The following is a 72,089-nucleotide window of genomic DNA, read 5'->3' as shown; positions in this document are numbered from 1 at the left end:
TTTGAACTTTTCAACCACTTTGGGAGGCCCAGCTCTCTCTCTTTCTACACAGTAAGAAGCAAACTCAAACACACACACACACACACACATACACACACACACTTAGTTAAATCTTCAGGGCGAAAATGCCCGCATAGTAAAACCAGAGAAAAACAGGGTTAACCTACAATGACATGATCAGAAAAGTAGTCTTAACTGTGTAACATTATTATTTACACTTCAAATTATTCTGAGGTCTGGCACTAATATTGGATGATTGGTTTTGAGTCTCAAAAGCTCATTACAGAGAGAAAAAGTTTGACTGCAGCCAAAATTTGAAATGTGTTTTTTTTGTATAAATCTAAACTGAAACGTTCAGCAAAGTTTAAATAAAAAACACAAAACAGAAATATGATCAATCTCTCCTCAAAAATGACAAAAATATGCTCAGGGTATGGCCCTGTACTAATGACAGTGCATGACTGACAAGTCTCTGTCAGAATAGAATACTGTTTACGTTACCATGGCAACACAGCCTCGACACAGAGTAGTCACTGTTTTTTTACTCTGTACAGCAGTTGTCAATTTACACAAGATAACATTACACAATAAAATGGCACAGGTGGGTAGAATTACCATTATACTACCATTCACGTATGAACCTACGATCGTCTTTTGTCTTTTATGTGTCTGTGGTGTGGTTATTTGCATTAGTATGTTGACATAATTGTACGAACAGGATACCTTCTAAAGTATCTCCAAATTGGTGCTTTCTACTGCTGCTACTCTACTGCACTGCTGACCGAGTTTGGCTTTTACCCCCGCTGTTACTTTGCTGTACACGCCGGCCCAGTGTGGCCGGTATCTCCACTGTACTGCCGTCCAAGTGGGTCTGCCTTCCCTGGTGTTACTCTGCTCTACATGCCGGCCAAGTGCGGCTTATACATCATTAAACACGCCGACCGAGTGTTGCTGCTGTTTCTGCTGTACTCAGACTTAGTCCATTCAGGCTCGTTCTGTATTGTTTTGTGTTCTGTGTTTGCTCTTTTTATGTCTTTCACTCCCTCCATAGCTTGGTGAACAGTTTGCTTGTTAAAATGGCTCCTAAGCTTTAGCCTCAGAGAGGAGGAGTGGCTATGGTAACCTTGTGATTGGTCAGGGTAATAGTCACATAAGCGTTACCCACTTTTGGGACTGCCCTTTCTACATCGAGAGGAGAGCAGTACGGGTCATTTTTGAGGAGAGATTAATCATATTTCTTTTTTTTTTTGTTTTGTTTTGTTTTGTATTTTTTTCATTAAACTTTGCTGAACGTTTCACATAACATCCAAGTTTAGAATTATACAAAAAAAAAAAACATACAAAATTTCAAAATGGGTTCCCAGGGGCTTTAACAGAAAGCTAGTATTTTTACCTTAGAATTACAGCTGTAATATAATGTAATGCTTCATTGATATGATAAGTCAAATATGCTGTGTGAAATCTGCACCTTAAACTATGCATAGGTTCGATGTAGCCACATACACTTATCTGCAGCCTGACACACACCTCCCCAAAAATGTAGAAAAGTTGAGATGAGATTAACCAAGGATTTGTCACACTACAGATAGCAACAAATTTGTGGTGAAAGACTTCAGGAATGAGTAAAAATGGAGAGAACAGGAAAATATTTATCCCTCTTATCTTGTAAAAAAAAAACAATGTAACAAAACCTGCTTTGTGGATCGGGGACCCCTGTGAGAAAAAAGTACTGGCAATGTAGTTATTTTTGCCTGGCAACACATGTAAATCATGCTGCTTTCAAGTGGTGGGTCAGGAAAGACCACGCTCTGAAGTCAGAAGCTTCAACATGGCAGAACAGTCCATTGGCAGTAAAACATCAAATACTTATGTACAATTTATACTTAATTCTACTAGTAGTATTGTACAGTGAACACATATGATGTTTTGCTGTATTTATGTTCAAAAACTCTCTGAGAAAATCAACATGACATGACAGAACATCTTGAGAGAATTTATGTTTCCTTTAAACTTCTCACACAAATCACACCAAGCTGAACCTACACTCATTTTGCACTTAAGAGCAGCACAACACTCTCTTCCAAATAGCGCCATAGTCCCTGAAGTGCACTTCACAGATCATACTTATACAGAATGAAATCATACTACTATACCACTACATTGTGTACTGTATAGATTTGAGATTCAGCCCTAGTGTGTAGGCAGTGTAATTGCAGAGTGATGCAGATACACTAATACACAAGTATTCATGGGCTGCAGCTGTCATCACGGTAGAATAGCTGCCATATTGGGGACCTACTCATTACTCAAACACACAACTCAAATATAAACTGTGATATTTAAATTGTTGTATTGTTTTTGTCAACACTTGTAGTCCTCTTTTAGACGATAAATTAAAGAAATATTAATATGGTTCCTAACTCATACATCTGTGACAAAATTGTAAACAGACCTCTGTTCATCTGTGTCGGTCAGTAGAGGTACTCGGGGCGTGTCCCAAAGTAACACTCCTACATAGTGCACATCACAGATAATGCAACTAATAATAGAGACCATAATTAGATGCTCATTTGACAAGGAAACTTAAAATTGAATTAAAGATTATTGTCAACATACAATGCACTATGTGAGTTCACAAACCATTATTTTATGACTCAGTGGGCCCTGCTCATTATACTACTGTCAGGAACGAGGGGCGTATTGAGGGAGGCGGACGCATTCGCTAAAACACGGGATAATTTAATATAAACAAAACAACGATACTTAAACAGGAAATAAACAAACAAGGAGCCAAACAAGCTAAATAAAACAAAGGAAACTGGACAGGGAGAACAGGACGGACGGACGAAAAGCGACACGACGAAAAAGGAGAAGAAACGGGGAAACTCTAGAGACAGACGGACAGACTAAATACCGTGACCAACTAAACACAGGATAAAGGGGAAATGTACGACAAACGGATGAGAGACAAGAGGGCTTAAATACTCACACAAACGAGACGCACCTGAGACAGATAACGAGAAGGACGGGTTAACAGATGACACGGACAAGGAGGCGGAGACAAGGACATAAACAAAACAGAGCCATGTGCAAATAAAGCACATGGCGGGGACAACAGACTGACAGGACGAAGGCGTGACAGATGCCCCCCCCAAGAACGCGCAACTCCCGGGCGCGTACTCCTAAACCCCCCAGGAGCTGGCGCAGGAGAGGGCACGAAAAACATGACAGGACAACAAACCGACAGGTGACAGGACTCAGGACAGGACGGGAACCGACACAGGAGCTGGGGACACGACAGGACCGAATATACGAGACGGGACATGGGACATGACAGGAGACTGACAAAGGGGAGCCACAAGAGACGAGAACGGACTGGACAGGACAGGAGTGGACACATGGGAATTGACGGGAGACTGGACTGGAGACAAGACAGGGGACTGAACGTGGGACGGATACGGAGACTGGACACGTTTGGGGACAGAAGACTGGACATGGACAGAAGACTGGACATGGACAGGTGACAGGACAGGGGACTGGAATGGAGACGGGACTGATGACAGGACTGAGTGCTGAGACTGAACGGGAGCAGAGACTGGTGACAAGACACTGGACAGGATAGGAACATTAGACTGGACAGAAGACAGGACAGGTGACATGACACTAGACTGATACGGAGACTGGACATGACCAACTGGGGACTGGACATGAGACAGGACAGAGGGTTGAAACAGGGACTGGACAGGACTGACAGGGGACTGGACAGAAGACGGGACTTGAGACAGGACCGAGGGTTGGAACGGGGACTGGACAGGAGACGGGACTTGAGACTGGACAGGGGTCTGAAACAGAGACTGGACAGGACTAACAGGGGACTGGACATGAGACTGAAACAGAGACTGGACAGGGCTGACAGGAGACTGGACTGGACTTGGTAGGGGAACAGGTACAAGGACATTTACAGGGACTGACACAAACACAGTGACCGGGACAGGGACAGAGACTAAGGCAGACACGGGTACAGGGACAAGGACAGAGACGGGAACCAGGACAGGGACTGACAAGGGAACCAAAATAACAGGGGGGTGCCCAGGACTGGCAAATGTCTGTGGGGCAGTCCGAGGAACCAGCCTGGGCACAGTTCTGGGGATCGGCCTCGAAGTGTTTCGGGCCGACCTACGGACATGGACAGGAGAGGCCGTAGCCACAGTCACGGGGACAGGAGAGGCCGTAGCCACAGTCACGGGGACAGGAGAGGCCGTAGCCACAGTCACGGGGACAGGAGAGGCCGTAGCCACAGTCACGGGGACAGGAGAGGCCGTAGCCACAGTCACGGGGACAGGAGAGGCCGTAGCCGCCGTCACGGGGACAGGAGAGGCCGTAGCCGCCGTCACGGGGACAGGAGAGGCCGTAGCCGCCGTCACGGGGACAGGAGAGGCCGTAGCCGCCGTCACGGGGACAGGAGAGGCCGATGCCGCCGTCACGGGGACAGGAGAGGCCGATGCCGCCGTCACGGACACTGGAGCGGCCGATGCCGCCGTCACGGACACTGGAGCGGCGGGTGCCGCCGTCACGGACACTGGAGCGGCGGGTGCCGCCGTCACGGACACTGGAGCGGCGGGTGCCGCCGTCACGGACACTGGAGCGGCGGGTGCCGCCGTCACGGACACTGGAGCGGCGGGTGCCGCCATCACGGACACTGGAGCGGCGGGTGCCGCCATCACGGACACTGGAGCGGCGGGTGCCGCCATCACGGACACTGGAGCGGCGGGTGCCGCCATCACGGACACTGGAGCGGCGGGTGCCGCCATCACGGACACTGGAGCGGCGGGTGCCGCCATCAACGGGACAGGAGCGGCGGGTGCCGCCATCAACGGGACAGGAGCGGCGGGTGCCGCCATCAACGGGACAGGAGCGGCGGGTGCCGCCATCAACGGGACAGGAGCGGCGGGTGCCGCCATCAACGGGACAGGAAGCCCTGCGACGTCGTCCACGGAGGCAGGGGAACCTGCGACGTCGTCCACGGAGGCAGGGGAACCTGCGACGTCGTCCACGGAGGCAGGGGAACCTGCGACGTCGTCCACGGAGGCAGGGGAACCTGCGACGTCGTCCACGGAGGCAGGGGAACCTGCGACGTCGTCCACGGAGGCAGGGGAACCTGCGACGTCGTCCACGGAGGCAGGGGAACCTGCGACGTCGTCCACGGAGGCAGGGGAACCTGCGACGTCGTCCACGGAGGCAGGGGAACCTGCGACGTCGTCCACGGAGGCAGGGGAACCTGCGACGTCGTCCACGGAGGCAGGGGAACCTGCGACGACGTCCAAGGAGGCAGGGGAACCTGCGACGACGTCCAAGGAGGCAGGGGGACCTGCGACGACGTCCAAGGAGGCAGGGGGACCTGCGACGACGTCCAAGGAGGCAGGAGAGGCGCGCGTCGCGCTCACGAAGACAGGAGAGCCGCGCGCCGCGCTCTCGAGGACAGGGGTTTGTGCTGCTCGCCGGGCTCGCGCTGGAGCTGTAAAGGGTTTAGGGGGTTTCACAGGCGCACCCATTAGATCACCTCGAGGTGCGCCCCTGTTAGCCTCAGGCCTCAGAGGTACGGAGGTGAGGCTAACAGCCCCTACCCTTAACGCCCCCCCAAAAATTTCCCCGGACCTGAGGGGGTAATCCTCCAGCGAGGGGGGAACTCCAGCACGGTTCTTCCGCCGACTCTTTCGACTCCCGCTGGCGCAACTACTCGATTCCCAAGTCGACTCTTCCGCTATAGGATCTGAAACAGCGCCAGGCAGGAGCTGGAGCCGGCGACTCCATTCCGAGGCCGCTTTCAAAGCCTCCCCCACAGGATCTTTGGGGCCTGTGCGGAATGGAGTCCGGCGAACGGCACACCCCTTGAGGTAGTAGTCCGTGCTAGCTGCGTCCTGGTGGTCGTACATTCTGTCAGGAACGAGGGGCGTATTGAGGGAGGCGGACGCATTCGCTAAAACACGGGATAATTTAATATAAACAAAACAACGATACTTAAACAGGAAATAAACAAACAAGGAGCCAAACAAGCTAAATAAAACAAAGGAAACTGGACAGGGAGAACAGGACGGACGGACGAAAAGCGACACGACGAAAAAGGAGAAGAAACGGGGAAACTCTAGAGACAGACGGACAGACTAAATACCGTGACCAACTAAACACAGGATAAAGGGGAAATGTACGACAAACGGATGAGAGACAAGAGGGCTTAAATACTCACACAAACGAGACGCACCTGAGACAGATAACGAGAAGGACGGGTTAACAGATGACACGGACAAGGAGGCGGAGACAAGGACATAAACAAAACAGAGCCATGTGCAAATAAAGCACATGGCGGGGACAACAGACTGACAGGACGAAGGCGTGACAACTACACAGTGAGACATTTCTCCCCCTGACACAGAGAGGAGGTGGGTTACTGTGTTTGCTGAAAGTAGTACACCTCTCTCAAGTGCAGGGAGAGGTGCTTTATATGAGATAAATGTATCCATTTTTCCCATTTATTTATTATTGCTCTCTGAAACCAGACAATCGGTACCCAATATGGTGCCCATCCCAAAAACATTACATCACTGCAACCTATGAATAAAACTCTACAATGGCACATACTACTGCATAGGAGCTGCGATAATTAAATGCTGAAACATAAATTAGCCTTAAAAGGAGATTAGAGCTTCTTTCATTGTTATTCCAGGCTCAGCACTGCAGAAACTGTGCTATGTAACTTTAAGATAGGGGTAGGAAACAACAACCCCATCAAGCTCTTTCCTCTTTCCCCTTGATTTGAGGACAGTGCTGTAAAATTGAATTAAACTCAGCTGTTTGGAAAGCCCATATGCGCACACATACACACACACACACACACATTAAACACATATCTCTATGGTGAATTGATGAGGATCTGTTCTGAATGCCTGAGTGCTTCAGACAGGTATACTATTAAGTAGCATTTATCCTCACAACTGTGAGAGGCCATCAGGAGCAAGGCAGCCCAAATGGAGCCAGACACTCTAAACAGTGGGAGCAGTGGCCCAATCACAGGCTGTAATTTCAGTGCATTTATCTCATTTCCTGCCTGCTTTGTCTTTCCCCGGAATAATGGGGCAAGTAATGGGAATGGACTAAAGATAATGGGGGGATTCTGACCCTGCGTTCCGTAAGCTGGTGATTTGTGGTGACACGGGAGAAAACTTGGGCAGCTTGTGGTTCATTAAAAACGAGACTAGAGACGATAAATGCAGTAATATTGCATGCTAGCGCTGTGTGTGCTGTGATTGCGATTTAAAGAGTACTCAGACAGGCCAAGGATGGAATCATAGCATGGGAAAACAAATTAAATAAGGCACCATTCAAATGGTGATGAATGGACTGGATTTGGTGACAAACACTGAGAAATAGGGGTAATTAGGGTTTGCTATAATGGCAATGGACAAATAGTATTTCAAACAGTGTAGTCATTCTAATAACTATATCCTGTATGTTAAAGATCCAGGGTTCCTAAGCTTGTATTTGAAAATGAAGACCCATTCGTACCTGGAGTCTTAAATGTAACAGATAGTCAGATGTAACCTTTATTGCTTTTGTATAGCATTGTCATAAGACTGAAATATATGTATTTGTTGCAACAAACTGTTGCATATATCGAGTAACATTAGCAAATACAGTAATGTTTCAGCCAGAGCTCAGCAAGTAGAATATAAAGCAGTGCTTTGCTCAGAGCCTCAATTCTAGTATAATGTCATCATCTTCACTGCTGTGGAAACAATGGAACAACCACCATTCTCAAAACATCTGTGGTCAGCAAATGCAGAATGGCATACTATTTTTGACTCTTTCCAGACAGTCAGTAGGCTTTGGAAAGCCACTAGAACTGGATATGATTTAACAATAAACGATGATGCCTTATTAGACATGGGGGAAAAAGCTTTTATGCTCCGACATCATGAAGCAAAATTGCATTTTACGACCCGGATAAAACAGTTTGAATACTTGTCATTTGCTGGAGACCCAAGCTCATAGAATGCAGCCAAGATCAAAGCCTTTACTTTTTAACAAAAGAAAATCCTGTCTCCCTGAATGCTGACTGAATGGATTGCATAGACCCTGTTATTGTAAGGATGAGGCCATCCCTCCATATATAGCCTATAAACTTGCCTCTTATTCAGACACAAGCATTTCATTCCACCACACGATTTAGGAGAGTTGCGTGTGGAAATATTTTGGTTGATGGGAAGCACAACCGTGCAATTACGGAGTAGCAGAGTTTGTTTGCTCTTTCTGAAATTAGTGTAACTCAACCTCACACTTATCCTGCCATGCAGTCCTACACACAAGCCCTCACACACTACTCAGTGCAGATACTGGAACTGCAAACGGTGTTGGGGTGAGTAGGTTTCCCCATAACCTGTGTGGTTCATGAACATTTTTACATGCAAGGCACTGAGTTACAGGCTCCTGTGTGTTTGTACATAGTGCATGTGTGTGTGTGTGTGTGTGTGTGTGTGTGTGTGTGTTGCAGTCTACATTTTGGGCAGCACCAGCACAGAGAATAGATTTCAAATAAATTTATATCCAAATTTTAAAATACTTTATTTTTGCTTGAGATCTCATTAAAACCTAAGCTTTAAAACTTTGTTTTTAAAACCACTTATTTTTTGTTGTATGGAATAATTCACACTCAAATGTTGGGAATATGGCATACACATTTTGTTTGTTTTTATCAATTCATATTGTTTAGTTTTTTCTATTACATTTATGTTTTGGATTATTGGTATTTACTTTGACTAATTTCAATCTGGAGTGCTTTGGTTTATACTTGTACTGTCTGTTTCTTAATACATTCGGGCATTCATACAGATCTGAGTATATTCCCTCCTGAAGTTTACAAGCCTATCTGTTAATTTGTCATGTATGCACTATGCTTTATTTTGCGTAATTCAAGTCTGTAAAGCCAAGTGTTATTTCTTTATGAATGGCCTGTGGCTCTCACAGCTGGAGAACACAATGGAAATGCCAGAACACCCATAATCCCATGAGAATCTGAGTGATTTTAGCTAATCCTTTCATAACGCCGGGGATAAATCGCTTGCTCCCATGGCATGACAGCAGCTCAAAAAACTGTATCTGTCTCTCTTGCTTTTCTTTCATCTCTGCATTCTTTCATCTTCTCTGGATGCCATCATGCTCTCGCTAAATGACAGACAGTCATCACTAAGTATGGCTGCTTTTCCATTGTGGCCAAAGCAATCCTGCTGTTTCTGAGGGTGCCCCTGGGAAAAGCACAGGAATAGTGAGGAAGGAATAGACAAGGTGGTAGTGATGGTGGTGGTATGGTTGGGGGTTTATTATTTGGCTGAAAACGAATAAATGCCTTGCTTCTGTTTGTGCTGCCTCAGATAATATCAGGACTTGAGCGTGTGCCAGAGCTGTGGACCACGGAGGTGCAATATTGGCCCAGAGACAAGGAGAGCATGGAAGTGTATGAGCTGTCACTTACTGAACATAAGCCATATGTTCTAGTGCTTTATTTAACAGCTGTTACACTTTCTCACTTACAATGCCCAGTGTGCAAGACGTCAAGTATCACTGAGTGTTTTGCATTAGTGCAGCACAAAGTGGACACTCAGTTACATTCACTGAAGTACATTTGAAGAGAATGTAACTTTCCGGAGTTTATTTATATATGTTTAGTTCCACTGACTTATCTTGATTTTCCTAAGATCTTAAAATTATTTACATACATACATACATACATACATACATATATATATATATATATATATAAGTGAGAAAGTGTAACAGCTGTTAAATAAAGCACTGGAACATATATATACACGCACACAGTAATGTGCAGAAGTTTTATGCACCTAAACTAATGCCTTCTCAGTGAGCGTGGTGCATCTATAAATTTTTATATATATATAATCAATCACAGTTAATACAAAATATATATAAAATGTAGTAGGTGTGAGCTTGAAAAGTACGTGTGAGTTTTGTTCAGATTCTCCTTGATTGCATGAATTTGTTAAATCAACAGCACACATTATTTAAAATCATTATTTATTAACTGGTAAAACTAGGTATTGGAGGATAACCTCAAATAATACGGACTGGAAGAATGTAAACCAATACATTCACACACAGAATACCACACTGGAATACAGTTCTTTTTAATAAGGCTTTCTGTACAGACATACAATTATTGCTTTTTGTATTATTATTATTATTATTGGTAAAGTAAATCTAAATGGTTTTTGTACGGGCTCAGTAATGCCGAATTCATAAAATAAATATCCATAACAGAATTTGTACTCAAAAAATAGGGTGCCTAAAGCTTTTGCGCAGTACTGTATATAAAACCAATTGTGCATCAGTAACAGCAGAGAAAAACCTAACAATGAGTCTCCTGTACAAGATCATAACAAAGCCTAAGCCATGATAAAATTCATATGTGATATTTAAAGGCTTATGGGTATTTGAAATTTTACTTTTCAGTGTGCTGCTGAGATGTTTATGTCATTTTCTCTGAGAACAGAAGCTGTATCTTATCACAGACTGAACACATGTCAGGTCTAAACCTGTTTTTCTTTCTATGTATCTGTTTCTTTTCTCCTCTGCCCCCACCCCCCTCTACCCCCATTTTCTCTCTCGCTTTGAGTCTCAGTATCCTAACACAGACAGGTACAGGAAGTAAGTGATTTGCCTGGAACCACATTGTCTACATCTTAATTACCCCCAGAAACATCAGCACAAACCGATTACAGTTCCTTGTGCCCCAGAAAATAGGCTTAGTACTTCTTCTGGCATTCTAATCAATGTAAAGAGAAACTGCAGATTTCTGCACTCATGCAGAACTCCTAATGCCTAAATCCGCCAGTGAACACTGTGTAAAGTTTTGTTTGTTCAGCACATTAAGGAAATTTTGTAAAATATCCATCAAGGCCCTTATATAAACTTAGTTTTCTCTGCCTCTATCTCACAAAAGAGAGAGTTATTTTCAGCCCATACAGTCAGCTGAAACATATCCTATCTCTTTTTTATATATTTTGTCTGTGTCATTTGAGAGCCCTGGTCGCCTAACGTTTGTTTTCTAAACAGTAGCCAATGAAATAAATACAGAAATACAGAATTATATCTGTCTATATCAAGCATTTTGGATAATCATATTATTGCCCTCATCTGTGACAGGACCCAGTAGTCGGGCAGATTAAAACGGCAGTCCCAAGTTCCCAAGGGGTCCATACAGACAGAGATCAAAGGAAAGGCTGCTTAACTGAAGCGATGTTGCTTTGATACCAGACACACACACACACGCAGAGAGAGAGAGAGTGAGAGAGAGAGATGTGAGAGTTTGAGGGATGACAGTGTTTCATTCCCCTATTTCAGCATGTGTCTTATTTTACCTGCTGCATTGGATTCATCTCTTTCTCTCTGTTCTCATTCATCCTGCAACAGGCCTCTTATTATCAAACAGTTCAATGGTGTGTGTGTGTGTGTGTGTGTGTGTGTGTGTGTGTGAGCGCGTATATGTTTCTCTTGCTCTCTCACACACTCATGAGAGGCTTCTTGTAATACATTTCATTGTTGGTGTGTGCCTATGAGTGTGTGTGCATGTGTGTGTGCATGTATAGTGTGATTATAAATTAGAGAAACAGGATTTGTATGGTGTGAATATATCTATAAACTTTAACCTCACTATTTCAATACCTTCATGAGGTCAAAGGTCAGTCAGCCCTGATCAAATTTGTTCCTTCAGTTAAAATGAGATTGATCCTTCCAGCAGGAAACAGAGGATAAAGTATAATGTGAGAATGTAATCCCTTCAGATTTACACACAAACACATATGCTGCCTGGTAATGGTTAATAGAGCACTTTGCAGAGAAGTCTGGTAATGCCACCAACAGGCTACAGAGAGGAAGTGCAGATTATTTAAAGCCTATTGTTTTATATTCTTCTTACTTCACTCTGAGATGCTGTTGCAGTAATATTTATTTGAGTGTGTTGTTGTATGTGGTAGTTGGCGTTTATTGTATCTGCCTCTATAAAGACTGTAAGAGAACCAGATTAAGATTATAAAATCACAATTACACTACAGATACAGTAAAACCTAAAGCACATGTGTTTGTGAAGAAATAAATATAAATACCATTGTGACTAAACGAACAATGTGTCTGTCTCATTACGTGTAGCTTGCCGTATCAGCCCTTGGTTCTACATATGAGAACCCAGGGAAGAGGCATGTCTCTTAGCCATAATCTCCAATCCCCCTGCCTCCTGGTCTTGAAGGCAGATAAAACCGTGTGGAGTTCACTAAGCTTTTTGTCTGCATGGGAGTGTGTTTGTGTGCTCATTTACTCAAATGCTGTGTGAGCAGACAACAAGGTGTGGCAGCGCAAAGAAGTTACCAATGCATTAACTAACAGATTGAAACTGTTGTAAAGTTCCAGTGTACACTTGGTTTGCTGGATATCCTTTACATCCGGTGCTACTCTGCTAAGCAGAGCAATGTGATGTCACATATCTTGTGTTTCACACAGCAAGTTGTGAAAGGTGTTATATGACACATTGCAGTTAAATCAAACCATCATATATAGGGTGACCAGATCTGAGATGGTGAAAAAGAGCACACGCCTCTGGGGTGGGGTGGGTGATGAGCTCTCGCCCCTCGCTGCCGTTGTATGTTTAGCTGAACCTATGTGTGCTTTTAGGTCTTTTACACCTTTATTTGCTACACATGGAAAACATGGCAATTTCTTTTTTTTAATTCATCCGAGAACATACATTTACGTTTCGGCATAGCTGCTCGAGATGAGGGTAGGTACATGAGCTTTGCCTGACGTAAACGAGGACTACTGACGTGCAGACTGACCAATTAAATGTTTACAGAGAAGGTTATCGACCAATAACGGTAGCGCTACAGTCAGACCGTCCAATCAGAAGATTTTAGGCTACTTCACCACGCCCCCTTCTCACTCAAGCGAACCAAATGGAGTAGGGGAGGGCAGGACTAGTTTGTGAACGAAACTTCTCGAAATTCTACGTAAGCTCTAGAAAAACAAAATCCAGATGTTTGTGAAATTCCGCCCCGAACATTTCTTTAAGTCTAAAAAAGAGGACATGTCCGGGTAAAAGAGGACGTCTGGTCACCCTAATCATATATGACCTTGGGGAACACTTTACTGAAGGGCAGCATTCATAAGGCTTTGAGAGTGTCTCAGTTAAAGGAATGTTTCTAGGATCTTAACAGCAGTGCACTGTGGAGGAGGTTTTGGAAGCAATCTCCACATAATGAGACCTGTCAAGGATTTCTAACTTCAGTAATGTTACAATTCCTCTCCAAATCCGCTCTGAGACTGAAATGTGTGGAAGGCTAGAGGGAGACTATTGAAGTAGATGGAAAGAGACTTTTTTTTTAAGCTACAAACTGAGAGTAAACAAATGAAGGAAACATGGCAACATCCCAAACCTGTATTTTGTACAGTGAAGAGATGTCTGTATTAAACATGATTGTGTTTGTGTGTCCTAACTGCTAAGTGAGGCTCAACAAACTGAGGACGTAGTTGTGACCCTCCCTCATTTTAATTGTTTTTCGTCTCTCCAATTTTGCACCTATTCTCTACCATTATTCACTTGATTTGCTTTTTTTTCCCCAATGTGCTTTTAAAAACAAATTCACGATTTTCTTAATTAACATTTATCTGTTTTGCCTGTTACATTGTAGTCATTGTGACAGCTTTAAGGCTTTCCTGTTTGAATACAAAATGTTCTCAGTGTAAGCTGTAATTCTTGTACAATCCCCTCTACTTGTTCACCTTGTCTGATATTTCAATGCTTTATGAGTTATGCAGTGGTCTTCTGTAGAGGTGGGAGATATAGGAGTTGAGAGGTGAGGTATCATTTTGGCCTTTGAAGAAGAGTGAAATGTCAACTTCAGTTAGTGTGGAGAGACACAAAGCCATATTCATAAACACATACATGCATGCACACACACACACACACACACACACACAGGGGATACTTGCATACAAATGGCTTCAGAGGCCCAAAGGCAAACAGTGAGGCAACAAAGTCTGCAACAGAAGAGACAAACATACACAAACAATCCCCAAAAGCACTGAAACAAACCACACACAAAGACATTTAAACAAAGGCGTGCACTCACTCACACGCATTTCCCCTTAAAAACCTTTTAGCTCGTTTTATTAGCAAACTCTTCCTGGACGCGCATATGACACACCCTGTACAGACATGTTCACAGAGTTTAACACACACAGTTTTAGCAGAAAGTAAATATATCTAAACTATCCTTGAGGGTTTGCTTGTGGCAGCTTTTAAGCGATGACAGTTATTGGTCTGCTATTGTCTTTTATTGGGCTTTTAACTGCATTAGCATCAGGAAATGGAGCTTGTTTATTCACCACATTCATCTGCTGTCCAAACACATCTGAGACTTCAGGGCCGTGTATGAGAAACTGTGGACTATGTATTAAACACTCAGAAAGTCACATATTAACAGATACTTAGTGATAAATTGCTTGATATGTGATACAGTCCTGATAGAACCGGGCAGGATGCAATACACAATGACCGAGGAAGTCATCTAAGTGAGAATCTAAAGGAATACAAATCTTTGACTATGTCATTATAAGGATAATTGAACACGATGGGACAAGACGATATAATAGAAACACATATTAATCCTTGACAAATAAAAGAGAAATGCAGGTAGAATTGAAATTCATAAAAAATAATAGTTTGAATCCATTCCAGAAACAAATCTAGCCAAAACAGAGTTAGAGTTTGTGTCTCTGTCCCTATTTCTTGTGGCTCACCCCAGACTGATTACAGATTTTTACAGAAGTCACTGGACTGATGATGCATTGTTGAGAATGTATTACTGATACACTCCAGTATATCTGCGGTTGACCTCTGGCCTCATTAGTAGAAGCCAGCACAGACTCCATGTCTCACTTGGCTCAAAACATCACATGGCTCAAAGGACATCACATGTTTGTTAGTGTGTGTATGTTGAGGCCGAGAAGAAGAAATCTGAGTGTGGGTGTGTGTTTTGTCTCTTTGTACTCTTTTGAGGCCTGCAGAGTGTTCTCACCCCTGACCTCTCTCTTCTGTTCCCTCTCTCCAGTGGCTAAATGAAAGAGTGCACTCTTCCACTCAGTTCCCTTGCACATACTGTGAGAGTACTGAGGGCTTTTTAATAACAAAATCTAATATTTTCCTCTCCATATTCATTCCCAGCATTTGGTTCCGATATCAGAAACAAAAACTGGAAATTACGTTAGAAACATTTTACCTCTTTATATATTTTAGAGCTACAAAATACAGAAAAAACACCACATAGTGTCTATATTGATAGATTATGTGACTGCAAAATGCTGTGCAATATAATACATTTATAATTTTCATGTGTACAGGCAAACTAACTCATCTAAAGCCTCTCAGGTGGTACAAGATGCTAACAATGTGTGGTGAACCTTTGTCGTTTACAGTAAAGACCATTGCATAATGTGCTGGCATGGAGGAACAACAGGTATTGCTGCTGCTACACAGTTCTAGGATCTTGGGTTCTGAGGTTCACGTCTCACTTTGGGTCACTGTTTGTATAGGAGGGGTTTGCAGTGTTCTCCCCTGGCTTACCTCTGGGCGCTCAGGTTTCCTCCCACAGTCCAAAGACACATGTTGGTAGGTTGATTAGCTGTGTGAAACTTCACAGGTGTGATTGAGTAAGGAACTGGGTGAATGTATGATGCCCCTTAATAGACTGGTTCCTATCTTTTGTCCAATGATTTTGGGTAGGCTTCTGTGTAGCCACATGCAAAGGGGTTTTCTCTACTGCTCAGATTGTCACAGTGAATAATAAAATATCTTCATTGAGTTTACTAACCACTAGTGTTACCCTGTCATGGAAAATACAGTTATGTATTGGTTCCCATAATGTGTTTTTATTTTAAAAATTAGGATTTGATTGTTTGGATGAAGACATAATGGAATACAAATGGAAATTTTACATTTTTGCCAAGAGTCAATAGACCACAATGCCTGCGTCCAGACTGGTCCCATGATGAACAACGAAACCATATGATGAAAGATTAAAGTTTGGGAGTTGAGTGAAAAGGAAAATCCCTTGTTTAAAACAAACTAAATACACTAAGATACAAAATGCAGCTAAAATGTAATTTCTTTCATGAGGCGCTTTCTGTGACCTTTGACCTAAGCAGCAAACCCCTAACCCAAACAACTCCTGGATCTAGTTACAGGTTTAATAGACAGTGTGTGTGTGTGTGTGTGTGTGTGTGTGTGTGTGTGAGAGAGAGAGAGAAAGAGAGAGAGAGAGAGAGAGACAGAGAGAGAGAGACAGATCAAAAGTACTGTCCAAAATGTCCACTGTCACGACTGTGTTGTTTGAAGTTTTAGCTGTGTGACTCTCTCTCTCTCTCTCTGAAGCTTTCTAACTCACTCACCCACTCACTTCAAAGAGGTGGAAAAGTCATCTGCCTCCCGTGGCCTGCCAACATGCAGACCACCAGGGGAAGTGAGGGAGTGAGGAAGAGAGAGATGGCAGCAGAGATTGGCCAGTCGGGGGCTTTTGAAGGAAAGAAAGACTGGATCCTGTTCAGAGGCCACTGATAAAGAACCAAGAGGAGCTCTGGAGGGGGCCTGTGTGCTATATGAACGAGGAAGACCTTTTCAGAAAAGATAGAAAGCATCGTTTTTTGTGTGTGTGTGTGTGTGTGATAAATGTTAAAGATCACAAAACGTAGAGCAAACACTGATAGAAATGCAAGCATCAGAAGTACTTTGTTGAAGATTCTTACATAAAATTTTTTTTAGAAACATAGACATTTTTGATATTTTGCTATTTTGAGGTGCCTAAATTAAGAGAATTTAAAGTAGATTACCATAATGGCAAGGACAGAAAATTGTGACCACTAATAAAGTGTGCCACTGATTTAAATTTTCAACAGCACAGTAATATATGTCATGTTTACTTGTACTCACAGAAGTATCAATATTTTATTAAGCTTTGCTGTTCTGATACGCAAGTGCCTGCAAGTGAAGTGTTAGAAGGCAGATGTTATTGCTAACTATGCTAACCACTCTAATGGCAGTTTTCCACTGCATGGAACCTACACGACTCTACTATACTATACTATACTATACTATACTATACTATACTATACTAAACACTGTGTTTGAGCAATTCTGTTTTGCTTTGAAAATGGCAGAACAAATTGAAAATTGATTAAAATAAAACAAAAAATAAACATGACATGAACAGATGAATATGTGGATAAATAGATGAAAGTCTCTGCTTGTACTAAACTCCGGTAAACTGCTTTTACTACCTTTTCCTGAGAAAGGGATGGATAGGATGTAAACAGTTAAAGCTGTTTGTTTGTTCTGGTGTCAGAAACCAGCACTGTCCTTGGTCGTACTAGCCCACCCCCCACTTATTATTATTATTTTTTTACATTATTTTTACGTTTTTCATTTTTTTCTGACATTCTTTCTCTTCTCCTTCCTCAATCCCTGTCACAGTGAGGAATAGAAGGAATTAAATGTAGGGGAAATGGAATTCCAGAACAGTGTAATTATTTATGACCGATATTGTTTTTTGTTGGACTTAAGCCATGAAGTCTATTCCTGCTGGATTTTTATCTATTGGTTTGGACAGGACTTCATTTACTGCCGTTTCCTGCATATGGTGTACCTATCATTTAACTTCAACTGGCAGGTTTTGAACAGGCATTCAGGTACACTTAAGTGTCATATTAAAACCTCATAAATACCTTTACATTTCACGAATGGACCAGTAGAAATGGTCCTAAATTGAGATATTTTATTATTAATATACGGTTAAACTAAAGGACGATGCTTCTCACTCAACACAAAGCCTACCCTGTAGGCTACACAAGAGCCCTACGCCGTTGTGATTGTTAAACTTCTGCGTTGGTGTCTGTGTCGCTCTGCAGTTACACCGCCACACCATTGGTGTGGTACACAATGTAGTGTTGTAGTAGTATTAATTTTATAAATCTTTAATGTGCACTACTTAGGGTGCTGTTTGGGACAGAGCATCATTTACATTAGGTGCCAGGAATGAAAACAAATACAAATGTGGTCCCACTGCTTGTTGTGAGTTTTTTTTTTGTCCGTGTATTGTCCGTGTGTATGTGTGTGTGTGTGTGGAATGAGGTGGGGGTGAGTAGGCTTCCACATAAACTGTGAGGTTTATGAACATTTTTACATGCAAGGCACTCAGTTACAGGCTCATGAATGTATCACCTCCCTCTCATGGTGGCAGATCACCCACGTTACTGATCACACACTGAGAGAGAGACATTGTCTTTGTCAAGTCATATGCATAACTTTTTGTGTTTTTGATTAAATGCAGATCTTCCTATTTATTTGCTGAATTTATTAAATGACAAAAATACAAAACATACTGCATTAAGACATTTGCAGACACAGAAGTCTGTTTTTCTGTCTAGATTTTTATTTCTTCCTCTGCCCCCACACTTCTCCCTCTCTGTGGGGTTGGATTTAATCTATTCTCACACAATGGCTTCTTTAGAGATTAGATCTAATAAGTCAACTTCCTACTAATAGAAAGGCATTCCTCAACAAAACGTTTTCTCACTCTTTCTCCCTTTTTCTTCATCTTTGTGTGCACATGATGGAGTGAATACTACACAAAGAAGGTTCAGTCAACTTGTCTGCTTATATTTGTGAAAGTGAGTGCGGGTCCGGGTGCTCCGGTTTCATCCCACAGTCCAAAAACACACTGGTAGGTGGATTGGTGCCTCAAAAGTGTCTGTAGGTGTGAATGTGCGAGAGTGTGTGTGCTGCCCTGTGAAGGACTGGCTTGACTGGTATTCCCGCCTTGCGCCCAATGATTCCAGGTAGGCTCTGGACCCACCGTGACCCTGAACTGGATAAGCGCTTACAGATAATGAATGAATGAATTGTAGCTACTTTGAATTGTTTATTAACTAAATATAAAAGGGACACACATTGTACTAGATTAGAGATGTAACAAGAACCGATACTTCTCTACCAAGTTTATACCAAAATTCTGAAAACGAGTACCAAAGGCTTCACAGATCTCAAACACAGCATGCTTCAGGAGGGCACTATAAGTTTCAGCACCTAACAGACCCCGCAAGAAATGACACAAATGGTTTTATTTCTCAACAAACAAGACAATAAACATGTTTTCAAAACATAGATTTCTTTCACTAGCTGCCTTTCTTTCATTGAGACAATTTAAATACAGGAGGGGGTGTGAGGAGATTGTCTCATACGACAGCCAATCAGGGTGAAGCTCCCGCCTCCCAACACGTCTGGCCTTTAAAGGGGTAGAAACTGGGTTAGAAAACAAAGAGTAAACCAAACAAACAAAAGAAAAAAATCCCCACCAAATTATTAACTAAATTGCACTTTTTTGGGGGAAAAAGATAAATAAATAAAATCATTTATGCTGACGTGTTAGTTTAATTGGTTTATTTTTTGCTGTAATATTGAAACTGGTATCGAGAATCGTAGAATTTTAATGGTGTTGCTACTGATTAATGAATTTCTGGTATTGTGACATCGCTACACTAGATATTACATGTTCATGCACTACTTTCAAACTTCTATAAATATAATCTAATAATTCAGCTACGTTATGGAGCTGCCATTGTGGACCCAAATGTTCAGTTGTGCAAGTACACTTTATATAATCAAAATAAAAAAGCACGGACTGAAAAGAGACATGTCAGCTGCTGCCTATGAAATTAGATCATCGTGGCCAAAGCCAAAAGCCCAGTACTGGGCTGTGAAGCATTTTGGGATGAGTTGTAGAGACATTTGTCATCCAAAAATCTGTACCTGACCTGACAAGTTTCCACACAAATTTTTTACCACCACTCAGCACTTTTGTGGAGTTGAGTGTGAATTGGAAATAAAACCATTAAGAAACAAAAGAAAGAGCGAAAAGTTTTCTACACGGTATTTCACAGCCAAGAGGGAGAGAATGGAAGCAGAAAGGGGAAAAAAAGATGGCCATTTAGGAGGAGTGCTGTATAAAGCGTCTCTCTGTTTTATTAAATGAGTCTCCTGGAGTCTTCTCTCATCCTGTTTCCATCCATCCTTTCCTAACCTTCATGTCCGGCCCTGAACGCCTCCACTCTCCTCCATTCTTTCCTTCTTCCTCTGTCCGCTCCTCTGTGCCCCATTTGACCATCCTGCTGTCATGGTGCCAGGATCAGAACTGCTCCCAGGCCGACCATATTTACAAGGGCTGGGTCTAAACCATAGAACGCTTTATACACAGTCACACAGCTTTGACAAATGTTTCTTACTCTCATGGTGCTTTGCACATGGAAAAATCCTTAGGCATGGAAATAACCACAACAGGAAATGATGAAGAAGAGAGTAAACACTGTGCTAAGCTTAACTCTCTGAAGACTCACATTAGTTAAACTGTGGTACACTATCCAGGGACTTTTTTAAATAAAGGATATGAATAGTAGTAACTTGTCCCTCCATGGTGCAGTAACAACTTTCTTTTCTGTGAAAGTTTCTGACTAAGTTCTAAAACATGTTTTTGTGTGGAACTGAGGGCATTCAGACATGAGAACATTGGGGAGGTCAGGTACGAATATTAACTCTGGATCACAAACACTGCTTCGACTGATCCTAAAGGTGCTGTAGTGACCTTGGGCCCAGTTGTTGCGATCCACCAAACCCTCTTCTGTTATCAATGCTCTGTGGAGAATGTTCTCCACAGAGAATGTAGCACGTTCGCCTCCCAATGCTGGGATCTTGGGTTCAAGTCCCATCTGGGTGGAGTTTCCATGTTCTCCCCGTGTCTGTGTGGGTTTCCTCCGGGGTCTCTGGTTTCCTCCCACAGTCCAAAAACATGGAGGGTAGGTGAATTGGTTTCTGTCTAATAACTGTCCTGCCGTGTGAGTGAATGAAAGTCTGTATGTGTGAGTGAATGTGTGTGTGCCCAGATATAGGTGAAATCCTAGGTTAGTGCTCTGTCCTGGGTGAAATCCTAGTGCCCGATGCAGTCCTCCAGGTGGACGGTCGTTCCTGGTCGAGAGTACGCTGTGTGCGTTTGGCTGCCGCTTCTCGCCAGTGTGTGTGGATTGAGTGTTCAGAATTGTAAAGCGTCCTTGGGTATCTAGAAATGCGCTATATAAGTGTAACGATAGATAGATAGATATGCACTAAATTACTATTTGTACAGAATCTTAATACACGTTTGGACATAGTGTATAGTCTCAGAAACAAAAGGTACAGTAGAAGTACATATACCTTTATAAATCCTGGAGATTAACTGGTGCATATGAACTCAACACAACTTTAAAATCTATATTCTTTATAGAATAGGTTACAATTATGTTTCCTAAGTAAAGGCACTGAATACGTAGCCTTGAGGGTGCCACCACAGAGACAGCATAAGGTACTACCACAGTGACAGTTTTTCTGAGAGTGTATAAAGTATTGAAACCAGGCCTAGAATTCATAGGAAATTAAATTTATTTGCAAATCATTCCAGCCAAAGTGCTCTTCAGAATTGCTTGTGCCCATTGCACATGTACGTAGTCATGTGGTATAGAGGTATGTTCTCCCTGGACTGTAGTGGACTGGGCTGTTGGGTACTGTTTGCTGTTGCTCAGCTTAAGGTCAGCTGTGGTGTAAAAGGCTCCCTGTGCTGAGCGTAGAGACGGCTGCTGAATAATGTTAAACATTTCGGAGGTTTCCGGCTCGCCGTCTCTTGATCAAAAGGAACATTAATACGTTGTGGAGTTCTTTTCAGAGTTTAACCTTCCCGCTTGATTTTTATCTCCTCTTCTCAATGAAGCCTCTGTGTGGCACTGCGGCACTCAGGTGGGACTTTAAACAGCTCGGACCCCTTCCCGTCGGGTCTCATGCCCAGGATGTGGAAAAAAAGAGGATGCAGGAAGAGGAAGATGAAAAGAAAGGCACTTAGTGCATGTGTGGATGCTTGTAGGACATTTTTGGATGGGATGTTTTTGTGTGAGTATGTGTGTGAGTTTCACATTGTAAATCAGAGAAATATATGCCATCTCTGTCTGTTTCTCTTAAATCTACACACACACACACACACACACACACACACACACAAAGCACACAGATCGACAAGAACAATGACTAGCCATGCACATACTCCCTAAAGGTTTGTGTGTGGGAGAAAGAGTGTTTGTGTGTGTGCAGGACTGCGTGAGTATGTGTGTTTAGTCAGTGAAAGAAGATGAAGACAGGCGCCACTGTTTATTGTGTGTGTGTTTGAGGAGTGTCGCTGACACTGAGCACAGAAGAAAAGCCTCAGTCACACTCACTGAATGCAGTGTGTTCTGTCTCAATAAAGCCTGTTTCTCAGAGTTCAGAAGCGGTTCTGTGCATCTGCGTCTGAATCTTAATATCAGACTGAGTTTGTTACATTGGTATACAGTTGTGTTGTTTCCATACCTCTGAACATTTACGAACGTTGAAATAAAACAGGGCTATTCAGCCGGAGACAAACCCTTTATATAAATTCCAATCAAAATCCAATCAAACTCACAGTAAGAGATGAGATTGAAAAGAATTGAAGCCTCCTTTTGAGGTGTAAAAAAAATGATTCGAAAGACCTTTGAGAGAAATGAGACAAAACTGAAAAATCACAAATATTCCTGTGTATTCTTTCATTGTGAGAAGACAGCCCAACACTTTTGGTCAGAAAGGATGTGAAGATGACAAGAGGCCATTGAGAAAAGGCGAAGAAAAAAACTGAATAAAGCTACTTCTCAGAATAGAATTGTGAAAATGGCCAGTGAGTATCATCTTATTTGCCTTTTCCTTATATTGTCTCCTCACATATAAATGCACATGAATGACCCCATGTTTTGGCATTGTATAAACCAAACTGTTTGTGTGTTTTTGCTGATGGAGCTACATTACTTCATATTGGCATTCAGTGTTGTATTCAAAACAGTCTGATGAAATCTCAGGCCATAAACACTTTTAACATTTAATTTGTAGCAGAAACACAGGCTCTGATGCCTCACTGCTTTTACGACTTGTGTGAAACAAACTGAACAGTTCCTGTTGGATCTTCATTCTGACAGTGATGTTGTTGTGATTAAGTTCTCTCGTACTATAAAAACAGAAGAGACATCTGTGAGAAACATGGGTATATAAGGTTTTTGCAGTGGTATAAAGCAGTCTGATGGGATGTTGGTAAAGGAGCCGGTGAGCCGCAGTGCAGATGAGTCACAGCCTCTGCTTAAACAGACTGCGATGCCCACTGAGACTCTTGGCTGAACCCCTCTCCTGCTGTCAGCACTCTGTTTTAATTATTACTTTAATTTTCCCTCCATTTTCCAAGGCTTGCTCCACTTCACTCGCTTTCCCAGGTGGGGCAGCATCCGGAACGGCATCCGGTCTGGCAGCGGGCGTCCGGCTTATTTTTCCGAAAAGTTTCTCCTCTCCTCAGCACCTGTCTGTTTTGATAAGGCCAAACAAGCCCAGCATATTTACCCAGTGCATTTGCTCCCAGATTGGATGAAAGGACTAATATGGCTAAAAAAATAATCCTAGAGTCTTTTTTCTCATGAAGTAGCATGTTGGCCATTTCATACATTTACAAGGAGTGAATGTAGTAGCCTACAATCCTATTTCACCCAGCTTTATTGAGAAGTTTATTTTAAATAAGCCAGATGTTTAACTTGTCTTGGAAATTTAACTACTTCCAATAAGTTGATTGAAAGTGCATTTAGTAAATATCTTGTGTAGAGCTAGTTCTTCCACTGTGGGTAATAAAAGTGGGGGTAAACTGACCTGTAAATCTTTAGGCTCTTCTGCATAATGGATTGAATAAAATAAACAATATTTATAAGCTATACAAAAATGAAGTATTTACAGCAATCACCTCTATTTGATCTTTAACCAAAATCACTGCATGGGCTCAGAAACACTTTCCAAACCCATTGTATATAAACACAGGTCAGTGCTGCATGCACAAATGCAAGTTAAATCTCTATCATGTAAAGACGAATCCATAAATAAACAAGATCTAGAAACACAACGGCGTTCCCTAGGCCCAAGCATGTTTAAGATGGTTTGAGAGAAAGAGAAAAAGTGTAATTTCTTATTTTAGCAAGACAACACTAAACCGTATCCAGCACGGTTTACTAGAGCATAAAAGAGTAATAGAAGTTGTAGAGTTGTAACAGCTGCTAAAATAGGACAGGAATGAAGTTCTTTCTCAGCTTACAATGTTGCAAATGTCATATTACATTGAGCTAAAACAATGCTGCAGCTGTAATATTCTCATTCACGAGGAAGAATACATGGCCCACGTGTTGACTTCATAACTAGCGCTCTCTGTTGCTTTCTGGAGCTTTATACATAGACTACATTAATTCTGCATCAGTACTCTGGACATCGTTACTTCCACATTGTGAAATGCAATATCTCAGATCTTAGGTAGAGTTCAGCAGACTTTCAGGAAGAGGAAGAGAGCAGTTATTTTTAGCTGTGGCCTACACAAGCTCAGTGTTGGGCCGAAATGTGCAGACAGTATTTGTAAATAAAAGAATGTGAAGAGTGTGGTGAAAATTTTACAGAGAGAGGGAGAGGGAGAGAGAGAGAGAGAGAGAGAGAGAGAGAGAGAGAGAGAGAGAGAATGAGTGAGAGAGTATTAATAAGTGTAAGCTGGAGCGGGTATGGCTGGTGTTTGTATAGTGGATTAGCAGTAGTGTGGAGTGCAGCTCTAATCTGCCTCACTCAGTAAACAGCCTGTCATAGTAATGGTTGTTGAAACAAATGAGTATCTCACTGCTGTTGGGGCCCCTGAAAGTGCTTTATCACATGTGAACACATAAATATATGTGTGTGTGTGTGTGTGTGTGTGTTTGTATATATATATACACACACACACACACACACACACACACATATGTAGGGTTTTCAAACTCTCAGGGGCCATTCCAACACTAAGTGGAAAGGAAAGCTTCTTGCAACCAAGCTCAGAAGAGTGGGAGAGAGAGAGAAAGAGAGAGTTTGTGTGAATGTGTGTGCTGTGTTTGGTTGCATGTGTCTGGGGATGGCAGGCAGACACCAGAAAGTCATAGATTCAGGATGACCGTAACGATAAGGAAGGCAGCAGGAAGGAGACGTCCCAAAGCCCTCCAGCACCCAGACTAACGGACTCCCCCTAAAAACACACACACGCACACAAACAGACACACACACACACACACAAACATTCCACTGCCCTCTTCCATCTCCTAAATGACAGAGGCACTGTTCATGCTGTATTTCATTAAAAAGAGAGAAAAATAACTTCAGCAATATCTGATGGCCTGATAAAAGAGCAGAGAGAGGGCTGGGGCTTTGAGAGATTGGGAGAGTGAGGTGGTTACAGGCCATCTTGACTTAATTAGTCTGTGGACTCTACTTCACAAAGTCCACTGCTTTGTTCCAACTAACATTAACAATCACTACAGACATGTCAGTAGACCTGGAAATTTGTATTTATATAATGCAAATATACCTATTTTTTCATTTTAGCAATACTGATACATAACTAAAACACATCATGATTCTAGTTACACAACAACTTTCCACAGTGGTAACTTTAGACAACAAGGAAATATTCTTCATTTTCAATGGCAATGCATCCAATATATATTATTCCAGGCTCATTTCTGTTGCCCTGTACTACAGGTAAAATTTGTACACTGTGTAAAGGACAGCTGCTCGAATTGTGTCAAAAATTAACCCACAAAATATCACTCATATTACTAAACACATAACATCGGCAGTGCTACTCAGAAACTCCAATTCCAACTTACTGGTTTACATTCAGCAAGTGACACCACAGTTTAGAATCCTCACTGTAATAACTAACCCCATATCTCTATATGTAAACATTTAAGTGTTTCTAATCAAATGGCATGTTGTGTTGAATTTGTATGTGAAATTAAGAACACATTCTCTACAGAGGACATGTACAGCTTTGACATGTTCTAATACATTTGGAGACTCAGAAAATGATTAAAATATTTAATCTGACTTTTTCCATACTATTCCCGTTGAAGTGTTCGCTTGGATAAAATATGTGCAGTAACAGAAATCTCAGACATAACCCTTTTGGATTTCATTGGGTCTGTTTTATAAATTGTGAACCCTATTTCCAAAAAAGGTGCATCACTGTGCAACTGTAAATCAAAACAAAATTTGGTTTGCAAGTCATTTAACCTCTTTAATTAATTGAACAAAGTACAAAGACAATATTTTAAATGTTGAAACTGTTTCTTTCCTGCTCCGGGTGACTGTCTGTGAGGAGTTTGGTGTGTTTTCCCTGTGTCCACGTGGGTTTCCTCTGGGTGCTCCAGTTTCCTCCCACGGTCGAAAAAAACACGTTGGTAGGTAGTTTGGTGACTCAAAAGTGTCTGTAGGTGTGTGTGAGTGTGTGAGTGAATGTGTGTGTGTGTTGCCCTGTGAAGGACTGGCGTCCCCTCCAGGGTGTATTCCCGCCTTGCGCCCAATGATTCCAGGTAGGCTCTGGACCCACCGCGACCCTGAACTGGATAAGCGCTTACAGATAATGAATGAAGAAATGAATGAATGGATGAAACTGTTTCTTGTTTTTTGAATGTTTACTACTGTACTGCATCACCTCTTCTTTTAACAGCACTCTGTACGGTTTTGGGAACTGTGGAGACCCGTCACTGTATTTTTGAAAGTTAAATGTTTGCTTGTTATTGGTTTTCAACTGCTCTGTCTTGAGTGTTTTTGTCTTATAATGCACTATTGATTTTAGTGTGTGACAGATCTGGATTATTTTAGCACCCTGAGTCTTTAACTAAAGAGTCATTATGTTGTAATCAATGCAGAATGTGGTTTGGCCTTGTCTTACTGAAAATAACAAGGCCTTCCCTGATAAAAACATTGTCTTGATGACAGCATGTTGCTCCAAATCCTGTATATATTGTTTAGAAATAACGGTGACCTTACTGATGTGCAAGTCGTTTTAACTGTGTGCTTTTAACAAGCCAGATGGTCCTGCTCCTCTTTAGCCAGCAATGATGCAGCATCCATAATTTCAAAAAGAATGTCAAATTTTCATTTGTTGGTCTGGGCACTTTTCTCTTTGCTTGGCAGCAACTTTCTTGGATTTTGTTTGTACATGTTTTTTTTCTTTGCATGACAGAGTTTAATTTGCATTTGTGGATGCAGTGACGAGCTGTGTCCTTACACAATGTTATTGCACCCATGCAGCATCAAAAACACAAACGTGTCTGCTTTTAATTCAGTGCCAGCAGGGGGTCTGAAGATCACAGCCAGGCAGTGTGTTAATGACATCAAATACAAAATATATAGGAATAAAAAACAAACAAAAAAAACCAATTCATTTATGTAGTTTTAACATTTAAATTTATCTTTTTAATATTTCAATTTGAATAAAGGGTTTACATGTTTTGCATATCATTGCATTCTGCCTTTATTTTGTCACAGTGTCCCAACTTTTATAGAAATGGGATTTGTAAATCAGTAGATGTAGAAATCATCTGTAGTCCTACCATTTATGTTTTCTCCTCTAGCCTTGGTCAAGCCTTATGATTAAAACAAGCTTAACATAACAGACCTGTCTCAGCCTGGTTGAAGAAACAGAAGCCTTTTTGACAATTGACGTTAAACCGAACTATGTGTATGTGTGGGTTTGGGGGGGACCATTCTTCATCATCTGTAGACATTCCTTTGTGTGTGTGTGTGTGTGTGTGTGTGTGAGAGAGAGAGAGAGAGAGAGAGAGAGAGAGAGAGTGAGAGAGAGAGAGAGAGAGAGAGAGAGAGAGAGAAAGAAGAGAGAGAGAGAGAGAGAGAGAGAGAGAGAGAGAGAGAGAGAGAGAGAGAGAGAGAAAGAGAGACCATTAAGCATTAAGACATGAGTGGTAAATGACAGCTCTAAACTCAAGACAGACAGGACAGGTTGGAGACAGCTGTACCACCGTCTCCACACACGTACACACACATGCACACGCACACACACACACACACACACCACACACACACACAGATTAGCAGACAAACACAGCAGGGCAAGAAAAAAATGTCAAAGGTTGCTTGGCCTTGTGCTGTTAATCTTCGTCTCTCCTTTCTTCGTCAGACTTGACCTTTTCCCTTTATTGTGTGAGACTTTTCCCTCCATCTTTCTTCTCAGATATTACACTATACTCAGCTCAGACTCGTGCTGAAAGGCAGATTCAGTCTTGATTCTTGCTCAAAATGAACCTTTCACAGAAGCACAGTAGCCAAAAGACCATCAAACTAGACAGGACTTATGACACAGTTATTTCTAAAAACTGTGTTCGAAAGACTAAAGTCAAGCAAAAACAACTTGGCCAGGGAGTCCAAAAGTAAAGTAGTAAGTGCAAATGAAGAGGAAAAACACTTAGTAATTTAAGAATTAAAGAAGAAAAGCCAGGGTTAAAGAAAGAGGTTGAGGTGTGTGGGTGGTATGAGTGAGATTAGCCTGGAGGACACCAAAACACAATGTGTTATCACATAAAGTCTTCTGTGAACACACTTTCTTGGACAAGCTTAAAAAGGTCAGTGAGCATTAGCCCTTACCCCCCTGTGAAGATGTTCCATTCCATTTATTAAGCCATGTTCATTTGTATATTAACGTGTATATTAAATGTGAATTAAAGGTAATAAACTGTAATTGCTCACAAAGGCACAGTTAAAGACTTTTAATTAAAGAATGTCATTTTACCATTTTCCACTCAAATTAAATGTATATATTAAGTTTTATTGACTGATCACCTTTTTTGTATAATTTTCTTAAAATGTAATGTACAAAGTATAGATTAAATTATAAATTATAGAGTAAATTGAAGGAAGTTCCATTTGAAAATCTACATTTATATTGATTGTGCCTTGGTGATTAAAAAAAAAATTACTTTTTTTGTGACAGTGTACAATACCACTGCTTAGGATATAATTTTCTTTTTTTGTCTCTGTATTATTATTTTTTTCTTTGTGAATTAGTTTGTACACCAATTCTGTGAGATCAGACTTATTTCTGGATTGCAGGTTGAGTCTAATATTCATGCTGTGAGTCAGTTTCAGTACTGGTGCCATATTCTGTGGCTCTGTCATGCTGAGGTACAGAAAGCATCTTTCTCCTTTCACTTTTTCATCTTCTTTTCCATTAAATTGAGATTTCCAGTCACAGTGGTAATAGGGCAGGCAAAGAAAACTTGCATCTCTGTCCCCAGCTACTTAGTCCAGCCCTTCCTGGAGGATAAGAAAATTCACTTTTTCCCTGCCTGGAAAAGTATTACAAGAGCATATACCTGGAGCCAGGCCTGGTGTTAGTTTTTGCTGGTGGGCCCCAGTGGCCTGGAGCCCATGTAACACGCTGTTCAGTCTGAAGAAGCAACATGGAAGCCCACAGCCTGCAAAGGGTGGCACAGTTCCCACTGGCTGAAGGGCAAAGGTGGAGGAGCCCTTAGTGTTCTCAGACCTTGGCAGTGGATATTTATTTTCTCCTGTTAGTATGCTGATAAAAGTGAATGTGTGAGTGTGTGTCGCCCTGCGAAGGATTGGTGCCCCCTCCAGTGTGTTTCTGCCTTGATTCGGGGTAGGCTCTGGACCCACCACGACCCTGAACTGGACAAGTTGTTACAGTTATATGAATATGCTGATACATTATGTATAGTAGTACCACCACAAATATGTTTACTTATTGGTGAACTGTACTGTTATTATCTGAGCTGGAAATGTATTTAATTTAAGTGACAGATTTCAGCAGCTGTGTAGAAAGACACTGGTGTATTTCTTTAAATGCAGTAGTGACACTGGTACTGCAGTGATGGTGAACCGAAGTTTTTGGACAACAGCATGACTGAATGACATCTTTAAGGTCTCTCTAAGACTCTTGCCCTTAAGCAGTATGTGTTAAACTCTAGTGCTCCAGATCTACAAGGATACTCTTCTCCTGTCCAGCTGATCAGACTGGGCTCAGGAGTGTGTCCTGTCTGTGAGATGTGACTGATCCTGAGAGAAACCCTGAGTGAAGAAGCATAAACACGGCTCAGAGCTACTCTTTGTAACTCAATACCTGTGGAATTCCCAGGTAGTGTTTTAGTCCTGTCATTACCCATGTGCAGCGTCAGCAAGGACTGCATTAAAATACCTCAATTATTAAACATCAGCCTGTCCTCTCCGGCCTGTCACAGAAAGAGACCTTTGTAAGTGTGTTGGACTGTGTGTGTGTGTGTGTGTGTGTACAGTATGTGTGTGTGTGTGAGAGAGAGAGAGAGAGAGAGAGAGAGAGAGAAGGTGCTTAAATGAGTGTATGTTTAGAGTATTTAGTTTCTTTCGTTTCTTTAGGGATTCTGAGGCTGGTAATATGTTCAGTGCACTGAAAACGTGTAATGTGTAGTAATCTTGAGTCATACATGTGGTGGAAGCCCAGTGGTATTTCAGTTCATGTTTCTTAAGACCACCAGGGCACTTCTCTATCTTGTGTCAAATGCGTGGGTTAAATGGAAACCCTCTGCATGATTGATCCAGTGCTGATACCCATCAGACACTTAATTTATTTAGAAACTTTGTCACTAACTTTTTTTTCCTTCAGTGGATTATGGCTAAACCTGTTCAGCCTTTGTGCAACTGTGTACTACAATAGAGAATTAATATTATTTAGTACTGGATGATATTCAATATTGTGGTATTTTCTAGTCGTTTTACAATTCCATGATTTTTAAACTTTGCATGACTGAAGTTCTTTAGAAATGCTCGTCTACTAAAATATTTAAATGATCATTAATGGTTCTTGACTTAGTTATATAGTTCCTTTATTTCACAGTTTATTAGAAAGGTTTGTTTGATCAATTTAAGAGTTTTTGTTGTAATCTCTTTGATTTAATTTCTGATTGCAGTCAAAACTGTCTCTATTCTGCGGACGGTCTTGTCTCCATGTCATAATCCTCTTTATCCTGTAGTTTATTAGATCATGACACTTTTAATTGTGAGAAACAAAACTAAGCTAAACGTGTTTTTCTTTAAATGTAAAAGCTTTTTGAAAACTTGGATCTGCCTCAGCTTCTTTGTGTAATGAGCTCTGAGTCCAATCTATGTTTGTTTAAATATACAACAAATGACCACAAATGTGTGACTGAAATACAGCAGCGGTAATGTGAGGTGCAGTGCAATTTTCTGTCCATGTCCTTATTTCCCCCACATCCTATTTATCATGATGTACTCCATCCAAACTGAGGGCTGTTAAAATGCGCCAGTTTAAGGCATTTTGCTCATGTGGGTGTGAATGTTCAGCACTGTGCTGCAGCCCAGAGCTCTTATAAAAACAATCTCCATGCCAAATTCTGTTTTTCAATGGGAAAACAAGCAAAACCTTGCTTTAATTTGGAGAGGGATAAGTATGGGCTTGTTTTTCATCAGCATAGTTATAATAAATAGCAAGTCTACTATACACATTATATTATATACATTTCTATAATAATAAAATGAGTCTAAAGTAAATGTAAAGTGTTAAATCTTCACCCTCTCTACACTAATGTCTTAAACAAATGACAAGTGTCCTTCTCTGAATATGGGGCCTTAGTATTACTTCTGAAAACAGATGAAAGCATAGATTGGGCTTGGTGGTTGTGTTGACCTTGGCTTCACTGGCATGTTGGCATTGTCCAAATGTTGATTTTACCCTTAGTGTGTGTTAGCTTAGTGAGTCAGTGTATGACACACACTCGGCTGTGACCCCCTTCTCAGCAGGGTGATGCCAACTGGCTTAGCATTGCCCAGTTCTGGACAGAGATCTATGGATGTAGAATGGTGCCCAGGAGGCACATCTGGCCTTGATGCACATGCTCACACACATACAGACCAGGCCTAGAATATGTTTAGCTAGAGGCAAAACACTTTATGTGCAGCATTATTCATTTATTCAGTGCATTTACAGGCACTGTGTGGCAGGGTGTACAGGGTCCATTCTGCTGAAAGTGTTATCTGCCCTTAGAAATGTGCCCTGCTGTGTAGGTCCAGGATTCGGTTCATCTTCTCTTAACTTCAATCAGTACCAAAGAGAACAGGACAGCTGTTCATGATTCAGCATCAGCATGTGGGAGCTGACAGGGTCTTGGGAAGAAAACATGGAGGAGGCTCATGAGAAGAAAGCTTGCCAAATACCAGGAGCTGGTTGAGCAGTGCAGAAGTCGAGGCTGGTGGGTTGTCAGCAAAGCAGTTGAAGTGGGCTGTTGGGGTTTTGCTGGATGTTCGCTCTGTAAAGCTCTGGCAGGCCGCTGTGTTACCATTTGTTATATAACTTTAGCTGCAGAGATGAAGAGGGCAAGCCCATTGCTGCTGCTGAGATGTGGTAATGATGGGATTTGAACAACCCTACTAAGACCCCAGGAACATCATGGATGATGCATCCCAGCGCATGAAAATAAAAGAAGAAACTGTGTATGATTTAGCATCAGATGCAGGTGACCCGATCAAAAAAGTTCTTTGTTTTATTGATAGTTTTAAAATGCACACAATCTGATGTGTGTAGCACCAATGTTACATTTCCAAAAACAGCTCTAATTAGGAGTGTTATTGTCCTCGGGTGTACTAGCAAGAATTAGCTAATTACCCAGTGATGGACAGGACTCTGAGTCACAGATGGCCTTCTTCTGGTTTGGTTTGGTTTTGATGATCAGGAAAGGCACATATGACTTATTAAAAGTAATAACTCTGTTCTGGTGGCTCTCTTGTTTGTACAGTCTGGAGATGAAGAGATTACAGCCCTGTGTGTGTCTGGTTAGCTGTGTATCTAAAGAAAGGCCTATTGTACACAGTAGCTTACACTAACATCAGTGGTGCCATGCCACAGGCTATCTGTCTGCTCTTCTTCAAGAAAAGTCCCTCGTAAGCTAAATAAATGAGGGAAAACACAAGGCAGGCAGATTAGGGTTCTGATAACAGTGTGGAATAAACAAAATATATCTTTGTCAGGCGGTTGATAAGTTGGAGACAGCAAGGCACAGCACTGTTGAAAAGTGCTAGGTCTACACAGTAAATAACGGCAAATCCTATATATTAGTCTGAAGATCCAGCCCCACATTTATCACACGCCTGTGGGTCAAACATGTCTATTAGCTATCCATCTGCCAGCAAGTGAAGAACACAGAAATATACATTTAATCCAGTGTTTTTAACAAAACAGAATCAAGTAATTAAAAGGCAGAGTTTGAGCAGTGTCACAGAAGATTATACACTGGTCTCATAAAAACGTTTGAATGGATCCCCCAAGAACCATTTGTGTAAATAAACTCCTTCAGGGTGAAAGTTGATGTTGTGCTGAAGTTTAGGGAAGGCGAGTTCCGACAGTGTGTACTAGTAAAATTGTCTTGTAGTGCCACCTGCTGGTACATATCGCAATGCTATATAAATGCAACCGTCGGTGCAAATGGCGCCAAATATTTTCATTATAATCCATTCAGCAGTGATTACAGAAATTGTAAAAATATATTTATTGTGAAATATCTAGGGCAGAGCTGGGCACCGAGGTCTGTTAAAAAAGCTGAAAAACACAGAATAAAAGAGAATAAAAGTGTGGAACAGCGTCAGTGGGTGGAGGTAGTATTAATGAGGTTTAATAAGAGGATTTATATAAATGCTTTAGCTATCATTACGTCACAATACATAACTGTATGATTGGAACCTTAACAGTATTTACACCAAATATTTATTTTTCCAAGACAGGGCCCTTTAAAACAAAGAAAAGACTGCTTGGATCTTATGGAAAGAACCTGAAGATATGTCTTTAAAAAGATTAGACTTAGAATACAAGAATTATGGAGAACAACACAAAGACTTATTTTAGCAAAGTGTAAGATTACAATGTGTACTCTCAGAAACAGCTGTAGATTTTTGCATTGCATTAATTTCATAAATGCTATTTTATAAATTATTTTATAAATTATTTTTACAAGCTATTTCTATTCAGGAAAAGAAAAATGAACTAATGTTGTACCTTAAAATGTGTTTACATTTACAGTCTTTGTATCTTTACTGGACAAAAATCATTAAAAGAATCATTAGCTATAAAACATAATTAATATTGGAATTCTGAATCATGTGCAATTCCCTGGACTCTTTAAAGTGTGTTTAAACATGTGTGAGTGTTTGAGTTTTAGGGCAAATGATCTTTATCAGCTGTTTTTCTTTTCATGGCTTGAGATTGTGGCAGGAGCATAGTTTGTTTTTCTGTGACGTTCTGAGTAAAGGTCTGTGATCTCTCTTTTCTGCTAACCTTTACACAAGTGAAATGTTAGATGAGATCGCACACTTTAATTAACTCACTGGGCAGCGATGAGGTCAGGGAATACCTTCATACACTCTCACCCTCCCACACTAACCATGACGTTAGTGGATGATAGAGGAGGAAACCCACTTCCACTTCAGATAGTATCTACTAAACATGAAGCTCTCTTGCTCTTGCTCGGCTGCTTTTTTGCTTTCACTCTCTCTCACTCTCTCTCTCTCTTCCTCTCATTCTCTCTCTCTCTCTCTCTCTTTTCTTTCTTTCTAGCTTTCTTTATGCCACTTTTTAAACTTTACTACTCTGTTTCATGTGCCCCTCCCTCTCCACCTATCTATCACTTCCTCCCATACAGGACATCATTGTCTGAACATACATCCCATACAACAAGTCATTGTCTGACCAGACCTCAGAACATAAACAGTGATCCCTCCCACCCCCACCATGGACTGTTTCGCTGCTAGCCTCTGGAAAGAGCTTCCAAAGACTTTGAAGCAGAACAGCCAGGTTCAAAAACAGCTTCTTCCCACATGCAATAAGGCTGCTGTACTCTAAATAAAGCTGCTTAATCCTCTTTTGATTACTCTATACCTGGGAGCTACAGTACAAAACACCGTCTTGTATATAGGCTTACTTATTTACAATGTATTCATCGTTCTGTTGACATGAATGTGTTTACATAGGCATCACACTTTGCACGGCATTTCTCCCTGATCTACTATGAGCCTATGCAACGTAATTTCGTTTGAACTGTACAGTGTTGATCTGAATGACCATAAAGTCTGTCTAAGTCTATCATTTGTTTATATTTACAGACCCCATTTCCCGAAATGTTGGGGCATGTAAAATGCAATTTAAAAAGTTAATTTTGTGCATTTTTCTAAGCTTTACTTAACTGACAAAAGCACACAAAAAAAAAAGTAGACAAAGTGTTTTTTACTGTTTTCACTGAACAACTTGATTGTATTTTGTAAATAATCTACAAAATATTGTGTGACACCTGCAACACACTCAAACAAGCCCATGTTTACCAGTGTGTTATATCACCTTTTAATTACACTGTGTAATCATCTGAGAACTGAGGATAACAAATGTTAATGTTTCAAGCAGAATATTTCCCATTCTGACAAGATACAAGCTGATCAACCGTCCATGATTTTCAGCCGTTGCCTGATTCTCCTCTTCATGACGTGTTGTAGGATACACCAGGAATGCAGGCAGGTCAGTCAAACACACACTTTGTTTGTGAAGCCATGTTGTTGTAGCATGTACAGAATGAGGTATGGCACACTCTTGCTGGAATAACTATGGACTTCCCAGGAAAAGACATCATTTTGAAGGCAGCATATATCTCTCTCTCTAAAAAAAAAACAATATTAGCCTCCACATCCATAGAAACTCCTCACATGTGCAAATCATCAATGCCATGATCACTGATGCGCCTCCCCATATCATGAGAGATATTGGCTTTGCACCTATCACTTCTATAACAGTCTGGCTGATCTCCTTTGTCATGAGCTTGGAAAACATGACATAATTCTTTTATGAGACAAGCCGCAACATAGACTTTTCAGACCACGGCTTATGTTTCTATGGTCTTATTGAACATCTAAGATAAGTTTGGGTCTCAGAGAACTCGTCTCTGCATAGTAGTAATGTATGGCTTTCTCCTAAAAACTAATGTTGCATTTCTTGATGCAGTGGTGGATTTTTAGTTGTCATCCATTTTTTTAAATATCCACAAGCCCATGTGGTTATATTTATTACTGTAGTTTGACATTACTTATGAAGTGCCATATGAGGGCTTGAAGGTCCTACACATTCTGCAATGATGTCCAGCCTTACCCTATATGGGCTGGAATTTTCCTTTTTTTTTGCTCTCATGATGTTTGGCATCAAGTGTAAAGCAATGATCAATATTGATTTGCAAAGACTGAGCCTTGGTGGATGTTACTTATAATACTTTTATATTCATCGGTTTATAATGTAATGCTTCAAAACAGTGTAATATGAATTTTCTTTTCATTTCATTTTGAACTCCTGTTTTGCACACTTCCTGTTTGCAACTTCTTTTTTGTTGTTGCAGGCATAAAATTGACAAAAAACTCAAGTTTTTTCAGTGGGTACTATAGAAATACATTCATTCATTATCTGTAACCCTTATCCAGTTCAGGGTCGTGGTGAGTCCAGAGCCTACCTGAAATCATTGGGCGCAAGGTGCCAGTCCTTCACAGGGCAACACACACATTCACACGCTCACTTTTGAGTCGCTAATCCACCTACCAACGTGTGTTTTTGGACTGTGGGAGGAAACCGGAGCACCCGGAGGAAACCCATGCAGACACAGAGAGAACACACCAAACTCCTCACAGACAGTCACCCAGAGCGGGAATCGAATCCACAACCTCCAGGTCCCTGGAGGTGTGTGATTGCGACACTACCTGCTGCGCCACTGTGCCGCCCTTATAGAAATACATTTTTAGTTAAATGAATATCTGAGAGAATCTGAGAAACACATTACAGATTTGTGTTTTTATTGTGTTTTACAAAATGTCCTGACTTTTCTGGAAATTGAGTTTGTTCATAACACAAATGCAGATCTATGTTTTCACCAAGGTACAGTGTACAATTACATGCTGTGATAATGTTGCATGCTCCACCATTGTGTCAGTATACAACTCACATATGGAATTTCTGCTTACTCAGATGCAAATGTCATGTGACAAATAGTACATGTACAACATGAAAAAAAATCCCACCACAGATGACCTTTGGCTCTGAAGAGATTGCTCTTTGATAAGCCATCTTCTACTTAAAAAAGAACAAATTTGATTTTTTATGGTAAAGGGTAACCCTCTGCTGTTTAGTTAATTTCTTAGTTCTCAAGTTACACTCATGTTCAATTTTCCGTGTTATTTTCAACAGAAATCTGTTGGAAGAGTGGGGCATGTCCTCAACACACTAACTCTGAGTGGAGATTTTGAATTCCAGTGTTAAGCAAAGTTTCTAAAATGTTCATGTCACTTAGGCATTTCATTTTCATCTGAAAATGGCAGAGAAATTCCCTTTCTCTAACACCTATATTTTTAAATGGTTTCACAATAGAGTTTTTGAGTTGCAAGCATTTGCTCAACAGGAGGGTACACTTCCCAAAACAAAATCTAATTTTTTTGGTGTGAGCAGAGGCTTTTGCTAAATGTTCTTGATTTTAACTGCTATAACACAACTTGTTCTTGCTTAACAAATTGATCTATAATGTGTTCTTACTTGAATAATGTTATTCGATAAGTGATTAAGAAAACTTTTTTAGTTTTTAGCATTTGTTTTAGTGGGGAAAATCAGATGGACCTCAATGATTTTACTAAAAATTGATCACTGCTTGTCACTCAACGTTTAAACTGTTGCTCATTCATGTTTTAAGCTAGACACCAAACTTTGAGGGACTGTGGGTTACACCTAGATCCTATATCTGAATAGTGTGCTTGTGATAGTAAGCATGTAAGCATGAAATGTCTGGTACAATCGGTGCTAAAATTTAGCAGACTCTGCCACATACTTTCTAAAGAACTGCATTCTGTAGTTGGGTTCAGTTTCACAAACGAATAAACAAAAATGCATAGTTGTTTTAATATGTATGAAGGGGTGTAAGTAAGATTGACTTTGATATGAAATTTAATGAAGTAGAAATTATAATTACATAGTAATATGTTCTTTCCTGAATGACACATTTCTTTTACAGTGTTTAAGGCAATGGTTTTTCAAACGAATTCCAGCGCATCTGAAATATAGCAGCTTTACTTCAGTGTTTTTTCAGTCATTTCCGTGTCACCAAACATTTCCACAGAAGCTTAGCTAACACCATATTTTGCAATGTGACAGACTGATACTCAAAAGAAACTGACTGACGCCACGTAGATAGACAGACACTGTCTTTGCAATGTCACAGACGTAGTTGTAAATACCAAAAATAAGAAAAAAAAGCACATGGCTAGACAGGTTATTAACAGTAATTTTATTGTATCCCATCAAACACATCCACATTCCTTAAAATGTTCAATTACAACATAAATGTTCATACCAAAGAAAATAATGAAAATGTATTGGCATTTTTCATCCTTTAGCAAATATATTTAATTTGTTAAACATTTAAGAGTGTGATACAGTGTTGTACCTTCCTTTGATTCACATAAAAGAATCAGTATTTTGTACACGAATCATGCTATGGCTATGTCAAATCCTCATCTAAAGCATGATCCAGTGGATTTTTGCACTGCAACTACTCAGCACCACCACATTCCACAGGAATGACAACAATTTCAAAAGCCTTCTGAAAATGATATAGTACTCACAATTCAAAATAGGCAACTTGAACAAATATCTATATAATTTTACAATGCAATAACTGTCTCGTATTTGTACTATAATGCCACGATTATGTTCTACACAAAGTGGAATTTAAAATGGTTAAGCATATTATATAAAAAAAAAAGATATGATCCTGCAAATCTTTTTAACATTCTGGTTAGAAACATCATAAAAATGTAGGTCTTATAACCATATACGCACATAGTTAAGCTGTACTAGACATTGCATTAATATTTTTCACTATATATCCATAGTTTTACATCTTTTTTTCTTAGAATGTCTTTCCAAGAGGTCCTGCCTCATGAACGGAAAAAAACAATGTGTTCTTCCCATAATGTGTGTTGATATTGAGATGATGATGCAAAGAGGAGCCACAAAAGGCAGGATGTGGCTAAGCATCAGGCTCTTGACTGTAATTTAGCACTGTGAAACGTTTTAGTGCTTATGGAGGTTTCCTGCATTAAGAATCGAGGGAAAATTTCATTTTGTCGTCATTTCATCATTACAATTCTCACTAACATGTTACTACTCATTACTCATCTCGTTTTCTAAACACAAACTCTCAAGAATGTGAGCGCTTAGCGTTCACCTATATTGGACACGTTGTCTCCAGCCTGCTGTGAAGTTAATTAAGCCCATTAATCTGTGACTAGAACTTACTGAATGAGTCAGAATGCTCATGCAAACTGCAGAGGGTTGTTGTTTACTTTTATAAACAAGATCCATGTTTGCGCATGTCTTCAGGCCTTGGGTGTATTTGGTCCCATAAATGTGTATCCTCAAGTACATTTCATGCTTCGGTTTAAAAACCTTTAGCCATATTCAGTAGTTGGTGGTCCCCTCACAAAGTTGTAGTATCCAGCAAGAGCTCCAAGGTCTATGTAGAGTGAGCCTTTCCTTTTACAGTGGCCTGAGTCTTCCGTGTACAGCGATGAGGAATCTAAAATAAGCAAGAAGTTTAAGGCATGCAAATGAGTAGACAGACAGGATGTGTGAGTATCTGTGTTTGTGTGAGTGTAAATAATTTACCTTGTGTACTGTCTGTCATCTGACTCTGCTGCCGCAGGAGTGGGTGTGTGCCCTCTCCAAGAGCAGAGTCCAGGCTCCAACAGCGAGGCTGGTCTTCTCGAGAAGGGTGGAGGGCTTCCTCTTGCAGGAGCTCTGTGGCAGAGCTCCTCTGTGATGGGGCCCTCGCCATTGCCCGTTCCAACAGGCCGTGCATGGCGGGGCTGCAGTCCTCTGATATATCCTCCAGAGGAGGAGCCTGCTTGTGGATCTAGATAAAGAGATACATAGTGTTTAGATTGTGAATACAAACACAAATTCTTTTGCAAGTACAGATCTGAAAATAAATAATTAAAACTTAAATCACTGGTAATTGTACACAGAAGAAGAATATATGAGAAAAGAGAACTGAAAGGCAGGGCTAATGGGCTGTGCCCCTTATGTGTTGTTCTTTTAATAGCTGTTAAAATAAGTTTCCTCTTTTTCATTTTTGGCAGGGGCTTCTAATAATTAATGAAACAGCACAGAATGCCCCAGCGGTAATACTGCCAAATGATTGCTTAAAAACAAAAAAAACAAAAAAAGCAGTGTGGAGAACTCTTTCACAATAAAACCCTATACGGAATGGAAAAGAGAGCACGCTAAATCATGGAAAGGAGAACTAACTACCACATCACACGATTACAATGGCCTTGTGATACTCTGTCATTTCGAGGGGAACATGAAGACTGAACACTGAACATGCTGAATGATATTTGACACTCTACAAGAAAATAATTCACAAAAAGACAAAACCTCCACCAACGTGGTATTTTCGGTTTGTGTTATGTGGTTCTTATATGTAGGAGGTATATCTGGTGACATTTGACCACAATACAGAAGTTTCTTCGTGCAGTCACAGCGTGACACATGTATGCAATCAGACTGTATGTCAATAATTTATTTAACTAAACTGTATAAAATGTAAACAAACGTAGTAAAATGTATTTCGTTTAACTTGCTGTACTGGAAGAATTGTGTGATAACGGTAACACATCAAAAGATGGAGGTCTATACACAGCATACTCACTATGTAGAGGTAAGAAGGGTATGCTGAACGGGGGTATCTTCTGACCCAGGGTGGGCTCCCTGTCTGCATGTGAATAATTGTGGTGCCCAAGCTGTAGATGTCTGTCTTCGTGTTGTGTCCTCTACACAAGACCAGCTCTGGACTCATGTACATCTGCACAAAGACAGAAAACCTAATAAACACCTCTGTGACAATAATGAGTCTTAAAACAGGCTATACAGTTTCAACAGAATGGAACTGAGTGAGCAGGGCTTGAGCAGGAATCCTACCATCCAAGATTAAAGTTCCTCACCTGTCCTACGGACCACCATATTATCCTTCTGGCACTTTTATTTTGTAATGCGTAGTGTGTGTTGTAATTTAATAAGTCAGTTTGGCAAACATTAATGCTTTGCATAAGGAAATGTTATGAATATTTAAGGGGATGTTTTTATAGCTGTTTATTTCCTCATGCTAACAAGAATACTGCAGAAGGTTTTGTAATTTACTGCTTTAGATGTAAAACATGTTCCACTGGGCAGCCGTAAGGCTCCTCTAAAATTGCCGACTCATTCTCAGCACAAAATAAAATGAAATTAAAATATCTTTGGTTGTGGGGCTGTAATGTAAACAAGAGCAACACTGTTTCATGGGGACTTTTAGAGGGTCTGTCAACAGAATTTAAAAACATCTGCTCACTGGACTTTCCAGTCTAGAAACTATGTCTCTCTCTTTCTCCCTGTGTGTGTGTGCCCCTCTCTCTCTCTCACTTTCTCTCTCTCTCTCTCACTGTGTGCCTCTCTCTCTCTCTGTGTTTGTGTGCCCCTCTCTCTCTCTTTCACTTACGCACATTCTCTCTCTCTCTCTGTGTGTGTGTGCGCCTCTCTCTCTCTCTCTGTGTGTGTGTTTGTGTGCCTCTCTCTCTCACTCACTCTCAGTGTCTTTTTGTACTTCTGGGATTTTCCCAGAAAGAGGTGCAATCCAAAGGAAAATGAAGTGAAGCACCAGGGATCTTTATTGGTTAATGACCTTTGGATTTCTTTAAAAAGTATGCTTAAGTTTATCTGTTGTCTTCCTCAGTTGGACACAATAATTACTAATCTACTAATGTTGTTGATCCCATCATAAATGGCCACAGCAACCTTACAGATTAGGTGTAGGATTTAAACAATAGGTTATAACAGAAATTCGTGGCTGCAAGTAGGAAGAGAGTGGGGAGGGGCATATTTGAAGCTCTAATGGATTGGCATAGGATAATCTTATCCTGTTTATGATTACAATTTTCTAAAATATATCCAAAAGCATAGAGTCAAGCTTTAAGAGTGTTTCTAATCTCAGGCCAGGCATTAACTCATCCCTAAACAGAAGCTTTCTCATTGCATTAAAAATATTTAATCTACAAATTAATTTGAAATAAAGAAATATGTCAACTCAGATATCATAGACTGACTATAGAGTTTAATAATGTTTACAACAAAAATAAATAAAGAAACAGACAAATAAATAATAGTAATAAAAAGAATAAGACATTTGCAAACTTAGATTATGTTTTTGACATGCACTCACCTCAGTTCCTCTGAGGTCTCTAGGAATATACACATCCTCTGTCATCTGCACGGTTAGGCCAAAATCTACCAGCACAGCTTTGGCAGACATCAGAACAATATTACTGGCTACAATGAGAGAAGGACAGAAAGAAGGAAGAGAGGTTTTTAAAGATTATACCTGTAATTTAGCCACCTGTGAAATGTGATCTTCAGGATATGTTATTGAGATTCTGGTCTGTTTTCTCAAACTGAAATAAAGATCTAAGTATGAAGTTGGTGGATGGACAGAGACCAAAATATCTAGAAACCTTGGTCCACTATTATTTAACTCATACTTAAAGACATGTATAGCCTAAATGTTAAGCCAAAGTCCGGCAGTATGTTAAATAGCCTCTCTCTGTTTGCATGCCTCCGACTGGAATTTCCAGACATCTGAAAGGTCATGATTTTTAGTTCTGCGTTTTGATTGGCCTTCAGGCTGACTAAATGGAAAATAAGTGGTGTGGAGCACAGCTCCCCTTGTCTTCACTGACTGCTGTCTGTGTTTCCGGGCCTTTCAAAAGGCAAGACACTTAAACCAGCCTGTGACCAAAAAAAAAAAAAGCACCACTTCCTCCTAATGCCCTAGATTTCAGTTCCTCTGAAGAGGCTGACTGCCCTTTACCAGACAAAGGTGTAATCTGATTTACCTGAAGACCATCATTTCCTTTTCAGTTTTTACGTTTGATGCTGTTTGTGGTTTACATGAGGTACAAACTGTTCTAGGAGAGTGTAAGAACTTTTAACCCTTGAATCTTAAATAAATGCAATGGCATTTTAGGGGTTGACAAACAAATATTCATAATAAAAATATTTTGTTCACTATAAATTTTAATTAAATATTACAAGTATTATACAACAAAAGAAAAACATCCAAAACTACAGTATCAATAAATCTCTGACTCACGTTTGATGTCATGGTGTATGATGTTGTGTGAGTGCAGGTACTCAAGTCCACGCAGAACCTGCTGGGTGACCCAGATGATCTCAAACTCTCTCATTGGGCCACAGCTCTCCAGCTTTTCCAAAACTGAGCCACCTTCTCCTGCCTCCATGAAAAGGTGCACGCTCTGCTCCCATAGCAATGCCCCATACAACTCTGCAATATTTTCATGTTGAAACCGTGCCTGGATTTCCACATCCGCTGGTTTGAAATGTTCCAAAGGGATCTGCACAAAGTTAAAGGTGTTTTTAGTAAGACATTTATTTATAAAACCCAATTTTTCCATTACACCATATATAGTTGAGGAGCCAAGATAAACTGTGTACCGAAGCCGTGTGGCTGATGCAGCTAATAACTAATGGAAGCTTATACACAATAACATTATGTGAACTTAATGCTTAAATCATTACAGTTCTCTTGGGCTTTTAAGAAATGAAAGCACAAGGGTTTGAGACACTGACATACTGCAATCTACAAAATTAAAATTTTATTTTTTTATGCTTTCTTCCTTTAATCAGGACGAATAGTTTGTGTCAGCCTGGCACTATAAAATCCAGTTATGTCCTGCTCAGAGCATGGCAATCTTGGCAAATGAACATGAGAGATTGCTGTAATAAATAGTCATAAAGTAAAAAACGCAGGAAAAATGTGGGGAGAGTCATGACATAAGTACTAACGGCATTAGTCAGCACCTTTCCAGCTTCTTACAAGATAACGAATGTTGGGGCACTCCCAAACACTTGGGAAAAACTAACAGCAGTTCCAGTATTAGACATTACATATATGAGAACAACAATCTGCAGTGGGTTTCATCTGAAGTTTTTTGTAATAAACATCAAGATTTAAATCTGTAAACTCTTTAAACTTTTTTTTCACAAAAAGTATGCTTTGTAATTGGGTTTGAATGCTCATTTGCTGCTTTGCATAGCATTTACCCTGGTTGCCCTCTTTGTATGACTGAAAAGTGGTCAAATCTGTGGTAAACTGTGGTAGGGTGTAAGACCAATCCCCCAAAGTGCATTTTAGGTCAGTCAGGTTCTTTCCTAGCACATGATCTTCCTCTTTTGAAAATATTCTCTCATTGCAGAATCAACAACAGTGAGAGCAGGTTGTTTCTCTACCACAGACACTTTTGTTTTTCTGTTCCTCAAGTGGCGAAGTGCCTTGTGATTTACACATGAGTATTTTAAACAATCAAGACACCAATTCTCTACTTCCCTGCAAACTTATATTGAACTGTAGTTTGAGCACCTTTGGATGATGTGCATAATTATAAATGGCATCACTGCTATTCTTGCGTGCAGTACCTTTGATCATATAATTATATTACCCATGTTAGAATTTGCCATAGCCTTCTATAATTAGCTGCAGTGAGCAAAAATTTTAATAACTCCCTCTAGACAAACAGGATGTACTGTTATAAACTGATGGGAAAGTGAGTCATGTCCCTGCCTGGAATACACAAATATTAAGAGTGGTAAGTCAGTGAACTGTAGCTGACATTCCTGAACTTTTGGACTCACCCGTTTGCATGCCATTCTCTTGCGTGTTTCATTGTCCTGTGCCAGGTGGACTTTTCCGAAGGAGCCTTTTGGAATGTGGCCTATGCCTGGTGCTTTGTAGGTCAGTCTCCAAGGAAACAGAAGCACATCCAAATCTATGCGATAACGTCCCTCCTTAATCACCATGTCTGTCTGCACAAGTACAACAGGGAAGTGCACATGACACAAAGGCCAGGAGACAAATCAATTGACACTAATGCAAAAATGCTCGACCGCAGTCACACTCGTGTGTGCCAAGAAACTCTTTTCCTGTAAATACACACTGTTTTATAACAGACAAAGAACAAATAGTATTTATGAAACTCAAAATCAGACTAAATCATAAGATCTTGTTCATTCACAATAGGGCCCATGCTTGAGATTACATTAGCAAGTGAACAATCATCCAGAATAACCAGAATTTTTACAAATCTGGGCTCACCTTGTTCAGCAGAACTCCAATTTCTTTCTGTAGGTCTTTTAGTGTGGACGGTGGTGAGTTGGAGACCATGTTTACGAAGGCTAGCAAGTCAGACACACCCCCGTACCGGACCTTTCCACAATTCTGCATGTGTGAAACCAAGTCCTCTGAAGTCTCCTCATTTTCATCCATTTCGTCCTGTGACAGACACTCTTCGAACAGCACCCCTGATTCCTCCTCCTCTCTCTCAGAGTACAGGTGCTCCACCGCTTGGAGGATGTCTCCAATGTTCATGTGAGCCAGAAGAAGTTCTATTCCAACATTGTCATTCTTGAAATCCATTTTGGATTATGAGTCTACCTTGAAGTCTGGAACAGAGTGCTTCACTTAGACTTACATGTCACGCCTAAAAAAAAAACATGAATGTTCAGTTCAAAGAAAGCTGTTTCTCAGGGATTAATCTGCTGAAACATTTTATTGTTTGCTTTTCACATGAGGGGACTTTTTCAAGAGGAAGGGAAGCCTCTACTGAGCTGCCCCCTCATATTCAAATCATCTGAACTAACGGCTCACAGAAGTTGAACCAAACAGAAATGCTTCTAAAGGACGCTGCTAAAAATGTCTGAAGGAGTAATTAACACAATAATGTTGCTCTTTTATAATATTCTAAAATATGTTTGTAGTATATTCATCTAGAGTAATTACCACACAAAATGCCTGGACACAGCATAAACAACACCTGCTGAAAGTCAAGTCGGAAACTGGCTTCGTTTTCAAAATTCTACCTTCTATTCTTTCAAAACGCAAACACGTTTAACCATTTAAGGTGCAACGGCCATTTCAAAATAAAAGTCGCGCTTCGTGTTGCGAGTGGTGTTATTGAAATATTTGGTTAAAGATATTTTTAATACGACGTCAATGCAACAAACAGATTAGCGCTATAATTTATAAGAGACTTATAGGATTATTTATTTATAATTCTCAGTGATAACAGTCTAACTGCAAATAGACACCAACTTGCGACGAGAGTACAGCTAAAAACATTAATTTCTACATACCTTCATAGAAGAGTAGAGCTGATGTGTTCGAGCTGCGTGTGTGTGAAGTTGTGACGAACTCAGCTAGTGTTTGCTTCTCCCTTCTCTCCTCCCTCCCTCCCTCTCTCTCTCTCTCTCTCTCTCTCTCTCTCTCTCTCTCTCTCTCCAGCAGCATGACCTCCCTCCTGCGTCATCATCTGCGCTTTCGTTTTTCTTTTCGGTGGCGTTCTCTTTCTCAGAGACCGAGCTCTTTTTCCACTTCCTCCCATTGTGTCAAGTGAAGAATAAAATAATGAAGTTTATTTTTTTAAGTGATATGCATTTTCTGCACGTCAGAATGTATTTGTTTCGGTTGAAAATATGAGAAAACGTCAAATAAACGTAAACAAATATATTATGGTAGATTGATAAATGTATAGGTTCATACAACGGTGATTAGTTGTGTATATGTGACGAAACCAGACGATAAACGCTGTCTAAAATGCGCTAAATTTGGATTTTAATGTTGATCGAAAATATAATGTCTGAAAGGAAATTTTGAAACTCCAAATACAAAGTTGGCCCTACGCGGCTTCCGTTGCTGAGGAGGGTGCATGCGCTCATTAGAGTGTAGCAATGGCGGCGTGCTTCAGCGTGTGTAGGTTCCAGAGGAGGCTGGTTAAACTCTCCTCAAACTCAGAGTTCCCGGCTCAGATAAGGTTCACGAGGAGCCGCTTCACTACTAAAGCTCAGACCGTCAACAAGGCGCTTCCAGTCGGTACGTTACCGTTGTACCGAGTCTTTACTGAAGATAGATAGCTGATGTTATGGGTCACGGAGAGAACCCTTACAGATATGTCTCCCTTTCACACTTCGCTCACCTTCTGTAGCCACTTTAACTGGGACGTGCAATGTACTAATTAGGCAGTCGATGTCATGCCCGAGCACGTCTTTGAACCTGCTATTTTTGAAAGACAGTCTGAAACCGGTGAATTCTTACGTCCTCCAAACTTGCGTGGGGCTTACAGGACCACTTTTAAGGCAAGGGGAGTTTAGATTTAGAAATAACGAATAAGTATGTCATTTTGATGACTTTCAAGACTTTCTTTACCTTCACCCGGCTCATTTTGTACTTATCTCAATGCCACTTACCTGCAGCTTGAAATCACCCCCCCTAGTTCAGGGGTGTCAAACCAAATTCATTGAGGGCTGGTGTGGGTGCAGGTTTTCTTTCCAACCAGGCAGAAGCAACATCTCATTCCACCTGTTTTTAATCAATGAATCTAATCAATATCTTAATAATTCAATCAATAATCTTGACATTCAGTAGTGTGGGGCTTCTGCTTCCTTGAAAGGAAAACCTGCACCCACACTGGCCCTTTGAGGATTTGGTTTGACACCCCTGCTCCAAGGGTTTGTGATGTCATGATACTGACTGCTTAATTCTTACATGATGCATCGTCAAGAGACTTTCAACTTACTTGCAAAAAAGGCTACAACGCTCATGGCCCCTATTATACACCTATGCATTTTTTAAAGTATATTATCTGAACAATGTATTGGAAATAGAAGCTGTGTAGCTGATGTGCTGGTGTTTTTTTGGTTAACACGTTACATTCTCTTTTTTCTGGTTTGCTTACGCTGCTTAAGTTTACTCTAATAATTTTGCACAATCATATCAAATAGCAAACCAAGCGAACTGTTTTGTTTGTTTGTACGTCATCCACTGTTAAACACTTAAGCGATGTAATTCATACAAGTGAAAAAAAAACTGTGTTAAAGACAGTGTCCTCTTAGCTATCTGTACCTTCCTCAAACAACTTAAGCTTTCAATACAGACGAGCTTAAAATCTGTACACCAAGTTTTATTATTATTGTAAGACCTTTCACTACATTGGTCATGAAATCATGACTTCAACCCCAAAGCATTTTTCATTTTTGTTAATGTCTATTTTTATTTCATGTTTAGCTGCAACTGATATAAAGGAGTCTTTTTCGACAATTCAAGAAGAAAGACGAGAACGGGCCGAAAGGTCTGTTCTGATCAGCTGCCCTCCAAAGATCAATGAGAAGAAGTTTCTAGATTATATCTCTAAATATGGGAACATACAGAACTATTTCTTCTACCAGACCTATGTAAGTGTATGCTGGATGTTTTTCTGTCTTAAGTATGCTTTTGTAAGCTATGTGAAAATTATCACCAAACTTTCCTGTCCAGCTAAATTAACTGGCAGGGGCCAGTTTTCTTTTTTTTTTTTTTTTTTTTTGCTTTGGTATCAGTTTAATTTTTTTCAGCCTCAGTTTTACAATGATTAATATGAAAAAGGTTGATATATTTATTAGTTGGGACTGTGCAGAATTTGTTCTTAATGTTTTTACAGGAAAGTAAATAAATGCAGTGTGGTCAGTGACCTTTGCTCAGTGCTATATAAGTGTACGATAATCTACAAATGCACCAGAATTCCCCCCCCCCAACTCTTTACCCTCTGGTCTCTTATTCACAAGACAGAGAATTAGGGGAAAAAACCCTTTTCCGTCACTTAGATTCTAATTTTGATATTTCATTATTCTAAATTTCCACCTTGTCTGAGTGTTAGCGTTTTGTGATTTTTCATTTTGGGGACTTTTTCATATTTTGGGCTTTTTTAGATTGAGGTTTTTTTATGACAAACCTTGCCAAATTGAAAACCCACTTATGATAATCATTTAACCTGTGATTCTTCAGGGCATATATTCTGTGGTGGAGTTCTCCAGCAGGGAGAGCATTGCAGCACTGAAGGAAAACTGTACGATACCTAGTGTCCAGCACGAAGCCCCTGTACCATTCAAATCTCGTCTAGTCTCATTAAAATGGACTGGGGCAGGCAGTCATTCAGATGGTCCAACTGCACTGAAGTACCAAGAGCAATCCCCCATTCCGCTCAATGTGCTGATCCAGCAGCTTTCCAAGCAGGAAAGTGTAAGTTACTTTTGACAATCAGGAAAACTAATTTTGGAATTAACTTTATATTGAGTACAAAAGGCATCAGCTAACAGCGCTCCATGTTGCATTCAGTTAAATATTATAATTGAAAACAATCATTTTTGTATTGTATTAAATACTATCAGTAAAGATATATATTAACGTATCATCACTATCTTATTACAAACATGTTTCTCGCAAAATAGAAACTTAACAGGAAACTTGGAATGGAAGGCAAATAAATTTATATATATAATATGTATGTGTACATACAAACACACACAAATTATACATTATATAGCTCTCCTAATGGTGTACATGCTGATTTGTCTCAAATTTCCAACTATTGTCTTCACTCTCTCCATATGTTCCCAGATAGATCAGCAGTTGCAGTGTCTAACAGAGGCCTATCAGCTCACAGAGGAAAACATCGGCCTTCGCTTTTTGGTGTGCTCCCTTCTTAGAGATATTGCTGCTGCTTATTTTCCAGACTCTGTAATAAGGCCTTTTGGGTCGTCTGTGAACACTTTTGGTAGGCTGGGCTGTGACCTGGACATGTTCCTTGACTTGGATAGTGTCAGTGGTCAGAACCAGAAGAAGGTCAGTATCTGGGATGATTTGAAATGGGTACTTTCATTTATTTTCTGTGTTGAACAAAGGCCAGATGTTGCACACTCAATTCTGTTTTATTTTTGCTGTAACATAACAGTGGCTTCAGAATTGTGGAATCTATTTTAAGTTTTGCAAGCTCTTAACACCCCTGAACCATCTTTAAATTTATATCTGATGGTTGGAGAAGCAGGCTTGGGACATGTTTTATATCAAACTGTGATATTAATTTTAAGAAACAAGTTACACAAGGGGCGGCACGGTGGCGCAGCAGGTAGCATTCACACCTGGAGGTTGTGGGTTCAAGTCCTGCTCCGGGTGACAGTCTGTGAGGAGTTTGGTGTGCTGTCCACGTGGGTTGCCTCCCACAGTCCAAAAACACACGCTGGTAGGTGGATAGGTGACTCAAAAGTATCTGTAGGTGTGAGTGATTGTTCGAGTGTGTGTCACCCTGTGAAGGACTGGCGCCCCCTCCAGTGTGTGTTCCTGCCTTGCGCTCAGTGATTCCGGGTAGGCTCCAGACCCACTCTAACCCTGAACTAGATAAGTGGTTAAAGACAATGAATGAATGAAGGAAGTTACACAAGGTTAGCTGTAATATGATTATTTATAGTAATTTGAGTAAATGCGCCAGCAGGTTCTTCAGGCAGGGATGTGTCCTGCTGTCGAGCTTTTCCATAAAGTGTTGTTGGATGTTTACAATACAATTTGTTGTAGAATAGAATATTTAAAAAAGCAGTGGCTGGACATAAAGATTTATTTTGTTTTTTAAAATGACAGGGCTCTGGGCTCTCTCTTGAGTATCAGGTGAAGAAGGGGGCATCTGAGAGGAATGTCACTCAAAGTATCCTCTCAGTCATTGGTGAGTGTGTGGATCAGTTCAGTCCAGGCTGTGTTGGGGTCCAGAAAATCCTCAATGCTCGATGCCCCCTCGTTCGATTCTCACACCAGCCATCTGGATTTCAGTGTGATCTCACAGCAAATAACAGGTAAAATGACTGTGATACTGTAATAGATCTGATGAGTCTTATGTTGCATTTAGCTTTAAAGTAGATATTTTCCAGCCTCTTGTCTTGAATTTTGTAATCACTAGTGAACGACACTGGTCTATCAAATCTGTTACATCATCAGTTCATTTAACTCTTACTGAGTAAAAAAATCTGTATCAAAATGGAAAGATGAAGATTAGCTTTAGGGTAACTCTGATTTCTACACTCCTAGACCATGATTTATGAGCATTTTATGAATAAATTCTAACATTTTACATTAAAATGTATGCTGTTTTGGAATGGGATGTTAGTCATTGTGGCATCTTTGAATTCCTGACTGAAAACTATTTTGTGTAGTAATTTTAACATGATAATGATTGTGCTCTGAGGCTGAATTGGGCAAAAGGGCAATGATGTGGAATCATTTCATTTACTAAGTTTATCAACTATGCAAATATGAATCATCCTAAAATTGTGCAGTTAATTATGTTTTGTGGCTTTCTGCCTCGTGGAAGGGTTGGCAAGCATCTTCCTTTGAGACCCCACTTCTGTGATGAACTGAATCTATTTAACAGCCTTGTAACTAATAATTTCCATTTGGAGTGTAATTGGTGGCTAGTCATAGCAGTACCTCTTTTTGCGGTGTTTGTGGTCTACACTGGCTTCAAATGAGAAGTATTTTTGTATCTTGAAAAGGTAATTTACACACACATGCCTCTTTTCTCTCACTGTATGAAAGCAGCACAGTATTTGAATAAGAAAAAAATAAAAACGACTCCACTGCTCCTGAAATATACTTTCCTAGTTTACTAATGATTTTCCAATTGAAATTAAAATCATGTCTTTAACATGGCATAAATAGTGACTGTGTACTGCTTGAATTTGGTATCATAAGTTCCCTTCCCAAAATTATAAACTGTTTAAACAAATAAATAGAGTGGAATTTGAGTTCCTAACTTGTGTTTATTGATAGTAAGAAAACATGTTATTTCTTACTAATTGAAGGAATAAGGTTTAAAAGACCCCCCCTCCCCCCCTAACGGTATTCGGAAACTCTAATAGTAAACTCTAATAATAAAACTCTTGCCTGTGACGTAGATGGTGGACAACAACTCTAGAAGCTGCACTTAATTTAATGCAAAATGACGAAGGGTGTTTTTGGCTGCAATAGTTCATTTTTCACTAAATTTGTCAACTTTAAACGGGCACTTTGGAAAGGACCATCCGCTCACTCCGTTATCTGTAGCTCATTTCACTGAAGTCAAGCCAGCCTCCACTTGGAAAAGCTTGGTCAAGCCAGCCCCCACTTAGATTTGGTGGAACGTCGTATTCTGAACATTACGGTAATAGCGTGCAGAGGAACAAATTTCTAAATAAAAGCCAAAAGTCAATGACAGGAAATGTATGTAATAATAAATAATTTTCTAAACAAATAATAAATGGATAAACAACAAATATTTGCTATTTTGTGGAAATGATGAAGATTTTAGGACATGACTCTCAAGTCACTCTGATGTGCCATTTATAAAAAAGGCCCTTTGTGTAGTCCTATGTCTTTAAATTTATTTCCAAATTTAAATAATTATTAAAAAGAAACCTTTAGTTTGCACAGAACAATTACACTTCATAATCATAGTACAACACCTGATTATGTCACTCAATTAATATAAAGTCATTCTGATGTGTCATTTCAAAATAAAGGCCCTTTGAATTGTCCCATTTCTGTAAATTAATTTCCAAATTTAAATAATTATTAAAAGGAAACCTTTAGTTTGCACAGAACAATTTCACTTCATAATCATAGTACCACATCTGATTATGTCACTCACTGAATATCAAGTCATTCTGATGTGTCATTTCAAAATAAAGGCCCTTTGAATTGTCCCATTTCTGTAAATTTATTTCCAAATTTAAATAATTATTAAAAAGAAACCTTTAGTTTGCACAGAACAATTTCACTTCATAATCATAGTACCACACCTGATTATGTCACTCACTTCATATGAAGTCATTCTGATGTGTCATTTCAAAATAAAAGCCCATTGAATTGTCCAATTTCTGTACATTTATTTCCAAATTTAAATAATTATTAAAAGGAAACCTTTAGTTTGCACAGAACAATTTCACTTCATAATCATAGTACCACACCTGATTATGTCACTCACTTCATATGAAGTCATTCTGATGTGTCATTTCAAAATAAAAGCTCTTTGAATTGTCCCATTTCTGTAAATTTAATTCCAAAATTTAGATCATTATTAAAAAGAAACCTTTAGTTTGCACAGAACAAATTCACTTCATAATCATAGTACCACACCTGATTATGTCACTCACTTCATATGAAGTCATTCTGATGTGTCATTTCAAAATAAAAGCCCATTGAATTGTCCCATATCTGTAAATTTAATTCCACATTTAAATAATTATTAAAAGGAAACCTTTAGTTTGCACAGAACAATTTCACTTCATAGTCATAGTACAACACCTGATTATGTCACTCATGTAATATGAAGTCATTCTGATGTGTCATTTCAAAATAAAGGCCCTTTGAATTGTCCCATTTCTGTAAATTAATTTCCAAATTTAGATAATTATTAAAAAGAAACCTTTAGTTTGCACAGAACAATTTCACTTCATAGTCATAGTACAACACCTGATTATGTCACTCATGTAATATGAAGTCATTCTGATGTGTCATTTCAAAATAAAGGCCCTTTGAATTGTCCCATTTCTGTAAATTAATTTCCAAATTTAAATAATTATTAAAAAGAAACCTTTAGTTTGCACAGAACAATTTCACTTCATAATCATAGTACCACACCTGATTATGTCACTCATGTAATATGAAGTCATTCTGATGTGTCATTTCAAAATAAAGGCCCTTTGAATTGTCCCATTTCTGTAAATTTATTTCCAAATTTAAATAATTATTAAAAGGAAACCTTTAGTTTGCACAGAACAATTTCACTTCATAATCATAGTACCACACCTGATTATGTCACTCATGTAATATGAAGTCATTCTGATGTGTCATTTCAGAATAAAGGCCATTTGAATTGTCCCATTTCTGTAAATTTAATTCCAAATTTATATCATTATTAAATGTGAACCATTAGTTTGCACAGAACAATTTCACTTCATAATCATAGTACCACACCTGATTATGTCACTCACTGAATATGAAGTCATTCTGGTGTGCCATTTTAAAAAAGAACTATTGTAAATGATCACATTTCAGCTATATTCACTCCGGATGTTGGAATTGTTATTAAAAGGAATCCTCCAGTTTGCACACACCACTTTCACTTTATAATGAAAGTACACCCCCTAAATATATGTCTCTCACTTAATATCAAGTCATTCTTGTGTGCCATTTCAGATTAGGACCACTTTAATCAATCAGATTTAAATTATATTCACTGTAGATGTTGAGATTGTTAATAAAAGGAATCCTCCAGTTTGTAAACACTACTTTCACTTCATAATGATAGTACAGCACATGCAAGCATCAATCATTTAATGTCATACTATTGTAGTGTGTCTAATTTGTTCATCCACTCATTACATCCAGATCACATTACTGATATAATGCACGACGCGGTTCCTCAGCGCCTTCAAGAGTAGTCGACTCATGTACCGAGTGATTACTCCAGTGTGAATCGAAGGAACTGGCGTTAGAAGCGTGCTGGAGTCACTCCCTCGCTGGTGGATTACCCCTTCAGGTCCGGGGAATTTTTTTTGGGGGGGTTAAGGGTGGGGGCTGTTAGCCTCCGACTTCAGGACAAGGGAAGTGAGGCTAACAGGGGCGCACCTCTGGGGGATCCATGGTTAAAGAAATCCCTCAAGAGTTCGCCCATCAGACCCCCTAAACCCTTAACAGTTCCAGTACAGGACGTCGTTGCAGGGCCCCCTGCCTCCGTGGACGTTGTCGCAGGGCCCCCTGCCTCCGTGGACGTTGTCGCAGGGCCCCCTGCCTCCGTGGACGTTGTCGCAGGGCCCCCTGCCTCCGTGGACGTTGTCGCAGGGCCCCCTGCCTCCGTGGACGTCGTCGCAGGGCCCCCTGCCTCCGTGGACGTCGTCGCAGGGCCCCCTGCCTCCGTGGACGTCGTCGCAGGGCCTCCTGCCTCCGTGGACGTCGTCGCAGGGCCTCCTGTCTCTGTGGACGTCGTCGCAGGGCCTCTCGTCTCCGTGGACGTCGTCGCAGGGCCCTCTGCTCCCAAGGATGTCGCTGCACTCCCTCCTGATCTCCAGGAGAAGCTTGCAAGCCTCTTGGCACGTCTGGAGGTCTCCGTGAAGGCGGCACCCGCCGCTCCTGTCTCCGTGAAGGCGGCACCAGCCGCTCCTGTCTCTGTGAAGGCGGCACCAGCCGCTCCTGTCTCCGTGAAGGTGGCACCAGCCGCTCCTGGACCCGTGACTGTGGCTCCGGCCGCTTCTGCACCCGTGACTGTGGCTCTGGTCGCTTCAGGTCGTGTCCCCATAACTGTGCCCAGGCTGGTTCCTCAGACTTCCCCTCAGACATTTGCCAGTCCTGGGCATCCCCCAGTTGTTTTGATTCCCATGTCTGTTCCTGTCCTGGTTCCTGTCTTAGTCCTCGTCCCTGTACCTGTGTCTGCCTTTGTCTCTGTTCCCGTCCCTGTCACTGTGTTCGTGTCAGTCCCGGTAAACGTCCTGGTCCCTGTTCCCCTGCCAAGTCTTATCCAGTCCCCTGTTAATCCAGTCCAGTCCACATTTCAGTCTTATGTCTTATCACCTGTCTCTTCACCTGTCTTGTCTTCAGTCCAGTCTCCATTTCAACCCTCTGTCCTGTCTCAAGTCCAGTCTCCTGTCCATTCCCAACACCCAGTCCCGTCACCTGTCCTGCCTCATGTCCAGTCCCCGTATACATCCAGTGTTCAATCAAATGTCCTGTCCCCTGTTCAGTCACTTGTCTTGTCTCCCTTCCAGTCCACTGTCCTGTCCCCTGCTCCTGTCCAATCTTCTGTCTCTGGTTCTGTCCTGTCCTCAGTTATGTCCCCTGTCTCGTCACCAGTCTCTACTCCTGTCCAGTCCCATTACCCAGTTCTGCCACATGTTCTGTCTCCATTCCAGTCCCCTGTCCTGTCACCTGCCCATGTCCAGTCTTCTGTCCCTAAACCTGTTCAGTCACCTGCTTCTGTCTCCAGTTCCTAGTCTCGTCCAATCCCCGTTCCCATCCATTGTCCTATCCAATGTCAAGCACCCTGTCCAGTGTCCTGCTCCGGTCCAGTCTCATGTGTCCTGTCTAGTCCTTTCCAGTCTCAAGTCCTGTCTCCTTTTCCCTTTTTTCAGTCACCCGTTCAGTCCCGTCTGCTCTCCAGTTTTGTCTCCAGTCCGTCCCCCTCTTCATTCCAGTATTTCATCACCCGTCTCTAGTTCTGTCTTGTCCCGTTTCTGTCCTCTGTCTTGTCCCAAGTCTCTTCTCCTGTAGCCTCCCTTTGTCAGCCTCCTGTCCTGTCCTGTGTCCAGTCTCCTATATCCGGTCCGGTCATGTCCCCAGCTCCTGTGTCTGTTCTGTTGTGTCTGTTGTCCTTGTCTCCGCCCATGTCCCGCCTTTGTTCCGCCTCCTTGTCCGCTGTCCTCGTTATCTGTCTCAGGTGTGTCTCGTTTGTATGTAGTATTTAAGTTCCCTTGTGTCACTTCCTGTTATCGGTCATTTGTTTTGCTCTTTCCCAGTCAAGTCATGTCGTTTCGTTTTGTGTTGTTAACTTCCTAGTCAAGACGTTTCGTTTAGTTTCCCAGTCATGTTGTTTCTTCCTTTTTCATAGTCATATGGTGTTGTTTCTCTCCCACTTCAAGTCAGGTTGTTTTTGTTTCCTAGTCGTTTCATTTTGATTCCAAAGTCATGTCGGTTTGTGTAATTCTCATTTGTAGTCATGTCATTTTGTTTTTCTCCCCAAGCCTTGTCATTTCTTTCCTCTAAGTATCGTTGTTTCGCCTCCAGTGTATCTGTGTCTTGTTTCTTAGTTTGGTCTGTCTCTGTTGTTTTCCTCAATTCATTTCATATGTCTAGTTGTTTCCGTAGTTGCCAGTCTTTGTTTTGTTGTATCTTTTGTTTCATTAAAATTACTGTGTTTTAGCAAGTGCGTCTGCCTCCGTCAGTCTGCCCCGCTAATCGTGACATTCACTGAGTGACGCCATAGGAGAAGTACTATTGGTTCCATGAAGAACCATCTTTCGGAATATTTTAAATGTGTAAAAAAGCCACAGTCACGGGTGGAGAAGCGGCCGGAGCCACAGTCACGGGTGCAGAAGCGGCCGGAGCCACAGTCACGGGTCCAGGAGCGGCTGGTGCCACCTTCACGGAGACAGGAGCGGCTGGTGCCGCCTTCACAGAGACAGGAGCGGCTGGTGCCACCTTCACGGAGACAGGAGCGGCGGGTGCCGCCTTCACGGAGACCTCCAGACGTGCCAAGAGGCTTGCAAGCTTCTCCTGGAGATCAGGAGGGAGTGCAGCGACATCCTTGGGAGCAGAGGGCCCTGCGACGACGTCCACGGAGACGAGAGGCCCTGCGACGACGTCCACAGAGACAGGAGGCCCTGCGACGACGTCCACGGAGGCAGGAGGCCCTGCGACGACGTCCACGGAGGCAGGGGGCCCTGCGACGACGTCCACGGAGGCAGGGGGCCCTGCGACGACGTCCACGGAGGCAGGGGGCCCTGCGACGACGTCCACGGAGGCAGGGGACCCTGCGACGACGTCCACGGAGGCAGGGGGCCCTGCGACGACGTCCACGGAGGCAGGGGGCCCTGCGACGACGTCCACGGAGGCAGGGGGCCCTGCGACGACGTCCACGGAGGCAGGGGGCCCTGCGACGACGTCCACGGAGGCAGGGGGCCCTGCGACGACGTCCACGGAGGCAGGGGGCCCTGCGACGACGTCCACGGAGGCAGGGGGCCCTGCGACGACGTCCACGGAGGCAGGGGGCCCTGCGACGACGTCCACGGAGGCAGGGGGCCCTGCGACGACGTCCACGGAGGCAGGGGGCCCTGCGACGACGTCCACGGAGGCAGGGGGCCCTGCGACGACGTCCTGTACTGGAACTGTTAAGGGTTTAGGGGGTCTGATGGGCGAACTCTTGAGGGATTTCTTTAACCATGGATCCCCCAGAGGTGCGCCCCTGTTAGCCTCACTTCCCTTGTCCTGAAGTCGGAGGCTAACAGCCCCCACCCTTAACCCCCCCAAAAAAAATTCCCCGGACCTGAAGGGGTAATCCACCAGCGAGGGAGTGACCCCAGCACGCTTCTAACGCCAGTTCCTTCGATTCACACTGGAGTAATCACTCGGTACATGAGTCGACTACTCTTGAAGGCGCTGAGGAACCGCGTCGTGCATTATATCAGTAATGTGATCTGGATGTAATGAGTGGATGAACAAATTAGACACACTACAATAGTATGACATTAAATGATTGATGCTTGCATGTGCTGTACTATCATTATGAAGTGAAAGTAGTGTTTACAAACTGGAGGATTCCTTTTATTAACAATCTCAACATCTACAGTGAATATAATTTAAATCTGATTGATTACAGTGGTCCTAATCTGAAATGGCACACAAGAATGACTTGATATTAAGTGAGAGACATATATTTAGGGGGTGTACTTTCATTATAAAGTGAAAGTGGTGTGTGCAAACTGGAGGATTCCTTTTAATAACAATTCCAACATCCGGAGTGAATATAGCTGAAATGTGATCATTTACAATAGTTCTTTTTTAAAATGGCACACCAGAATGACTTCATATTCAGTGAGTGACATAATCAGGTGTGGTACTATGATTATGAAGTGAAATTGTTCTGTGCAAACTAATGGTTCACATTTAATAATGATATAAATTTGGAATTAAATTTACAGAAATGGGACAATTCAAATGGCCTTTATTCTGAAATGACACATCAGAATGACTTCATATTACATGAGTGACATAATCAGGTGTGGTACTATGATTATGAAGTGAAATTGTTCTGTGCAAACTAAAGGTTTCTTTTTAATAATTATTTAAATTTGGAATTAAATTTACAGAAATGGGACAATTCAAATGGCCTTTATTTTGAAATGACACATCAGAATGACTTCATATTACATGAGTGACATAATCAGGTGTTGTACTATGATTATGAAGTGAAATTGTTCTGTGCAAACTAAAGGTTTCCTTTTAATAATTATTTAAATTTGAAATTAATTTTACAGACATGGGACAATTCAAAGGGCCTTTATTTTGGAATGATACATCAGAATGACTTCATATTAAGTGAGTGACATAATCAGGTGTGGTACTATGATTATGAAGTGAAATTGTTCTGTGCAAACTAAAGGTTTCCTTTTAATAATTATTTAAATGTGGAATTAAATTTACAGATATGGGACAATTCAATGGGCTTTTATTTTGAAATGACACATCAGAATGACTTCATATGAAGTGAGTGACATAATCAGGTGTGGTACTATGATTATGAAGTGAAGTTGTTCTGTGCAAACTAAAGATTTCTTTTTAATAATTATTTACATTTGAAATTAAATTTACAGAAATGGGACAATTCAAAGAGCTTTTATTTTGAAATGACACATCAGAATGACTTTATATTTAATGAGTGACATAATCAGGTGTGGTACTATGATTATGAAGTGAAATTGTTCTGTGCAATCTAAAGGTTTCTTTTTAATAATGATCTAAATTTTGGAATTAAATTTACAGAAATGGGACAATTCAAAGAGCTTTTATTTTGAAATGACACATCAGAATGACTTCATATGAAGTGAGTGATATAATCAGGTGTGGTACTATGATTATGAAGTGAAATTGTTCTGTGCAAACTAAAGGTTTCCTTTTAATAATTATTTAAATTTGGAAATAAATTTACAGAAATGGGACAATTCAAAGGGCCTTTATTTTGAAATGACACATCAGAATGACTTCATATTACATGAGTGACATAATCAGGTGTGGTACTATGATTATGAAGTGAAATTGTTCTGTGCAAACTAAAGGTTTCTTTTTAATAATTATTTAAATTTGGAAATTAATTTACAGAAATGGGACAATTCAAAGGGCCTTTATTTTGAAATGACACATCAGAATGACTTCATATTACATGAGTGACATAATCAGGTGTTGTACTATGACTATGAAGTGAAATTGTTCTGTGCAATCTAAAGGTTTCTTTTTAATAATGATCTAAATTTTGGAATTAATTTTACAGAAATGGGACAATTCAAAGAGCTTTTATTTTGAAATGACACATCAGAATGACTTCATACGAAGTGAGTGACATAATCAGGTGTGGTACTATGATTATGAAGTGAAATTGTTCTGTGCAAACTAAAGGTTTCCTTTTAATAATTATTTAAATGTGGAATTAAATTTACAGATATGGGACAATTCAATGGGCTTTTATTTTGAAATGACACATCAGAATGACTTCATATGAAGTAAGTGACATAATCAGGTGTGGTACTATGATTATGAAGTGAAGTTGTTCTGTGCAAACTAAAAGTTTCTTTTTAATAATGATCTAAATTTTGGAATTAAATTTACAGAAATGGGACAATTCAAAGGGCCTTTATTTTGAAATGACACATCAGAATGACTTTATATTAATTGAGTGACATAATCAGGTGTTGTACTATGATTATGAAGTGTAATTGTTCTGTGCAAACTAAAGGTTTCTTTTTAATAATTATTTAAATTTGGAAATAAATTTACAGACATAGGACTACACAAAGGGCCTTTTTTATAAATGGCACATCAGAGTGACTTGAGAGTCATGTCCTAAAATCTTCATCATTTCCACAAAATAGCAAATATTTGTTGTTTATCCATTTATTATTTGTTTAGAAAATTATTTATTATTACATACATTTCCTGTCATTGACTTTTGGCTTTTATTTAGAAATTTGTTCCTCTGTACGCTATTACCGTAATGTTCAGAATACGACGTTCCACCAAATCTAAGTGGGGGCTGGCTTGACCAAGCTTTTCCAAGTGGAGGCTGGCTTGACTTCAGTCTCATTTCACTGGCGCTTTTCCAACAATATGTAAGGAAACCAACGAAAGGTGTTTAAGAGCCTCTGTAACATGGAGGTAAACAGGGTAAGGACACTCACTTCGCCTGTTTTAGTTGGTGTTAGTTAACGTTAGCTTGACTTGCTAAACTCGGTGGCTCAGATTATACTCGGCTTCGTAGCTGCATTACGGAGGTTTATAGTGTCGGATGAATTCGAGTTCGACTTCAATCACATTTACAAGAATAACGGTACCTCTAAATTTGAGTTTAGCTTATTGCTAGGCTATTGTCATGAATAATGTTGGTTATTTAGCTAGATACTGTCATAACAGTCGGTCATAACGGTGTTTTACCACGGCGTTGTTCAGCTGTTGTCCACCAGTGACGTCACACGGTTGCGTTCAAGTATTTCCGTAGCGAGCTCGGGTTTTTCTGTCAATTTAATAAAATTCAGTTTTAAAGCAAATTAAGCTGCTATTTTCATTTTAATTCATAGTTATATATGTCAGTAACTAAAATAATGTGAAATATATATGGAGGTACATTAAGTGGTGCTTAGCCTTTAAAACTACACAAAACATGTAAATCGCATAGCCATAATAAAATATTTTTTTGCATTAATATTTTCAGAGTTTCAAAATATAACATCACTTTTCACACAAGTAATGTACATAAAGATCAGGAGGAAAGAGAAGTAGGAGTCTATGTAAAGAAAATACAGTTGTGAGCCACACTGAAACTGAGCTGACACACCAGAGACTAAAAAAGCCATGGAGTGACAATTCACTTTCCTTCTCTCTGCTCTCAGTGCTCATCATTCTTGAGAAGACTTCCTTAGAACACTATAATAATGTATTTGAGAACAAATGTGGACAAAGGACAAGTTTTGTGTATCCCCAAATTTCACTTCCACAATTAATCACTGACATTTAGAATATGGCTGGAGCACGTACAGCTGTTAACGCACACAGAGGCACTCCTGATGCCTTCCACTTGACTATGAAACCACAGGGAGATTCCCAGCACTTTCAACAAAACTCTAGACTATCGGGTAAAAAACTAACTGCTCTGAATGCAGTGGAAACCCTAACATTACTTTGATACCAAATTCTTCAGAATACGAGAAACATTTTTCCATAACAGACAGTGTTTTAAAGAATGGACTCATTTTTGGGACGAATATTTGAAAAGTTTTTTCGTTCTTTCAGAGAAACCTTTAGTCCCTCTAGTTGTGTTCTCTCATATATATTAAATCTGCTTAGAGCTAGAGTTCGAGTTTCTAAATCTTTAACAGGCCCTGCTATTGCTATGATATAATTATGGGATTTCATAAAGACAGAGAACATATTTGGTTTTATATTAGAAACTGTACTTTATAAAGGTCTGCCAGTGAGCTTCAGCTTTCAGCTACTGTGCTTTTTGTATTGAGACTTTTCCTTTAAGCAAAAATTGTGAGTTTATAATAGGATTTTTCTAAAGCACTACCCTGTTGACTAAGAAATGCAGATATGAGTAAACGGTCTATTTAAAGTACATTGGTTTTGCAGTTTTTTTGTTTTTTTTTCCCCTCACACTAATTTTTTTAGAATTTTTCATTGGCTTATTGCTGCCCTCTTGTGGACAATATGTGAATATGACCACAAGGTTTAGAAGAAGAAGAGATACCTTATTAATCCTCTTGGGGAAATTTGATTGTCTTCATTTTTCCTATTCATTGTAGTGAACACACAAACACATGCTAGTGATCTATATCCTTCTATCCATCTATCTAAACATCTATCCATCTGTTCGACACACAAAAACACCCAGAGCAGTGGACTGGTAGCCATAGTGCCCAGGGAGCAGTTTGAGGTTAGACTGGTTTCCAACACGGCTGGGGAATTAGTGTATCACACATCATCTGAATTTCATAAGGGTGTTTTTTAAAACACAATCCTGAACATTGCCTTTAATGTGATGGATGCCCCCCGTTAGTTAATCTGAATGAACAAAAAACGTTAGATTTGTTCACATCGCTAATCATTTGTTCTGTTTCTTAGCCTTTTCTAACTCTAGGCTCCCGCATTTATCTCTAGATAACAGGTTTACTCTAAACAATTTTAATTTTAAGAGATGTCCAACTGTTTGGGGGGCCTACTCAACATTCAACATGATATAGCACTAGTTACAGCTAATGTCTGCTTGCATTGTATCAGAAATCGAGTGTGATTGTGGGAATTTATTTTATTTCTATTTGATTTGATATTTTTTTTAGTACACATTTTCACTCTTCAATAATGAACTGCCAATCACCAGCCCACTGCAGAGCACTTCCTCTCATTAAGTATTAACCCAAGGACCATTAGAGGGTGCATCATGTCCTGGTTAAGAAACCTTTAAAGCTTTTTAATGTGTTCTTATGTAAAATATTCTGTGCACTACATTTTAAGTATTTTCTTTTTCTACGTGTATTTTTTTGTAATGTAATTTTATATTATTTTGATCTCAGAATAATACATACTGCATATATATATTTTTTTAGCATTCTATGTTATGTGTTTTCTGAACAGAGTTGCAATGAAGAGCTCAGAGCTGTTGTTTGTGTACGGCTCATTGGATGCTCGAGTACGGTATCTGGTGTTTACAGTGCGATGCTGGGCCCGTGTGCATGGCATCACCAGCAGCATCCCTGGAGCCTGGATCACCAACTTCTCTCTCTCAGCTCTGGTGCTCTTCTTTCTTCAGCAGAGGACTCCTGCAGTGTTGCCTACTCTAGACCAACTCAGAGACCTGGCAGGTATTTACTTTATCTATCTATGACTTTCAAGCACTGAAGGAGAATCAATGGAGAATTTTTTTTTTTGATCCTTTCTTTCCTTCTTCCTTATCAAAGCTCACATCAGACAATCCCCATTCATGAACGATCCAGCCTTGCTCTAGTAAAGCCAATGATCCAAATAAAATCATTATCTAGTGTTCTCTCTCTCTCTCTCTCTCTCTCTCTCTCTCTCTCTCTCTCGCTCTCTCTCTCTCGCTCTTGCTCGTTCTTTCTCTCACACTCACTTTCACAAAGGCACGGGGTTACTGGAGTGAACCTCAGTGAGGGGTATTAAATCGAGTTATGATGTACAACCTGTCTCTCTTTACAAGGCCACACTATATATAAGCACCACAGCCTCACGTGTGTGTGATCTTTCCCTAGGCCCGTCAGATAAGTGTGTTATTGAGGGGAACGATTGCACAATTGTCAGTGACCTCAGCAAGATTAAACTACAGGGAAACACAGACACACTAGGTAAGCACCTTTTATCAGAAAACCATAAGATTTCAGCCTTTGCTGTGGATAAAGCACCATAATGACAATTTCTTCGCCAAGAGAGTTTCAGCTATAAATTGTAGAACAAAAAAAATCTGTATTTGTGTCTGTGGCGAATGTAATCCTGTCTTGTCTAATGGTTTTTACTGATATATGTTAGAACTGAACCCAGTTCTCATCCCCCCAGGGGAAGGGGGGGGGGTGGACTGGAATTACCCAGTATGCAATGCGAAACATTTAAATAAACATCTAAGATATACCTTCCATTAATATTCATTTTCCTATTACACGAATAATCAAATGCCATTATTTGGTGCATACTTAATATAAAGGTCATGAACTTTGCATTTGCGTCCACAGAGAACCTGCTGCAAGAGTTTTTTGAGTTTTATGGCAGTTTTGCCTTCAACAGAAACTCCATTAACATCAGGAAGGTGAGTTACACACTTTCAATGAGCTACATTCCATGTTCATTTGGAGAAAAAAACATAAGATGTGTTAAATTTAAAAGCTTGGCTTTGTGTACGTATCACAAAGTGATACGTTCACGAATCACAACTTGTTTCGGAAGATCCAGAACATTTTTCTAATTAAGAGGATTAATCACTCCAGTGTGTGGTCAGAAACCAGAATCAGAACCAAAGTGTGGGGATTTACTGCATGTATTTCCGTTATATAATACGCTGAGGTGGAAATTACCTAGTTAAAGTACACAGGAAACAGTTTGCGCACAGACCCAGAATACATTTAAGATGGATATGAGTGTGGCTCAGGGATAAATCTTCTCAAGCTCTGTGTAATGGCACATTTCCCTGCCCACAGCCACTGAACCCTCTGTTCCTTCTACACACAAACACACACACACAGACACAGACACTTACTTCAAGGTTCAGCACTCATTTTGCCATGGCGGTGCTGATGTATTGGGGGACTTTTGCTGTAAATGTCAGCCTTGGCCTCTAGCTGTACCTCTTCTGGGGAAGCTATCATCTGTCCTGAGGCCATTTGTCATTTTTTTTATTCTTCTGTCCATCACATATCCTCACAACGAAGATGAGCCGTCGTCTTCTACGCTCTCAGCTGGACTGGTAGATTTTTACATATATAATGTTTCAGCACAAAAAAGTCTTACTTGGAGAAATGAGAAATCAAAATTCAACAGTTATTCCTTCTGGACACAGATATAGTGTGAGAAATTAATCTGACATCAAGGTCAACAGTGTGCTTTAACAGCCAGTGTAGTTCTCTAAGGCTCTCGCTTCTCTGCAGACTGCAAGCAATAAAATGCAAACGTTCAGCTAAGAATAATTCCTTAATAAAAGCATTTCATTCAGAAAACTGTTGTCACATGGTTTATCCATTCAGTTACACATGCTTCCATTTCTGACTGTTAACCTTTCCAGACTTCACCTTGGATCTACTGACATTAATTTTTTTTTTCATTAAAATGTGTCAACTCAGTATGATTTGTTTGACATGCTTTATTGAGTTTTCTTAGTCCCAGATCTTTCATAAGTCGTATCACCTTCTTCTCAGCCTTTGAACACTTGATTACATGTGACTGTACCAGTTTGTCTTTGTCTCCTTTTTTTTCCCAGGGAAAAGAGCAGAACAAACCTGAGGCGGCTGCTCTGCACATCCAGAATCCGTTTGAGCTCAGTCTCAATGTCAGCAAAAACGTTAACGCTACACAGCTGGAGCGGTTTGTGGCACTCTGTCGAGAGAGCGCCTGGCTGCTCCAGCAGGAGCAGGTGATTAAACGCAGTGCTACTCGGACTGCTGACCAAATCCCACCATGGGGACTGGCTGCCCTCCTCTTGCCTTCGGTTGCTGAGGCAGCAGGGGTGAAAGGTCGCAAGAAGAGAAAACGTGAGCCCGCGAGTGAAAGGATAAAGACTTTGCTGCAATCCCTGAAGAGTGGCCGCGGAGGAGGAGGTGAGAACAGTGGCAACCACTGCCACTAGAGGGCGATGTTCATCTTGATTTTGAAGCAGTCTACTGGAAGCCTTGGGGAGCATATCAAAATTCTCTCAGCAGTGAATTGTTTACATGCCTGGAGAAGATACAGTTACGGTTCTATTGTAAAAGGTGAAACTGAGTGGGGATGTGATAAGTCCAATCTGATGCCGAGGAGAGGCTTTTTCACCCTTACACTGTAGCTGGCTTGTAAAGGCCCAACAAGTCATGTCTGTGTTCACCTTTAAGAACAGTACAACGCCACGTTCACAAACAATTCAACATGTACCACCCGCACACCATTTCTAAATGAAATGTTAATGGTAAATTTAGGTTCCTCTACACCGGATGTCTGAGCGCCTGTTGTTTCTGTTCGGCAGTCTAGAGACTTCTGATATAAAGATGTGTCAATCAGACATTGGTGGTTCCAGAGCCATATACAGCTTGAGTGATTTTGTGATCTTTGAGGATATGAACTTCTCTGATCTTCAAAGGTAAGCGTGTATAGGGAACATCTACCTTTTAATGCTCATGCATGAACAAACAATGATTTGTATGAGATTAAATAACCATTTTCAAAAATTGCTGTGGGTTTTATTTATTTATTTAAATCAGTTTTCATGTGTTTTGAAGTACTGCTCTGAGGCAAGCTCCTGTTAAAACCCACCAAAAAAGGATTGAAACGAAAGGCTTGATAAGAATCAAGGCTGAATGAGTTTAGAGTTTTGTAGTGGATAAGAAGGAAGTTGTTGCGGTGGGGGACTGGCAGTGATGGAAGAAGAAAATGAAAAATAGAGGCTCTGTCCCTTAGGAAGCCTGCATAAGTGTAGGAGTGTGCTCCATGCAGCTGCTTTCCAGCTCTGCGCCTGCTGAGGTTGAAGGTCAAGGAATAAAGTTGAAAATATCCCTCTTCAGCCTCTTTCATCGGCAGTTCGGTACAAGTAGGGAATGAGAGAGGGTTATTTATTGACTTTAACACCAAGTGAAAAATGGCTTTGAAACAACTAGCCTGGAAGGTGAGAAAGAGGCTGAGGTCCCTGAGGGAGGAACATGGAGTGATTAGGGAGGAGGTGGGAAACATTCAGTGAGACAGAGGAGGAGATTGTGACAGTCGGTTTTTCTTGGGTGGAAAATCCACTCAGGCCAATGATGTAGTTGTGCTTTAATTGAAGACGTTTACTTGATGTGTGTTTTCCAAATAATGCTCAGTGTTTAGTATTTGAGTGTGTTTAGATAATACTTAAGAACTTTACAAAACTTGGTTCTGATTTAACCATTATGTTTCAGGAATATGAACACACCTCAGTGCTGCTTCTGACCACAGTGTGTTGATGCTATCGCTGCCTGACCATTTTTGAATACACCATACGTATGAAAATGGCATGCGGTTATCAAGGACTACATAAAACTTTTAGGCATCCCTCTTGTGGGGTTTTAAAGGAGACGTCACCTCCTCATAACTCAAGGTGTTTAGTTTTGTAGCACTTTGCAGTAACGCAATTAGCTGTCTCCTGAATTTGCAGACACATCCACCTTAAGAAATCTGAAACAGCAAAAATAAGGCAATATTACCCCCTATGGAGCAGGATAGAGCAGTATCCTCATCTCAGTTCATGTTCTTTCCTTTGTCTAATAAAACCTAATATTAGATGTAATTTCTCTACCATGAGCAAATAAACAGTTTTTAGTCACGGGGACTTTCATAAACACCTTAGACTAGGACCGGAGAGCTAGCAAATGGTGAGGAAACATCCTCAAAATTTTATAAAAAGTGATTTTAATTAAAACAAACAAAAAAAATGAATGTTGCCTTTTGACAGCTAGAAGATTACTCATGACTGTAAGGTAGGTCTGGGCCTTTTTAACATTAGTTTGATAGAGTTGTCCCTATAGTTCGACTATAGTATGAACATGAGTCCATCTCTCTCTCGCGCTCTCTCTCTCTCTCTCTCTAACACACACACACACACACTCACACGCTTGCTTATTCTTGGCTCCCTAGGCTCCCTCCAGAGCCTGAAAGAATTTAGAAAGGTGGCTTGAGGGTTTTAAAAAACAGGAGGGATTTGCAGGAAAAACAACATGTAATGAAAATGGCCTCTAGTTTCCCGTCTTAGTGGAATTTGGTCTAAACCTGCACTTTTTTTCAACTTTTTACAGGCGCTTTGGAGGCTTTTGCTATTTAAGCTGAACTTCAGTGTTTATAAACCCCTTTCCTGGTAGAAGCAAAAACTTTAAAGGATACGTATCTTCATCGATCTCTGTGCCAGTGGTTATTGTCACTTGTTTTTATGAGTGCTATATTTCTGAGTAGAGTTTCGTGTGCGTTACATTGACAAAAATTCTGAATCTGTCCAATTGGCCATTTTTCCTTTCCTGAGTAAAATAAATCAATTATATGTTTGTGTTATCAGTTAGATCTAACCCTCAGCCTGACCACATATTTGAAACACGTTTCTACTGCATTTGTGCATCCTTAATGCTTAATAATTCTCTTTCTTCACGATACAATGCTACTGTAATTCACATTACTGTTACACCTTGCCATCTGAACATAACCTTCTAAACGCATCATGAAAAATGCAATTGTCAAGGCACATTATAGGATTCCTTTTGTCTCTCTACCATTTTTGTTGCTGTATTTATTATGTAAGTACCATATAATGAATGGGCTGCCATCCTTTGTTGTGTTGCATAGAAAAAGTACACAAAGGACTTATATAAGTACTCATTGTTTATTGGTCTCAGGAAATCTCAGACAGGTTTTGGCACACACACTCCACGAGTTTGCTCAAAAAGAAGAAAACAGTGTGCCAACTAATAAATAGTCTAATAAATAAGGAGCGCAGCCTGTACATTTTATGTATTTATTATAAAGGAAGATTAGCTCTAAATCACAAACGCCTCTCCATCTCATACCAGAGGTCACTAATAATAGATGTATTGCCTAGAGAATGCATTTCCACTGCTCCATACTCTATTCCTGGGGGTTTTTACGCAACCCCTAACCCATATTTTGCATTGTGTATGGTAATGTGATTTCATGTATTTAAATAGAGATAATACAAACAGTGCATGCTTCAGCTGAAAGTTTTTACTCCACAGTGGGTGGCACAAAATAGAAGAATATGCTGATTACAGGTGTGTCTACAAACTTTAGGACATATATGTAAGGCCTCTAATGCTACATTTACCTGCGTCTCTGAAACTGAATTTTAAACTAAGCTGACTGTTATAAATTAAGTTTGGATATCATTTTTTAGAATGTAGAGTGAGGTAGATTTCTGCCTGAGTGCTAAAAGAACCTGGGAGAGTTTCTGAGGCATTTCCTGCCTCCTGAGCTGAGCCAGTCAGGATTGAATAGCTCAGTAATCTGACGAAAAATTCTGCCTTGCTGTTGTTTTTACCAGGCTTTTCATTAGGCATACACACAAACACATTGTGTTAGTGTTGTAAGACTGGGCCTCACTGTTTATTCCAACAAATGCCATTCTTTCAGCTGTCTACCTCAGCAAGGCGTAATTGGAGCCTGGCACCAGTGCCGTAACATCACGGAATGATGGAGGTATGCTGGCCTATGTTCTGTCTCTGCCTTTCTGTGTCTGTCTTCGTCTCTCGTTCTCTGAAAGTCATATGTGACTGCATCAATGTATGTTTTCTAATAAACCCTCTTTCGCAGAAAGGCCTGTCTTCATTTGACCTCTCTGTGTTTGCAGTTGTTAAAGAGTGGTGGGAACAACCAACCGGACCTAACTTCGCACACATGCAGCATTCATAGGCGTTTTGTGTCCCAGGCTGTTGTAGTGCACTGTTCAGGATCGTATAGGGGTCAAGGTCAAGTTGGAATGGCAACATTTCTCCCAGTTTACTGCTCCGATTAGAGATTTTGTTTCCTTTGTATTGTTTCTCTTTTAATTTTTTGTTTATCTTCCCTTCACTTCACTTATCGCTGCTCCAGGAAGGGAAGCTGTGTGTTTGTATACTGTTGAGAGATTCTAGCTGAAATTGCTCTTGGAGGGCCAGCGAAGACACGGTTTGTTAGTGATAAGCTGATCCAGAGTCGTTTCCACCTCTCTGTCAGTACAGCCTTATCATTCACTTTTGGTGTGAATGCAGATTTTTCCCAGGGTTCATTTAAATCCCTTGGTGTGTGCGTACTGTCTCCAAGATGTGCTCTACTTTAGTCTTATCTTGCTCTATACGTGATTTTATTTTTCTCTCAGTATTTTGTTTTTATCCAATTTAGTTCCTTCTGCCTTCCCACTCATGTTGGTTGTTGAGTTTCAGTCTTTAAAATGTCTGCTTCTATTTGTTTCAGTGTTAATAGAACCCTCTGGTGGTGAATCTTCTGATTGCTAGGAGTGAGTTGTATTGAAGTATCTCATCGTTTTTTCCATGTGAGTGTGTTCTCTGCTTGATCACCTTCAAAGCAATCTTTAGTCACTCATTCCTTGTCCTAGCAGTAGTAGTATTTTGGCTCACGTTCCTTTATGCTCCAATGCAGTGAACAGCCAATCAGAGCTTTCTCTCTCTCTTCCCCAGCACTAATTCCAAATGCTCAGTCAGCCAAAATAGAGCTGACGAGGACCAACTACTGCCAACTGTTTGGAACACTGCATTACTCTAGAATACTATGAGTAGCAATGGGCTACTGACAGCTGACCACATACAGCTGACCCTTGTGCCTCAGCTTCTATTCTTTGGGAAGGCTTTATAATAATTTTGGAATTTTTTGAAGAGTATTGCTTGAGGTACAGGCAATCGACACTGGGAGAGCTAATGTGAGAACTAATAAGAATCTGATGCTTTAAGTCATGTTCTACATATTTGTGTGGATCTACATTTGCCTAAGGAATAAATACCAGCATTGTCCCTTCCAAAAACATATACACAAGGTACAAACTTTGCACAAAAGTTTCCTTAGCGCAGTCTCATTTTTTCGCTCTCTCAGACAGCAGCAGCAGATTAAGTCTGCTCTGGAAGATCTGCATGGGCCCTTCTGAGATTCTCAAGTTACTTTAGTGCTTGTGGATCTGTAAGAAATGACATCTATTCCTGGAACCATAAAGGCTGGGATGTGTCTCTGCTAGAACCATTAGAGTAGTAGTAGTAGTAGTAGTAGTACTAGTAGTAGCTTTCCTGCTTCCTCACTATTATTGAAAGACACGATTGTAGGATCTAATTTCCTTTTTTCATGCTCTAAAGGCTTTCTCTGTGATCTTTGAGAAGTATGAAGACTATTCCTCCATTACTTTTCCACCTGGAATAATTCATCTCCAACTGTGTGCATCTGTATTCATGATGTGAGCAGCTAAATGCATAACTGGTATAAAGTTCTTTGTACTGGTATGAAGAATTTCATAAGAATTAATCATTAAATCCATTCTTCTGTCAGGTTTGACAAGGCCACATTGAATGATGGCTCAACCAGTGGGTTGTGGACCTAAAAAGAGTTGTGAAGCACTGTCTGGTAGTTATCTGGTCAAACCGGAGGAGAATGGTGAGCAGGCTGTGTTGAGGTAGAGACCTTCTTGTTAAAATCAAGGAATCAGTTAATGACAAGAATGCAATTCAACATGTTTTGAAGTGACATGCTTCATCTGATTATTGCTCCTTACCTCTTTAAAGAAAAATACTCTTCCTGACATTTAAATAATTCGTTTGCAAGCAACCAATGCTTTAAATTTTTGTAATTGTTTTTCACACAATATCTGGTACGAAAAACAAACGAACAAAAAGCACACAAACGTCTCTTGATGAAGCACATGACAGCAATTGGCTTAATAAATCAAGTGATGCTGTAAAGTTTGGCATTAATTGCGACTTTACAGAGATTATGTAACATTTTTATTAAAGTATGTCTCGCCTTTTGTATAACTCTGTATTATGTTGTTGTAATTGGAATTAGTGAAGAATTCTGAGAAGATTCAACCCAGCACCACTATAACACAT

The 72,089-nt window shown here is 40.5% G+C and overlaps 2 protein-coding genes across 4 annotated transcripts; one reads left to right on the top strand and one right to left on the bottom strand.

The window, feature by feature from the left end:
• Window positions 1–38,389: 38,389 nt before the first annotated feature.
• map3k8 (mitogen-activated protein kinase kinase kinase 8) lies at window positions 38,390–47,496 on the bottom strand. 3 transcript variants are annotated; one of them, XM_066664658.1, is made up of 8 exons: window positions 47,457–47,496; window positions 45,310–45,694; window positions 44,850–45,020; window positions 43,291–43,552; window positions 42,364–42,470; window positions 40,819–40,971; window positions 39,774–40,020; window positions 38,390–39,684 (listed from the first exon to the last, which is right to left on the bottom strand). In XM_066664658.1, the coding sequence occupies exons 2-8, from the start codon at window positions 45,628–45,630 to the stop codon at window positions 39,557–39,559; spliced, it is 1,389 nt and encodes a 462-aa protein (XP_066520755.1). In that variant the 5' UTR covers window positions 45,631–45,694; window positions 47,457–47,496; the 3' UTR covers window positions 38,390–39,556. The 3 variants fall into 3 exon arrangements, with proteins under 3 accessions (XP_066520755.1, XP_066520753.1, XP_066520754.1); XM_066664656.1 differs by lacking the exon at window positions 47,457–47,496 and adding an exon at window positions 46,347–46,423; XM_066664657.1 differs by lacking the exon at window positions 47,457–47,496 and adding an exon at window positions 45,994–46,099.
• mtpap (mitochondrial poly(A) polymerase) lies at window positions 46,880–66,687 on the top strand. Its single transcript, XM_066664655.1, has 9 exons — window positions 46,880–47,082; window positions 48,274–48,440; window positions 49,030–49,263; window positions 49,642–49,866; window positions 50,656–50,864; window positions 63,436–63,662; window positions 64,068–64,160; window positions 64,542–64,615; window positions 65,780–66,687. The coding sequence occupies exons 1-9, from the start codon at window positions 46,941–46,943 to the stop codon at window positions 66,143–66,145; spliced, it is 1,737 nt and encodes a 578-aa protein (XP_066520752.1). The 5' UTR covers window positions 46,880–46,940; the 3' UTR covers window positions 66,146–66,687.
• Window positions 66,688–72,089: the final 5,402 nt, after the last annotated feature.

Source organism: Hoplias malabaricus, chromosome 3 (assembly GCF_029633855.1).
Source record: "Hoplias malabaricus isolate fHopMal1 chromosome 3, fHopMal1.hap1, whole genome shotgun sequence".
In the NCBI taxonomy this organism is placed as follows: domain Eukaryota; kingdom Metazoa; phylum Chordata; class Actinopteri; order Characiformes; family Erythrinidae; genus Hoplias; species Hoplias malabaricus.
The sequence above is the reverse complement of the archived record's forward strand: the minus strand, read 5'-3'. Positions and strand labels throughout refer to the sequence as shown.

Bases quoted from the DNA above. Each gene is read 5' to 3' on its own strand.
- map3k8 (XM_066664658.1), bottom strand. From the start codon at position 45,630: ATGGATTTCAAGAATGACAATGTTGGAATAGAACTTCTTCTGGCTCAC. The intron at 40,972-42,363 runs GTGAGTGCATGT...GTCTTTGTGCAG, and splicing joins GAGACCTCAGAGGAACTGAG to ATGTACATGAGTCCAGAGCT. The intron at 40,021-40,818 runs GTGAGTATGCTG...CTCTTTATCTAG, and splicing joins ACCCTTCTTACCTCTACATA to ATCCACAAGCAGGCTCCTCC.
- mtpap (XM_066664655.1), top strand. From the start codon at position 46,941: ATGGCGGCGTGCTTCAGCGTGTGTAGGTTCCAGAGGAGGCTGGTTAAA. The intron at 49,264-49,641 runs GTAAGTTACTTT...ATATGTTCCCAG, and splicing joins AGCTTTCCAAGCAGGAAAGT to ATAGATCAGCAGTTGCAGTG. The intron at 64,161-64,541 runs GTAAGCACCTTT...TTGCGTCCACAG, and splicing joins GGGAAACACAGACACACTAG to AGAACCTGCTGCAAGAGTTT.